This window comes from Bactrocera tryoni, unplaced genomic scaffold, assembly GCF_016617805.1.
Source record: "Bactrocera tryoni isolate S06 unplaced genomic scaffold, CSIRO_BtryS06_freeze2 scaffold_11, whole genome shotgun sequence".
NCBI lineage: Eukaryota > Metazoa > Arthropoda > Insecta > Diptera > Tephritidae > Bactrocera > Bactrocera tryoni.
Window position 1 is genome coordinate 13,861,503 of NW_024395824.1, and position 72,089 is coordinate 13,933,591.

The 72,089-nt window shown below is 36.3% G+C and overlaps 4 protein-coding genes across 6 annotated transcripts; 3 read left to right on the forward strand and 1 right to left on the reverse strand.

The window, feature by feature from the left end:
- The first annotated feature begins 4,746 nt into the window (after positions 1 to 4,746).
- On the forward strand, positions 4,747 to 35,323 carry LOC120779788. The gene is made up of 6 exons (XM_040112164.1): positions 4,747 to 6,128; positions 6,185 to 6,910; positions 6,982 to 7,224; positions 12,121 to 12,459; positions 13,091 to 13,291; positions 35,118 to 35,323. Exons 2-6 carry the CDS (start codon positions 6,187 to 6,189, stop codon positions 35,321 to 35,323), a joined length of 1,713 nt encoding a protein of 570 aa, XP_039968098.1. The 5' UTR covers positions 4,747 to 6,128; positions 6,185 to 6,186.
- Positions 35,324 to 52,634: 17,311 nt separating this feature from the next.
- LOC120779643 lies at positions 52,635 to 54,512 on the forward strand. Of its 3 annotated transcripts, none has more exons than XM_040111995.1 (3): positions 52,635 to 53,351; positions 53,408 to 53,576; positions 53,636 to 54,512. In XM_040111995.1, exons 2-3 carry the CDS (start codon positions 53,498 to 53,500, stop codon positions 54,148 to 54,150), a joined length of 594 nt encoding a protein of 197 aa, XP_039967929.1. In that variant the 5' UTR covers positions 52,635 to 53,351; positions 53,408 to 53,497; the 3' UTR covers positions 54,151 to 54,512. The 3 variants fall into 3 exon arrangements, with proteins under 3 accessions (XP_039967929.1, XP_039967928.1, XP_039967927.1); XM_040111994.1 differs by having other exon boundaries at positions 53,411 to 53,576; XM_040111993.1 differs by having other exon boundaries at positions 52,635 to 53,576.
- Positions 54,513 to 55,306: 794 nt separating this feature from the next.
- On the reverse strand, positions 55,307 to 57,554 carry LOC120779569 (protein ANTAGONIST OF LIKE HETEROCHROMATIN PROTEIN 1-like). The gene is made up of 2 exons (XM_040111910.1): positions 56,590 to 57,554; positions 55,307 to 56,536 (listed from the first exon to the last, which is right to left on the reverse strand). The coding sequence occupies exons 1-2, from the start codon at positions 56,600 to 56,602 to the stop codon at positions 55,590 to 55,592; spliced, it is 960 nt and encodes a 319-aa protein (XP_039967844.1). The 5' UTR covers positions 56,603 to 57,554; the 3' UTR covers positions 55,307 to 55,589.
- A 9,421-nt stretch (positions 57,555 to 66,975) lies between these two features.
- On the forward strand, positions 66,976 to 68,866 carry LOC120779636 (tigger transposable element-derived protein 2-like). The gene is given in 4 exon segments (XM_040111985.1): positions 66,976 to 67,890; positions 67,946 to 68,007; positions 68,009 to 68,414; positions 68,467 to 68,866. Coding segments are annotated over 4 exon segments (1,539 nt in total). The 5' UTR covers positions 66,976 to 67,098; the 3' UTR covers positions 68,746 to 68,866.
- Positions 68,867 to 72,089: the final 3,223 nt, after the last annotated feature.

The following is a 72,089-nucleotide window of genomic DNA, read 5'->3' on the forward strand; positions in this document are numbered from 1 at the left end:
CCCGTGCCGTTAGTTCTGCTTTCTCCAGGCTGGACAAAGAAGCAAAAGAAATGGGTCTGGCAGTGAACGAGGGCAAGACGAAATATCTATTGTCATCAAACAAACAGTCGTCGCACTCGCGACTTGGCACTCACGTCACTGTTGACAGTCATAACTTTGAAGTTGTAGATAATTTCGTCTATCTTGGAACCAGCGTAAACACCACCAACAACGTCAGCCTAGAAATCCAACGCAGGATAACTCTTGCCAACAAGTGCTACTTCGGACTGAGTAGGCAATTGAGAAGTAATGTCCTCTCTCGACAAACAAAAGCCAAACTCTATAAGTCGCTCATAATTCCAGTCCTGCTATATGGTGCAGAGGCTTGTACGATCATCAACTGAAGAGTCGACGTTTAGAGTTTTAGAGAGAAAAGTTCTGCGAAAGATTTATGGTCCTTTGCGCGTTGGCCACGGCGAATATCGCATTCGATGGAACGATGAGCTGTACGAGATATATGACGACATTGACATAGTTCAGCCAATTAAAAGACAGCGGCTACGCTGGCTAGGTCATGTTGTCCGAATGGACGGAAACAGTCTAGCTCTGAAAGTATTCGACGCTGTACCCGCCGGGGGAGCAGAGGAAGAGGAAGACCTCCACTCCGTTGGAAGGACCAGGTGGAGAAGGACCTGGCTACGCTTGGAATATCCAATTGGCGCCACGTAGCGAAAAGAAGAAACGACTGGCGCGCTGTTGTTAACTCGGCTATAATCGCGTAAGCGGTGTCTACGCCAATTAAGAAGAAGAAGAAGATAAAATCATCATTTGATTTTCTGAACGCGCACATGCGTATACATATCAGCAAATAATAAGATTAATATGATAGCCGATATACATACATATGTATGTATGTATTTATTATTAATAATAAAATTATTTTAAACAATATTAACATTTTATTTATTTAATAATAGAAAGATTAATTTTCTTATCGGTCACCACGTTCAAAAAGTGTAGCTTGAATTAATATCAAAAAAAAAGAAATACTGCATGAATAAAATAAATAAATAATTATAATTCCATAAGTTGATACAAAATGCTATGCAATAGCTTTACCGCGGCAGTCCCCGAGTGCCACACGTCTTTTTTGTTTTTATTAAAATGTATACATATGTATATGTATAATTTGGTATTTCAGTATAAAAAAATTGAATTTTTTCAAAATGATCATTTACTTATACAACTAAATATTGTTCTTACAAGAAATTAACACCAATTCGAAAAAGTTCTACAAAAACTACACAAACAAAACCAAAAAATTACGGTAATATGCCTTGTATATTCACTTTACGCAAAAAATATTATGTTATCAAGAGTTGTTTCTTATTAACTGCTTCATTCTAATGTTATTTAATATCTTTGTGCAGATATAACATTATTTTCGTTTGGAAATTAGCCGACAGTACATCAATTTGACAATGCATAAGCAAACTTCAGCTGATGTAAGAAAATTAGTCATAAATTTTAAGAAAAAAAGAAAATCTTTACGTGAAATTGCTTCGATAGTTGGAAGAAGCCATAATACAGTGAAAAAAAATATTGGAAAACATACAGTTTGGTCTCTATCGCCAGGAGCCGAGAAAAAAACCAGAGGCGACGCACATAGGAGCATTTTCCTTCAAAACTCGGGCAAAAATGAGAATTACAAACTCCAGAGATGCTACTCAAAATTGATTTTTTTTTAGTACCTACTTAAGTAACCGTACTACAATAAACTGATTAAATTATTGACCCTCAGCCCGCTATATTGCCACACAAGTAGTTGGAACCTAAACTTCGTTCAGAACGCACGTCCTTATTTACGATACTCTCTATTGTTCTCGAAATTGAAACTGTTTTTTTGTGATGCTTGAAGTGAATTCTGGAAAATATATTTTATGGTATGTATTTAATATTAATAATATAAAGAATAATTTAGTTATTGTATTATTTTGTTTTTTTTTTTTCGGGAAAACAATGAATCATCAAAAAAACTAAATTTTTTTATTTAATTTTTTAGAAATTAGGGTTTTTATTATAGTGTCGGAGGAGGTCGAGCTATAAACTATTTGTTTTACTAAACTACAAGGTTTCTACTTAACATATAAGCTTAAACATTTTCCTCATCTTTCCCCCGCTTTAAAAAAAGCGCGTTGAATTAAGTTGGTCACTTTATTTTTTTTTGTTTTAATTAAATACTAAATTCCTGCTAAATTATTCTAGACGGGTGGTATATAGATGGTATAAGGAGGCTCTATCGGAGCCGTTGTGAAAATTGGACAATGGGCATGGCACCGCCCACTATTTGGTGAAATCCCATATCTCGGACCCGACAGACCGATTTCAACTAAATTTAGTATTTAATATTCTTTTAATATTTTTATGTCACAGTGTGAAAATGAGCGACATCGGACTACAATCACAAATACTTCCCATGTAACACAATTTAAAATTCCTTTTGATTCTTTCTCTTTCTAGTACACAAAATAAGAAGTAATTGATAAAACGGAATGAAACTTTGCGGTAATAATTCCAACCAAAAATGTTCAAACTTATAGGTACAGAATATGTGGACCCCTGTACCTATTGTTCACCTTTGATCAAAAATATCGGTCATAATGTGAAATATGCAATAGAAATTTAGACAGAATCCTTTCCTGACAATGGTATTTCTGCATATCGAAAATAGGTTGAATCGGGCCAATATTTTCCTGAACCCCCATACACATAATATAAAGATTTTCGAACTTATAAGTGACTTTATGCTGGATATATCCGCCAATATTTGGGCCAACTCAATGAAAACTGCAGAACATGTTTTATTCATAACAGTGTATTTTTGCGCCTAAAATAATAAGAATGATGCGTAGAAGATTTTTCGCAAATGGGTCAAACCAGTTAATTTTCAAAATCGGAGTTTCGAAATTATCATGGACCACTTGGCGTGGTTTGACCCATATGCGATTATTCCGTTTTATTGCCTCCCTATAAATCGGCCCGCTGTAATGTACATACTTATAGTATATAAAATTTTATTCGTGGATAACCTGTTGTTGTTAAAAGGCGTATAGGTACAAGCCAATAAATATGTACATTAACAATAGCACACCAATGTTTCCACTACAAAATGGAATTAAATTCTTAAATTATTTGAATTAATAATTCAAATTATTTTTTACTTATTACTTATTTAATTTATGTATAATTATAATATAAATTAATATTAAGTAAAATGGTAAAGATTAAAATGAAATATAAAACAATCATATTCTCTGTATTCATTTTACAGGCTCTTTCTGTTAAAAATCAGAAAAATGGTAATTTTTCGGACAATGAGGATTTCAACCGTAGAACTTTTTCAATTTGGTTTCATGTTCGCTTGACACCCGCATTATCTTGGTAGTTCTCTAGTTTCAATATTTTGTAGTTGTAGCGGCAGAAAACAGAAGAATTGACAGTGCATGGTCGGATAAAAATCCAGGTCCTTTCCGGTTATGTAGCCCAACTGTATTGGAAAGGGTTTCAGCTTTCTTTTGGAACAGTTTAATTTTCAAGAAATTGGAAAAATTAGTACTTGATTTTGTAAACTCTACATTGTATTACGATTTTATTGAGTTGAGTTTCTCATTATTTTCCAATATGGTTTCAAGTTTAAATTGCCATCTTCAAGACCTTAAAAGCGGCATTTGGGAGAGTAGGAATCAACTACTATAGGTAATAATCCGTTTCGTATTCAAAAAGAGTTCTTCATAATTAATTTTTTAGTTCGGACAAAACGCTAGCTATTTGTCATAGATTTTGAAGAAACAATTAGCAGATGCGCGTTCGGATATAGGGAAACTTGAAATTTCCAATAAATTTCAAAACTATCTTCCATTAACTAGCTTCTCATTATGATTCCTTTAATGTAATGTTTTCTAAAATATATGATTTACGTTAATGAACTTCTTTCTCTGATATGTGTATATATTTGTGTAATGTTTGAAGTTTTGCACGATTGAAATTTAGCTATGAATTGGTTTTATTGATTTGAAAAATTGCATATACAATGAAATAGCTGATTGCTTAAATAACGATTTTTGTATTATAATTACTGGGCTAAAATTTAAAGCAATTCCACGATAAAAGATTTAAAATGTGTGAATATGTATGGAATAATAAGAGCTATATGTAATTTAGTTAGTGTTTTCTATCTCATTCTTCGGTAATCGACACACCCAGTGGTTGAAATTTTTAACATATAACATCTGAACTATATTTATATTAGCTGTTATGATTTACTTAACTATATTATAAAATATTGAAATATTGGAGTTTGTATCATTTGTGTATTCAGCAATAATGCTGAAATACTACAAAATTGATAAAATTAACCCTGAAACTATAGTAACCCCAACATCACATATTTGTAGCTTTGTATGTACTCACATAATGATATTAAATTAATCAAAAATTAGCACTTTTAGCGCTATTATATTTTTTAAATTCAAACCACAATTTTTCCACACAAATCCAACTTTTTAGTTAGATTTTTAATTATATCGAGAAAAGTTTTGTTTGGTGTCCATTACAGTAGATGAATTACTTATAAAAGTTCTTTGTTCTTTACCACGAAATTGCGAACTACAATAAGTAACTGCTCTTTTCTACATAGATACCACTCATGCGCAGAGATTTCGCTGAAAACATCCTATTTTTACTTCATCGATAAAGTCCCTGTCAAAAATGTGTATGGTATTGTGTTCTTTTATAAGGACTGTAAAATGAGTAGTGTACAATAAATTGTACACTATTTTCAAATTTGTTCCCTTTTTTCAAACTCGTACCTGCAGTAGACAGTTTATTAGGTTGCTTATAACATATAACAGACCAAACGAGGCACATAAAAACTATTTACACCAAAATCTAATTTAACGAGTGTGGATGATTTACATACACCAAAGTACTTAAACCTTCATTATTTTAATAATAATTACTAATGGATTATTATTTGAACAACAAACATCCGTAAATCTCTTTAGCTCGTTATTGTAAATATTTTGAAGTTTTATTCACCTCGATTAGTTTTAAGTGATAACTAGATGATAAAATTATAATAGTCTGGGCACAATGTTACACAATTTAACGGAAAAGCTTTGGTTTGCAATGCAAAAATAAGGAATTATCAGTAGGGAAGAGATGACTTCAAGTGCATCAGAATGTTACCTAATATCATAATTTGTAATGTTTAAACGAATGCAAAAAACAGAAATAACGTTAACTTCGGTTGCATAGATTTTTTAATACCCTTCACAAATACAAAAGATTCCATATAAGAACATGATTTCCATCAGACAGTTTATATGACATGTATTTTATATACAAGTACCACTCGCTTTGCCCCGTGGTGTTACCTGTCGTTTATTAATTATTGTTTTTTAACAGTAAAAATAATGAGTATTCTCATTTTCAAAAGCAAAATAGTTTAAATTTGAGCATTGGAAAGATCAATTTATAAAATTTGATGACCAACAGAACGGGGCAATTGATTATGCTTATGTCTCGGGTCGTAGAGACCTAACATTTTATTGCAGCACAATATTGCAGTAAACAACGTTGCGAAATTTATTGCTGTCTGCGTAAGAAAAAAGGTTTCTTGCTGTCGACACACTCCAGCAACCCACATACAGTTGTCCGTGGCAGAAGAGCAGGGTGCCCTGGTGAATGCCATCAACTTTTAAAGTTTGTCCTTGATTTTTATTTATAGCGATAGAGAAAGTCACTTCTAAACAGTGTTGGTACATGTAGGGAAAATTCCCTACACGTAGGGATTTAATTCGAAAAAAATGGACGTGGGGAAAAAAGGACAGATTTTTATATATAAGTAAAATGTAGGGATTTTCCGACAAAGCAAAATCGAAATTTCTATGTAATTTTTTTTCGGGCAAAATACAAATAAGTCTATTTGGCAACTTTTTATCAAGAATATGTTCGAATGGCAGCATTAAATCGGTTTCAACTTCACGTTGTCAAAGGCAACACTCTGAAAAAGTGTTTGTATGGCAACATGCTGGCGTCGCATATAATTCGTTTGCCGCTTTTTAATTTGATTGCTGACTTTTTGTGAGGTAAGTCTGAAGTAAATTTAAAGCTTTTGCTTTATTGACAAAAACCATTTTTACAGAAATGAGTTCTTCAACAGAATCGGACGAGAGTATTGCAAAGAGCCGCAAATATCGTAAACAAAAGTTTACAAATAAATGGCTAGGAGACGAAAGATTCAAGGGTTGGTTACAAGCTCTGGCCGGTGAGTCGTTTAAATGCAAATGCGCTGCCTGCAACAAAATTTTAAATTGCGGCAAGTCTGATTTATTGAAACACGCAGAAACAAAAGCACACCAGAAAAATGTAAAAGCCATAAGCAAAACGAGCAAATTGAATACGTTTTTTAAGAGAAACGTAAATGCAGAAGAGGATATAGATAAAAAAAAATTTGAAATAAGACTCAGCATGTTTTTCGCTGAACACAATGTCGCTTTGACAGTGGTAGATCACCTAATCCCACTTTTGAAAGAAATAGCGCCGGATTCTGAAATTATAAAAAATGTTGATCTTGGGAGGAAAAAGTGCACCAGCATAATAAAAAATGTAGTAGCAAAAGAAGAAAAGGACAACTTGGTAAATAAGTTAAAAGTAAACCCGTTTTCCGTAATGATCGACGAGAGCACAGATATCGGCCTCAATAAGCATATGTGCATCCTGGCCAGGTTTTACGACGAAGAAAAGGGACGAGTTGTGGTAAAGTTGTTGGATCTACTACCAATAGGAGCTGATTGCACTGGAGATGCTCTATACAAGACTTTTAAGGAATTAATTTTATCCCTAGGAATTCCATTTAATAACATAATTGGTAAATAAAATAAAATGGTCATATGTATATTCTAAATTTTAAAGTCGTTTTTTATTCCTTATATTTTTAAGGCATGTGCAGCGACGGCGCAAATGTTATGGTCGGGAAATGCAATTCATTCGCTTCCAGGTTGATTAATGACATTCCAAACGTGGTCGTTGTAAAATGTATTTGCCATTCGGCCGCAATTATTGCAAGTAAAGCTTGCTTAGCACTGCCAAGAGCACCCGAAGATCTTTTGCGGCAAATCGGTTCGTATGTCTCTGGAAGTTCCAAGAGATGTGCGCAATTGGAAGTTGTGCAGGAAATGCTAGGTGGGAGGAAGAAAAAAATCCTAAGGATGTGTGCAACTAGATGGCTGTCACATCATAGATGCGTCGAAAGTGTTTTAGAAAATTGGAAGTGCTTTTAGAATTTTTTAAGGAAGCTGCCGCGCAAGATAAGTTGAAATCTACAGAAATTATTTCGTTTGAACTCAATAACGAGTGTAATGGAGCTTATTTACTTTTTCTTAAGTATGTCCTCAACTATTTTAATACTCTAAATGCACTTTTTCAGTCCAAAGTGCCACTAATACATGTTCTTCAACGGGAATCAGAAAAATTATTTTTGAGTCTAGGTCAAAATTTCAATAAAAGGTCGGAACTTAATACTACTTGTGCTGTTAGATCACCGCATATTTCTCTACCAATCGAAGAAGTTTTTTTTGGGCATGAGTGCATCGATCTCTTAACAACTATTCCGAAGGCTGCTGCAAACAAAATAAGAATGGATTGCCTGCAGTTTTACATTATTGCTTTAGAAGAAATACAGCGAAGATTGCCCCTTGGAACAGGTATATTTACAGAAATGGAGTTTTTAAGTCCCGAAATTGCAATGGGGGTAAAAGGAAACAAAAATGATTTCACATTTCCTGCTGCAAAATATTTGCAGCAGATTTAATGTAGATGCTTACGCTCTTCTACAAGAGTGGAGAACTTTTGAGTTTAATTTTAAGAGCGATGAAAGAGATAATCTTTTAAAGATGGGCACTGAAGAGTTTTGGAGCAATATCACTAAAATGAAAAACTTTAATGACAATTTTCTTTTTCCTACTATATCAAAATTAGCCAAGTTCGTTTTAACACTACCACATGCCAATGCAGATTCCGAAAGAATTTTTTCTATAGTTACAGATGTTCGTACGAAAAAAAGAAATAAGTTAAGCCATGCAAATTTAACTTCGATTTGCATAATCCGCTCTTTTTTGCAAGACGAAAATCTAAATTGTTGCATTTTTCAGTGCAAGGAATCGCATCTAAAAAAAATGACAGCGTCTGAACTCTACGACCATCATTAATATTTTTTTTTTGCACTGTGGTTACATCATGCTTAAAGTATATGTTTACGTGTTTTTTGTTTGTTTAGTTTTTTTTAACCAAATAAATTAATGTCGCCTTAGTTAACCATCCATTTGATTGGATCATTATGCTAGTCTAATTTAAAACATGAAATGTATTTAAATGAAATGAATTTTTTTCTTTATTTATTTGTATATATGTATATATGTATGTGTTCACATACAAGGCAATAGTGCACATATTATATTTTTATGTATTATACATATTTAATATTATAATAAATGTTCCAAATGTCTATCCTTTTGTACTTTAAGGTCAAACTTTTTTGTTTTCTTTTAATATTGTAAGAAATGATTGGTAAAACTTGTAGGGAATTTTGTGGGGAAAAATTTTAAACAGCGTAGGGAAAAGTGGGGATTTTTTTCTTCTTTGGTGGGGATTTTCCAAAAAATTATGTACCATCACTGCTTCTAAAGGAAATTGTAGGCATTTGAACTGGAAGTGTAAGTTTGTGGGTTTTATAGGGATTATGTGTATAAAAACCGTCTCTTGTTTGGCCCCTCCATTTAAAATGGTGTCCTAGACGACTTACCGCCACAGCTCTGTGATACGTAACCTGATGCCGTTGTACAGTCTGACAGCGTCTAGTTCCGCGTCCGCATTAGTATAAGAGGCACACCAACTTTGAGTTAGCCCTGACAGGTCGAGGGAAAACAAGAACTCTACAGGGTATACAGTTGCGTCGTCAGTTGTCATCACCGTGTCTATTGAGATGTAAGTCCTCCCCTCCCCTGGAAATTTTTCTAATATTCTATTTCATTCCAACTAATTTTTGGACGCCATGATAACTCTTTCGCACAACCACTCTTCTTAAGCCAGGTTTTTCTGTAAACTTAGAAATATCTCATCAAAGATTATTTGGCGGTTAGTAATCGTCGGCAAGTGACCTTCGGTGACCTCGAAAAGCCTTTGTGCGAGGAGTCCAGATCCCTGTTCATTTAAGAGCTGGACCATCATGCTAGTTTTCAGCTGTAACCACTCTACCCTAGCCTATAACGCCGAAGCCTTGAGGTTTGCATTTATGATGCCAATCTCGTACCTCGTCCGACAACCGGCAACGTCTGCCGGAAATCACCTGCCAGCAAGACAACTTTTTTGGAGTCCATCAAGATTCAATTGCCCCGAATATCTTGCAAGCAACGATTCATTGCTTCAATTGCCCGCTTGTGGGACAATGTGTATTGATCTCACACAATCAAGCTGAACCATTGCAATAGAGCACCGCGACTACTACTTTGGTGATGCTGCAAATGGGCGTTTCTTAACTTGCAAGTTTTTCCCAGTTGGGATTGTCCAATAGGGGGTCGGTGCCTGTCCCAGCTACCGGGGGTTCGGCAGGTAACGGACAGCTGAACGGCCTGTAGTAGCAGGTCAGTTGCGAAATAAGTCAAAACGAATAGGCAATTCCCGACGATTAGCGGCAGGAGGGGAGGATGCGGTAGAAAAGCTAGTAGGTCCGTTGTAGATCCTGTGACTGTAGCAAATCGACACCGCCTCCTAGAAATGTGTGTAACCTTCATCATGTTTGCGGATGACTTTCTTTCTGTAGAAATTTTCGAGCATTACTCCTGTCGGCCAGCGTGTAAGCTCTTCATACTCACGCATTTCGGCCTCTCTATTTTTCTGTCTGCAAATACGTCTCGCTTCCCTTTTCATCTCTCGGTATCTATCCCATCCCGCATGTGTGGTGGTCGATTATAACTTTGCGAGATAAACAGTCCGTTTTCGACACGACATGGTACTACTCGTCGTACCAGCTGTTATTTTCCCTTTTCCGAAAACCAATATTTTTGGTTGCAACTGTAGTAAGGAGCTTGAAATGCCTTCTCTTAGTTGCTTTATATCGGGTTGTTGACGAGTGCTCTCAGAGAGCAAGAGTGCAAGTCGAGTAAAAAAGCGTTCATCTATCTGTTGTGATTGCAGCTTCTCGACATTGACCCTCTCTTGTGTTTGTTGACGTGGGTTTTTTGCTGCACAGATGCGGGCGCGTATCTTGCCTGCAACACGATTGTGGTCCGAGTCGATTTTAGAACCTCGGCCTTAGGTCTAAAATACTAAAGAAGTGTCTTCCGTCTATCAAAACATGATCGATCTGGTTGGTGACTGGTCCCTCATCATAGCATAACACTGCTATACCACTCACATCATACACACTACATCTTCATTACAGACCACTTCTTAAATTTCACATTACGCGCTCATAAATACCATCATATCACGAATACAACACAAATGAGGACACCAAAACCAAACTAGCAAAAGGGACCGACTGACAGAGCACAAACCACGGGTTTTTTTTCATTCGAGCGATTTTGCAAATTCATTTTTTCCGCCTACTAATACTCACAGGTAAGTAGAGTGAGAAGGTGCTCAAATTATATATCGCTCATTTGCTGCAAGACCGGCATAAATCAAAAAACGTGATTTTTGAGTTAATGATGCAGAATTGTTCGTTATATCATACTTCATGTTGAGTGAAAAATTCATATGAATACCTCTTATATGCTCCGCTTGAGAAGAGAATATGATTCCTGTTTTCCGTGTAAGGTTGGAGTCAGTTGAAAACTTTTAACGCGTTTTCTGGCAAATCGATTTTTTTGACTTATGCCGGTCTTGCAGCAAATGAGCGATATGGTCTTTCGAGCCGTAACGGACGGGACTATTGGCTTTGACCAAAACTAAATACTGCAAAAATTATTTAAATTGTTGTGAAAAAAACAAAATTAAATAAAATATAAATGCGGTGAAGTGTAGTGGGAAAAACGAAAAACCAAAAAAAAAAAATAAATAAAATATACATATACATTGTATATACACACACATACGTATACACCCATATGGAAAAATAAAAACTGAAGCAAAAAAAAAACAAAAAACTGAATGTTGAAGTGACAAAATTGCGGTATATTGTCGGTGTAGTGATCCGTGACCCAAAACAACAAAAATAGAACACAAAAGGTGACAGTGGACAAAGGTGCAGTAGTTTTATAGATGACTGCAAAAATTATTAAAATTGTTGTGAAAAAAAAATGAAAAACAAAATTAAATAAAATATAAATGCGGAGAAGTGTAGTGGGAAAAACGAAAAACCAAAAAAAAAATAAATAAATGAATAATATATATATATATGTACATTGTATATACACAAACATGTGTATACACCCATATGAAAAAATTAAAAACTGAAGCAAAAACAAACAAAAAACCGAAAGGTGAAGTGACAAAATTCCGATATATTGTCGGTGCAGTGGCCCGTGACCCGAAACAACAAAAAAATAATACAAAAAGGTGACAGTGGACAAAGGTGCAGTAGTTTTATGCATTGCCGATAAAATTAAAACATTTATCATATAGTATATTAATGTATAGTGTAGTGGTGTATATAGAGCAGTGACCACAAACAAAAAAAAGAATAAAAAAACACACAAAAACTCTAACTAGAAGAATGGAGTGAAGTGCAGTGACATAAATGTCATCACCATATTTGTAACAATTGACATCTCTACAATTTACTACATTATACTTGTATTCATTCTTATTTGTTCTACTTTACATGTTCATTTTACGTTGTATTCATTTTTGTCATATTCTTTCATTTTGAATAAGTTCGTTAAATGTAAGCGGTCAGTCGCATTTTGAGTTCAATAAAGTACGGTCATCTAACTATGTCTTGAAGGACAGACTTCAGAAGTGAGATGGATCTAAATAACTCAACAGTAGTGCAATTGAAAGAAACGTTGCAAAAGTTGAAACTAAAGACTAGCGGTACAAAAGCTGAATTAATAAGCCGACTCCAAGATATAAATTCAGATTTGGTAAAGCAGGTTATGGAGTCAAGTGCATCATGTGGCGCAGATTTAGCGCAGGGAAGTGGTAAAGATCAGCATGAAAATGGTGAGCCATCGTTGAACAACGATCGGGTAAGGACGCAGTTGGAGGTGCAGATTAGCGCGTTATGTGGCGCAGTGGAAGTGCTAACTGCACAACTGCATACTCTTCGTTTAACAGTTCCGGACATTCGAGAAACAGTGCCCCCAGTTACGCAAGCGCCGATACCAACGTCGTTGACAATGTCAGCATCATTTGCGTCGCATGTAGAACGCAATTTATCTTGCACGCATGTATGCAATCATCGTCATATCTGCATACGTATGAGGAGTTAATATCAGTATCAACGACACTTATACACAAGTATATGAGAAACGCTGTTAAAGCCAGTTCTGCCCTAATCAAATAAACAAAAGTATTAAACACAAGACTTTGAACTCATACCACACCATACTCGAATGCGAGACATGCATAGGCCGCATGATAAGCACTTGTTTACAACAAATAATAAAATTAGACTTTAGACCTAAGCCACAAAACAGGAATATGTTATCAGCTTAACGAATAATATATAACCCATAGCATAATACGAAAACATGTTCATTAAGTATGTGAATTTCTAAGAATAATGATCATATTCTGCAAAGGAAAATATATATTTTTTAACCATTCATAAGTATATGAATTAACTGGGGGCTCAACCGCTCTTTGCTGGGATCGCTCAACAGGACATCGCTATCCTTAAAAATCTTCGAAGCGCATAAAGAAGGACATCTTAATCCTTAAGCTGAAGTCTTTAGTAAAGAAAGCCAAAATCTTTAAATCTTCCCTAACGAAGACAGACACTCAGAAAATGAGTCAAGGAGCAAAACGGACAATGCTAAACGAGGACATAAATCCTCCAGCTACAATCCATACCACTCTTAAAAACTACATAATGTCGTACATTCAGACTCAGTTCTCGAAATTGGACGAAGAAAGGAGAGAGACAAGGAGTTAATATTACGGTTGTTCCAAGCTACAAATCCTAATACTGGCAAAACTCCCACTCCAACAATATACCAAGAAGCCATGATGCAATACCAGAATGTAACAGATGTACAAATCGAAGACATAAAGGAATTACCTATTTTCCAAGGAAACAAAGAAGAATGTACGATATGGAAGTCACATGTAATGAAAGTCATGGAATCACTCCAAGTATTCCAGAACACACCTAAATTCTACAATATCATTACAACCTTCAGAAGAAAAATCACGGGGCATGCAGATATGTTACTTGAATGCTACAACACACCTCTCAACTTCTACAGTATCATGAAAGCTTTGGACGCACTATATCACGACCCAAACGCACTGTATGAAATACATGAACACATGAAGAACTTGGCACAACCACCAACAGAAGACTTGGACACTTATTTCCAATACACATTGACACTGCACAGAAAGCTGATTAAAAATAGAGTGGACCTTCTAAAAACAGAAATAAATAAGAAATATATTGAACAAGAATCTGTAACACAATTTATTAAAGGATTAAAAAATAAGAATTTGGCAACCGCCTTAGCATCTAATCAGTATCGAAGCTTAATGCAAACCTATACAAGTGCTAAACAAATCGAAATACGATTACAACAAACTAGTAAAAATAAAAATCTAAGACGACCTATCGAAATCCAAAAACAAAATTTAAATAAATTTTGGCAAAAACCAACTAATCAACATAGAATAATACCACAAAGGCAAAATAATAATTTAAACCAATGGTCGAGAAACCAATATAATCAACCTAATCATCATAATAACAACTTCAGGCAAAATCAATTTCAACCAAGGCAACAAACGAGGAACAATTACAATTATGCACAACCTCAATGAGTATTTAATACATACCAACCTCCACAAGAACGCATGGATGTTGACGAATCTCAAAGAAACAGTGGCTACAAACGAACTCACTTTAACAGAAACATCATTCTGCAAAAGATCAACACACACTAACAACCTGAACCTCAGCCAGAACAAACCTTCAGACACATGGAAGAAGCTGACGATACATCGAGTACTTTTTTAGGCTAAAGGATGGACTACCTTGCCTTACACTCAAGGATGGTCCAACACAACAAGAAGTGAATATCATGACCGACTCAGGTGCTACAAACAACTACATATTGTTATGTATCCAGATATTCCCCTCACCCTACACACCACATTCCGTACGCTTCCCAACACTTAATCTCTATTTCTCTTTGTCTCCCATCTCCTATTGCAATAATTATCATCTCGTCCACTCCACCCGCTATTCGCTTTAACTAGGCTATGTGCATTTCAATGTAACTAGAATAAGTTCAGTTCGATTTTTGAATTGCCGAAATAAAGAACTAGCTAAGACACTTAACTGGCGCAGTCGGAAGCGAACCACGCGTAGTTTTTCTGGAAAAGAAATTTAAGAGCGTGTGCAAAGAAAAACCTAAAAGAAAATTTCGGGATCTAAAAGAAAAATAAAACTATTGTTAACAAAAGGTGCGAGAGTAAATTTCGGCGCGCATAACTCAAACGTGCATTACGTTCGAATTTAATGTATGTAAGTGTAATATTGAAGCTATTTATTGGACAAAACAGTTAGACCAGTGAAGAAAAAAAAAGTAGGAAAACGTTCAATTGTGGGTACAGTTGCGTAAAGTTTACAGCGAAAAGAACAAGAAGAAAAAAATTCTAACAGTTAGACCAATGAAGTGAAAAAAAAGTAGAAAAACGTACAATTGTGGGTACAGTTGCGCGTAAAGTCGAAAGCGAAAAGAACAGAGAAAAAAAGTACATGCAAAACCAATAATAACTGCAATTTAAAGTAAGACAAAAAAAAACAAAAGCTTAACAGTTAAACCAGTGGAGTAAAAAGTGGAAAAACGTACAATTGTGGGTACAGTTGCATAAAACCAACATACTTAAAAGAGGAAAAAAAAAATCACATACACGAGCAACAACAGCGGCAACAGTGACAGCTATAAAAACAGCAACAGCTTCAGCAACTACAGGCAGCAAACACTTGCAAACGTCGAATTGGAAGCTTAACAGAACCAATTGCAGCATCAACAACAAGAACATAATTTTCTTCAATTTAAATCATTATTCAATTCTACAAAATGAAATGTATGTATGTATAATAGGAGTTAATATTACGAATCGTATCGATAGCTTAAGAATTCATTTTTTTCCTTCCTTCTTGAGAAGTATAATACTGATAAATACGAGTTTGTAACGCAGAAGCGAATTAGAAGTATAGTTTTGTTTAAGTTCAAAATTATTGTTATAATAATTATAATTAAACTGCGTAATAAGTTATAATCATGGATCAGTTGGACATAAGTAGCAGATTTAAGCTCATTTCGAGTAATCTAAATGCGATTCCGCATTATGATGGTAATAGAGACGCACTACTTAATTTTATCGAAAGAATTGACTTATTGGTGCCTATTTTGGAGCCTCTCCCATCCGAATATAAAGTGTTGTTAATGGGCAACATTAAAGACAAAATTACGGGTAGTGCAAGAAGGTCCCTGTTAATGAATGGAAACTTAGATACTTGGCCATCAATTAAACAGGTTTTGATCGATTATCATGGCGAGAAGAATTCAGTTGAGGAATTAATCGACAAGATTAGAGCATGCCGATGTGACTCTTCAATTGAGAACTTCTATAATAAATTAGCAACACTTTTATGCCGGTTGAACAATGCGCTTTATTTCAGTGAAAACAGATTCCCTGAAGTTAACAGCGAAAGCAATGCCAGAACTGCCCTAAATTCTTTTAAATACGGGTTACCGGAACCTGTCAAAAGCATAATCGTAAGTCGAGACCCAACAAGTCTAAAGAACGCTTTCGAAATCATAAAATCAAACGGCTATTTAAATTATAAAACCTCGAATTCCAATAATTTCAATAGTAGACTACAACAAAATTACAATAGAAATGCAGGAAATTTCGAACAGACATTAAATTACAGAAATACGGGAAGATACAACAATAATAACGAAATATTCCAAAATCAACATGGACAACAACACAGTTATAACACTCGACAGCCAAATTTTTCTACACAATCGAGACAAACGCACAACATTAGCCACCAGTCACACAGAACACAAAATCACAACCAACAAGCAAACCATAGTACACAATACAACCATTTAACTGGACGTAACCAACATCTTCATAACAACCAATATCACAATCCTTCTCATAACGAACCTGCACTTGAGCCAATGGATATAGGAATGAATGAAAGCAATCAGAATTTTCAATTTGGCGCTCTAGGAAATTACCCTATATAGTCATAAATACGAAGGTGAAAAAACTAAAATTTATTATTGATACTGGCGCCGAATTTAGTATAATAAACCCAAAGCTTTGCAATCCGAAATGGAGAACAATGTCGCCCACCTTTAATATAAAACTTCTAAATGGAAATGTCTCAACAAACATACGGTATAGCGTACCACTTTTTAAAGAATTTCGGAAAGAAAATCAGTTTGTCGATTTTATTGAACTACCATTTCACGATTACTTCGACGGTATATTGGGAAACAATATATTGCTTAGCCTAAACTGCATAGTCAATTATAAAACTCGGAAGCTTGTTACAGAAAATGCGACACTACCGATTTATTTTTGTGAAGATGAGGAGTACGAAGTAGAAAAATATTTAAAAAATGAAAATTTGCAAGTATTTAGTTGCCAAAACAAAGTACGCGACAGTGCACTTAATAGCACATTTGCAAAACATTTAAATTCAAGGGACGAATCGACATTAAAAAAGTTGCTGAACAATTACCGAGACATATTTTACGAGGAAGGAAGCAATCTACCGTTTACTAGTGTTATACAACATAGGATTAGAACCAAGACAGATTCGCCAATTTATACCAAACTTTATAGGTACCCGGTTGTGCATCGTGCCGAAGTAGACAGACAAATAAACGAGATGTTAGTGCAGAAAATAATTGTTCCGAGCAACAGTCCTTATAATTCGCCTCTATGAAAAAAGAAAAAAGAAAATCGACAACGGTGGCGAACAAAAGTGGCGAATTGTAATAGACTACAGGAAGCTAAACGAACAGACGATGGACGACAAGTTTCCAATTCCGAATATGCAAGACATTTTCGACAAATTGGGAAAGTGTAGCTATTTTAGCACAATCGACCTTGCTAAAGGCTTCCACCAGATCGAAGTACATCCAGACGACAGATCCAAGAAGGCATTTTCGACAGCAAGTGGCCACTACGAGTTTAATCGTATGCCCTTTGGGTTAAAAACAGCTCCCGCGACTTTCCAAAGACTAATAAATCATGTTTTACGAGATTATGTCAATAAAATTTGCGTCGTTTACTTGGACGATATTCTAATTTTTTCTACTAGCTTTACAGAACATATTGACTATATAACGAAAATTTTTAAGAAACTAAGAGAATCAAATTTGAGAATTCAAGGCGAAAAATGTCACTTTGCAGCATTTACAACGAAATTTTTAGGCCATGTTGTTTCAGTTGACGGCATCAGACCGGATACATCAAAAATTATAGCAATCGCAGCGATGCCACCAACATCCAACGCGAAAGAAATTAAACAATTTTTGGGTATCACAGGGTATTATCGGAAATTTATACGTGATTATGCAAAGGTTGCCTATCCAATGGTTCGATATTTAAAAAAGGATTGCGTTGTTGACACTAAAGACAGTGAATTTTTAAACTCTTTCGAAACATTGAAGAAGTTAGTTACAAGTGAACCAGTTTTACAACCCCCGGATTTTAATAAAAAATTTACATTAACAACCGATGCATCTCAGTTTGCCATCGGGTCTGTGCTTAGCCAAAGTGGCCATCCAATTTCCTTTGCATCACGTACTTTATCAGACCATGAGATACGCTATTCGACTATAGAAAAAGAAATGCTTGCTGTTGTGTGGTCTGTAAAACATTTTCGAACCTATCTATACGGTCGCAAGTTTACAATTCAAACCGATCACAAACCTTTGACGTGGTTAAACAATCTCTAAGAGCCTAACATGAAGTTACAAAGATGGAAAATTCTTCTTAACGAGTACGATTTTGACATAAGCTATAAAGCTATATAAAAGGTAAAGACAACACGGTAGCGGATAGCTTAAGCAGATACGTAAAGAATGAGGATTGCAAAACAGCAATAGTGTTTAATAACGAAACTATTCAAAACAACAATAGTGAAGAACAATTAGAAACATGGTCCACGGACGGAACGGTTCACAGTGCGCAGGAAGATAATTTAAAATACATTTTTTTACGGAGAAATCCATTAATTATTTCAAAAATCAAATCTATCTTCGATATGGCGAAAACGAAAAGTTTTTTATAAAAATTGTACACAATAAGTGTCAATCACATATTGTTGCAACAGAAAAGTCAAATTTAAATGAAATAATGCGAAAGGTATTGTTAGAGAAGGGGTTAATGTGCATTTTTTGTGAGAACGACGAACTTTTCCTTAAATTTCAAAACATTTATACTCAGAATTTTCAAATTCAAAATCTAACATTGTATAGATCAAAGACAAAACTAATGGAAATTACGGACAAAAATGAAATACTAACTATAATAGAAAACGAACACCTTCGTAACAATCACAGAGGCATACAAGAAATATTTCTTGAATTGAAGAATAAAGTTTTTTACCCTAAATTATTTAAAATAATAACCAAAGTCATTAATAATTGTTCAATTTGTAAAATAGCAAAACACGACAGAAATCCAGTTAAACATCCTTATCAAATAACAGAAACTCCAAAGTATTTCAACGACCTAGTCCACATAGATATTTGGTTTCCATACAGAAATGTAATGTATCTCACAACAATAGATAAATTTTCAAAATACGCAACGTTCCATAAACTTAACGATAGGAATTGGATTGCGATCTTGGCAGCTTTGAAGCAACGTATACAATTTTTAGGCAAAATGCGGAAACTAGTATTTGATAACGAACGCTGTATATTGCACAGCGCAGTAAGATTGTTTTTGGAAGAGGAAAACATTGCGACACATGTAACCACCCCAGGGCACAAAACAGGTAACTCTGACATCGAACGTTTACACGGTACTCTAAATGAACATTTGAGAATAATAGAAGCAGATAAAAGCAATAAGACAGTAGAGTTAAGTGACAAACTTTTCAAAATATTTAACTCGTACAATAACACAATACATTCAACAACAAAAATGAGGCCAATTGATTTTATAATTAAAAATTTTGACAAAGAATCGATTCAGAACTTATCTAGAAAATACGAAAAAGAAAAAATTGAAAGAAGCGATCAGCTTAACAAAAAGGGGCACCATGAGTCAACTCAGTTGGATAACGTAGTAGTTAATAGACAAGTTGCAAAGAATACACCTAAATACAAAAAATTGGATAAATATGAGCGTCATGGTAATTATGTAATAGACACATCAAATAAAAGAAGAACGAAATATTATAAAACACAATTGAAACGCAAATATAAATTCCAAAATGAATGAAGAGAAAATTTATGACAAATGAAAAAAAAAATGTTTAAAACTAAATGTATGAATTATAAATCAATTAAAGAAATTTATGTAATATGAATAATTTGCGGAGACGCAAATTTCCTAAGGGTGGAGGTGTTATGTATTTATGACAAATGAAAAAAAAAATGTTTAAAACTAAATGAATGAATTATAAAACAATTAAAGAAATTTATGTAATACTAGCTGACCCGGAGAACTTCGCCCCGCCCAATTTTTATTTGAAATTGTTAAAACGCTTTTTGAACTCTGTTCAAGGCCATTTATTTGAATGGAATGTTAATATATTCAGGGAATAACGTCTCTGATCAATTTAAAAATTTTTGGCGAAGTTCGTTCTTTGTTTTGTTGTGTAGCGTGTAAACAAATAAAGAAGATGGTTCTCCAACACGCTAACATGCCACATACATACCTATGTATGTACATATGAAACTGTAAAATTTTGAACTTAAACGATAAATCGGTTTGAATCATTCGAATTCTCAGAATGAGCATTTCCTCACTTTTAGATTTGCTGTGTTGTAGTAAACTATTCACTACAGTGGAATTATTATTTATGAATAAAGACGGAAACCTTAGTATACATCTGGTATAAAAATCCACGGGATTGAGATTTGAACTTGAGGTCAGAATTTTTAAAATTATTGATGAAAATTTTCGTAGAGTTGATAATAAGCACAAATTTTCATAAAATAGTTCATTTTTGATTTTATATTCAAGTTTTTAACAAATAAGTTAATTACAAAATTGTTAGTTGATAACATGTAACATTTAATTTTATAATCTCAGGATAGATAATTCTTAATTTTTAATAGTAGTATTTATTTTTTTGAATTATAAACATTTTAATTTAACTTAGCACTAATTGGTGCACAATATTTTTGGTTAACCTGTCTCGAGCTAACACAAATAGATTTGATGGTTTTCCCACACGTGAGCATGCAACATATAATTGCCCATGGGAAAAACATGAATTATCCAAATCTAACCCACAAATGGACATTGTTTGGCCTTGAGACTTATTAATGGACATGGCAAAGGCTAAACGAATAGGAAACTGTAGTCTTCTGAATGGTATCGTAGATTCTGACGGTATCATTGGAATACGGGGCAACAGGACCACTTCTCCTTTAAACTTTCCAGTCAAAATGGTTGCTTCAAGAATATTCCCTGTTAACTTTTTGATGACCAAACGTGTACCGTTGCATAACTGACGGGGATTCAAATTACGCAGAAGAATAATTTGTAGCGCCATCTACTGTAACATACCGCACTTACTCAATACCGCTGTTAGCGCCACCAACTGGTGGATAGCTCTTTGCTAATAATAAACAAATAATTTGCAATAAATAAATAATGCGACTATAAGGAGAGTAATAAACTATCCTATCTTTCAAGTTGGACCAAACTGCACACAGTGTTAAAAATTTCATTAAAATCGGTTCAGTAGTTTAGAAGTCCATCGAAAACAAATAACGTGACACGTGATTTTTATATATTAAGATGAATAATTTGCGGAGACGCAAATTTCCTAAGAGTGGGAGGTGTTATGTATTTATGACAAATGAAAAAAAAAAAAGCTTTAAAACTAAATTGAATTATAAATCAATTAAAAAGAAATTTAGTAATATGAATAATTTGCAGAGACGCAAATTTCCTAAGGGTGGAGGTGTTATGTATCCAGATATTCCCCTCAATTTACACACATTCCGTACGCTTCCCAACACTTAATCTCTATTTCTCCTTGTCTCCCATCTCCTATTGCAATAATTATCATCTCGTCCACTCCACCCGCTATTCGCTTTAACTAGGCTATGTGCATTTCAATGTAACTAGAATAAGTTCAGTTCGATTTTTTAATTGCCGAAATAAAGAACTAGCTAAGACACTTAACTATATAATAATTGTGGCATAACTTTTATATACCAATTAAAATAATAAATTTAAAATGAGAAATGATATTTTGATTTATGCTTGTATCGGGTGATTTTAAAAAGTTCAGTTCTTCCATTTTGGCAACAGTTTTACATCTTTTGAAGATAATTTCATGGACCCGTTTAAATTTGTTGACCGCAGCTGCGTCTTACCGTCATCGGGTGGTGACATTCGGAAGAGTCAATTTTGGAGCAACAGCTTTTTCGAGCATTTCGGCCGGAATAGCCCGAATTTCTTCGGAAATGTTGTCTTCCAAAGCTGGAATAGTTGCTGGCTTATTTCTGTAGACTTTAGACTTGACGTAGCCCCACAAAAAATAGTCTAAAGGCGTTAAATCGCATGATCTTGGTGGCCAACACGGGTCCATTTCTTGAGATGAATTGTTCTCCGAAGTTTTCCCTCAAAATGGCCATAGAATCGCGAGCTGTGTGGCATGTAGCGCCATCTTGTTGAAACCACATGTCAACCAAGTTCAGTTCTTCCATTTTTGGCAACAAAAAGTTTGTTAGCATCTTGGTTGACATGTGGTTTCAACAAGATGGCGCTACATGCCACACAGCTCGCGATTCTATGGCCATTTTGAGGGAAAACTTCGGAGAACAATTCATCTCAGAAATGGACCCGTAAGTTCACACTTCACTCTTACTTAAGCCCCTTCGCCACGACAAGGCGACCAACTTCAAAGGAGAAAACGACAACTATATAATATTTTTTAATCGTAGTTGTTGGGTTTTTAATTTAAATGCCCACAAATTATTACTTTGTCCGCTCTGGCTATAATGAAAAATGTTTTGAGGCACTCTCACGCTGGAATAAGTTGGATATCCCTTTATCCCCAATGATAGTTAAAAACTACCATTGCAGTTTGATTACGTCTCCATCTTTGATAAAATATATCAATGTGATTGATGTAGAGAGTTATAAACAAAATTTTTATGTTGGCATAACCCCTGCAAGAAGGAGGTAACAGATTGCACAAACACATTGAAACATTTCCAGCTGTTCAGCAACACTGTTAGATTTTCTGCAATTTTCAATTGAATGGGAGAAAGTGTAAGTAAAAGAGAGAAAAACAGTTGACATTCTAAACGTATTGTAATATTAACTTACTAAAATATGAAAGATAAATGCACATTTTTTTCAAGTAAAGGACAAAATAAGCGACAAGAAGCAATTGAATTTGGATCAGGAATAAAGGGTTGTTAAACTTATTCCAGTGTGAGAGCGCTTCAAAATTAGCGTTTTTTATAACATTTTCCATTATGGCCAGATTGAACAAAATTACAATTTTTGAGCATTTAAATTAAAACACCCAACATTTAGTATGAATAAAAATTACTATATAGCGGTTATTTATTATATGGAGAAACTATTTAAATCTTTTTAAAGAATATTATAACAACTGACTTTTGTCCTTTCAATGCCCAATAATTGGATTTAAGGTTGTTAGCTCTCAATCATTAAAAGTTTTTAATAATTTTCAATTGAAAATAATACTATGATGTTTCAAATTATAAAACATTTCATCAAATACCTTTAAATTTCTCAAATTTATTTAATTTTCATTGTTTTACATTTTTTATAAGTGGTCTTGAACGATGCAACTAATCCCTCCGTTTACATAGTTTTTTGGTAAGATTTCAATCTGGCCATGGCTCGTTTCCAATTGCTAAACGTCAAAACCTCCTGAACTCGATCAACTGTCAAAGTTTAGGTGGTTTTGACGTTTAGCGATTGCTCTCTCACTTCCAGTGAGAGAGGAGTTAAACATCTCTTTATCTCTGATTTGGATTTTGAAGAGGTAAGTTCTTTCTTCTATCTATATCAATATATGTACTTTCTTAGGCACGATTACGATTCTTTCGGCTCCACGATTTGATGGCACGGATGGATAGAGGAGGTCCTCAAGATTAAAAAATGTATACACATATACTGTCCTCAGACTCATAGTTTTCGAGATATTTCACTTTAAAGTTCCACAATTTTATATGCAATTCACTCTTATTTTGTTTTGTTTACCAGTGTAAAAAAAACTATTTAACAATTTTCTGTTTAACATATATAGAGAAAATGGTACAAATGGTTTTTGTATCTTATGTTATTTGAAAAATAAAGATAAAAAATAACCCTGGTCGGTCCCACACCGGGGTGTTCATAGTTCTCTTGTGTTGAATTACTTTCTGCACTGGCGGCCTTCGGCCGCGCTTCGAAAAAAATAACCCTCATCGATCGAACACCTACATTAATTAAAAGGAGAGAAATACTGAAAAACTTTGCATTCTATAATAAGTTTTTTTCTATTTATTATGGTATATAATCCATATAAATATATGAAACATTATTTCATTTTGAATCATTTATATCTCTAAATATGAAACAGATTTTTGATTATATTTTCAGGATACAAAGTATGGCAACACTGCTATTTGTCATATATGTAAACACACAAATCTCTTGAAACTTTGGATGTGCAAAATAGTTTTTAAAGTATATTTATTTTCTTAAAAAATATACAATTAGTGTAAATTTTTGATATATACGAATGTGTACAGTGTAATTAAATATATATCAATTAAAAAATGTGTGAAAAGTGGGTTAAACATAGTGAAATAAGGAACATTGTTTTTACGAATTTTTGAACTTTAAAGTGAAATATCTCGAAAAATATGAGTCTGAGGACGGTATATGTGTTTTTTAATCCTGAGGACCTCCTCTATCCATCCGTACCATCAAATCCGAAAGAATCGTAATATTGCCCTTTCTTATATATAAAAATAAGTTGGGTTTTTGTCTGTTCACTGTAACCGACTTAAGGTTGGTACGCATCTCTCAAGTAATTGCTCAAGAAAAAAATACATTATTTCTCAAGTAATTTTGGCAGCTGGTTACACATTGTGAATGATCTACATTAGAAGAGCAAGAGAGAATAAACAAAGAAAACAAACTTTGTGCGTAATATGTATGTGTGTATGTGTATGGTAACGTAAATATTTTCATTGGGATTTAGGAAATGTTGTTGATGATTGGTAGGTTTTATACAACATTTCAAAATGGAATATGCTTCATAATAATGATTTCAACTAATTTAGGATGAATTTGACGATTACTTCGAATTTCCTTCAAGAAACAATTGTTGATTTGATGTTTCTTCGCAAAACCAGGTTTGCCATATTCACGTTTTACTGAAAAAAAAGTATCAAAAATTAGTACTAGATTTCTTTAGAGCTGCGTACTAGCACAAGTAAATTTATCGCAGGAAAGTTTCCTGACCGTTTCTTAAGCGTTTTTTTATATGAAGTTTTTACGTTTCTTGAGAGCTGCGTACTAAGCTTTACGAGCGTAAATTTCCAAAACTGACTGCCATAATTTTTTTTGTTTCCAATTGATTTATTTGTATATTAATTGAATCGTTCAATTTCTGTCGTTTGCTTTCTTTATTACGGCTATTATTCAAAATTTTTCAGTGTAATCCTTATCTGTGTTTCATAAAAAGTGATCAATTAAAGATTGAAATTTGTTACGATGAAGCGAAGAGGTCGCCCTAATATCGGTCCGCGTTCTTTTTGCCATCAACTCGGAATGCGATGACATACCTGTACAGTGCAGAATTATGGACGGGCGGATTTGTTTGTTATACTATGTTCGGACCGACAACGAAAACAGGTTTTCGTGGGAAAAACTGGTTTTCGCACGAAAACTTGTGTTTTCGTCCATGTAAAATCTGCGAAACGAAAACACAGTTTTCGCTGAAAACTACTTAAAAACTTACATTCCACTCATTACAATGGGTGCCTGCTCTAGTTTAATCGATGTTTTTGGAAGACATATTTTGCCGGCCCTAAATTGTCACTTGATATTTGTTTACATTCCATATACAAATACAGCTGCCACTTGATATTCTCATATTAGGGGGATTCTCTTGCTCTTGCAAAACCTAGCCCTGTGCAAAAATTGCAGAATTTTCCTCTTGGTGCAACGGCACAACAACAAACACATGCAGAAAATTATTTGCAATGGCTGTAAAATATGTCAGACCAAAACCCATGTTTATTTTCGTGCCGTCATATATCACTAGATTCTGCAATGGGTACTCTCTTGACCTTGCATATTTCGGTATAGGATTTTTGCATTTTGTGTCATCGTGCAATCTTGCAAGAGCAAGAGAACGCCGCTATTGATAGTTGTCAGTGAAAACTCATCGAAAACATTGTCGGTCCGAACGACTTAGATTCCAAAACATACAAATGTGTTTTCAATGTCGGTCCGAACATAGTATTACATTCACTTGCAATGCAAAATGGTCATAGATTACGGAATTATTGAATCGCGATCAATCAACACGATCGTCACGATTTCACAGCGCGGCTTTTCAAACAACAGCTACGATGTTTTATGAACTCTATCTTGAAGCAACATATGTATACACTATATGGTCTGTTGAGTGTAAAAAATAAATTTGCCTCACGCACACATTTTTCTTTGGATGGTGGATGGTGGTTACACCAGATCAAATTGATGAAATCATTTCTGCGGAAATTCTTGATCCAAGGACCTTGCGGACACCACAATCCCACTTCGGTTTGTATGTCTGACAATAAATGCACAAAACGTTATCCACGTGCTTTTCTTACGGAAACACAACCTGCAAATGATGGATATCCATGTATCGGCGTCGCTCACCAGACGACAATGGCAGAACAATCAGCATTCAATTTAGAGGAGTGAATATCGAAGTTGACCACACATGGATCCTACCATATTCGCCATTGTTGTCTTATTCACAATCAAAATATTAAGTATAGCAGTTTGGTGAAATCGATCAAATAGGTTTGCAAGTACGTCACCAAGGCCGTAGCCATGAGGGGGGCCATAGGGCAGCTGCCCCTCCCCCCCCTACCGTTCGTCCCATTGGTGATTTTTTGTTTGTAAAGTGGCAATGAATGCAATGAACTTAAATAATTTATCGATCGAATGTTTACCATCAATAGCTTTTTTAATAGTTTGTCATCACTATCATATTTGAGAGACAGCTATCATTCAGGCAATTAAAAGAAAAAAGTGTCAAAAGTGATTAGTGTTGGTTAAAAAAAAGTGTCGCTTAAGAAGTATAACTGATAATAATACATATAATAAAAACGGACATTAAAACCTTTTTTAACAATACTACAAGTACGTAATAGTTGACTTAAGTTATTGCATTACACTTTTTAATGATACATATGTTCTTATTGCGGCGAGATTGAAGAGAGCCACTCGGCAGATATGACGGCGGATGATTGCCATGCCAACGATATTGGCAAATGGGTGGCTTTAGTCGGTACGATGAGTGAGGGGCAGAAAAAAGAACTGTTGGTTAGTTGTTGGAAGCCCGACCAAAATTATAATTTTTCGGCTGATGCAACACACTTGAAGAAAAAATTCAATTGGTCATGGTTAGATTTATACAAACCATGTTTGGTGTACTCGCGCAGGCTAAAGGGCTCTTTTTGTCTTTATTGCGTGCTGTTTAAGCCTCTCAACAAACCTGGCGTTGCAAGTGCAACGGGGTCATGCAAAAAAAAATTGAACAAAATAAAAAAAAATATTAAATCCATTATGAATACAATTTTGTTTTGTGGAACGCATGATCTTCCTCTTAGGAACTTAGATCCTGCTAAATGTGTTGGGCTTGGGCTTGATGGATGTGCTACTATGGCCGGCAATACTAGTGGGATGCAAAAAATATTAAGAGGTACATTCCAAAAAAGTTGTTATATTCATTGCCTCAATGTGGTGGTTAATGACCTGAATTCAGTCTCTGAAATACGTAACACCATTTCCACCATAAAGGATGTAATAAATTTTTTCAAAGAGTCACCCCTTCGCAGAAGATACGCTCCGAATGTACATTCTTTTTGTGAAACACGCTGGTCGGAGAAGTACAAAAGCATCGCTGATTTTAAAAATTTCTATTGTGATATAAAAGATGGATTGGAAAAACTAAGCAAAGAAGGAAAGTGATTAAATGTAGAGATCACATCAATAACATTTTAAATTTATTTGAGGAACATCGAGGGACATCTGCCATCGAATTTGAAAAGATTTTTAGAGACTGTGAAAAGTTAGCTGAGAATGCATCGCTCAATATACATAAGTGTGCCCAGAGTCGTCGAGAAGCAAACAAAAAGATCAAATCCACCATTCACGACAACAGCAGAGTATTACCGCCGGGCAATTTTCATTCCATATTTGGACTCTTTAATAACATCTATTAGAGAATGATTTCCTAAAGAAAACACTCCAACTTTTGATCTCGCAGCCTTAAGTCCACTGCATATGAAAACTATCTCTCTAAGCGAATTCAATGAAAAAGTTTTGCGTGCAAGCTCTTTTTACAATATAAAAGATATTGAAAATGAGCTTGAACTTTATTACAAATATTGGAAAGATAAGGAAGGAGATGAGTTAGATTCAATATGTACTTACAATAGCTCAGATTTTTATCCGAGGATAAGGGAGGGACTTGAAATTCTGTTCGCAATTCCCTGCACAAGTGCCACTGTTGAACGGTCGTTCAGCACGCTCAGAAAAGTAATGACATGGCTGAGAACAACAATGGGAGAGAATCGGTTGAATGGTAATAAAAGCAAACATTTTTTATAAATAATTAAGTACGTAAATTTTATTTTTTCAGGATTATGCATGCTTAGCACCCATCGGGCTTTAGTCAAAGAGAATCAAACGGAAATGGAAACGAAAATTGTGGAGGAGTTTTCAGCGAATCCAAGAAAACTTTTATTAGCATGAAAGGTATAAAAATAATATAAAAAAGTTACTGGAATTAAATATTTTTTTTCAGCCCCACCCTACATGCGGACCTGGCTACGCCCTTGTACGTCACCAAAGAAAGCAACATGGCGGTTAGTGGCCTTGAACGAGAAGAGATTAGCAAGTATCAAGTATTGATACGTATACTGCAATGAAGCGTTTTGTAAGATATTTTCTGTTGCAATTTTCTAACGTTTTCCGACTGTTGTGCATCTCGCAGTTCATTTGGAGAAGGCCAAAGAGTGTATTTAAGCCCAGAGAATACAGTACAGCCAGCGGAAACACCGACAAAAAATATTTTGACATTGACGAATTGTTTCTCAACTTGCGTCAGTGATCCGTTTGCGAGAACATTGCGCTATTCGGAAATGCCGTGATATTATAAATGGAATGCATCGTCGAAGAAATGGTTACGCAGAAAGCAAAGCCGAGTAGCAGATGGATATCCAGGCTCTCAACTAATGCATTAGGACCAATTTACGCAATACACCCGGATAACGACGATTGCTTCTACCTTGGTTGCTATTGATTAATATACGCGGTTCAACTTCATTAGAATCATTGCGAACTGTGTGTGAATCTTGTTGAGAAGCCTGCCAGCAAATACAATTGCTGGAACATGATAATCACTGGAATCAAAGAATGGACGATGCGATAGCTACTTCGCATGCCACTGAAGTTCGCACACTTTTCGCGATGACATTGCAACATATCAGCCTTCAAATCGGCGTCAATTATGGGATACGAACAAAAATGACATTGCCGAAGACATTTTACATCGTATTCGCTAAGAAATGGAAATGTGCACATTCCGATTGTCTTGACAATGAAGACGAAGCCGTGAATTATCCTGTGGAATTTCTAAATTCTTTGGAAAAGCTTGGTATACGCCGCATCATTTGTGTCTCAAAGTTGAATCTGTAATTAATCTTCATGACCCGAAACTGTGTTAAGGAACCCGACTGATTGTGACGAAGCCATCGAATACAAGGCAGGATGCTGGATTCTGCGGAGTCAGCTAGTTATTCATATAATAAACTATTCAATACAGTGAAAATTTAATTTACGACAAAAGGCGAAAACGTTTTTGTCGGTATAAGAATCCAAGGGCTTGTACTTGAGGTTTAATTTTGAAAACAGGCTTTGTCCGGAAAGTAATAGGACTGAAAGCAGATTGTCTACCTCGCAACGTTACGATCGACCACAACACATGCGGATGGGATAGATACTGAGAGTTGAAGAGAGACGCTTTTGCAGACAGAAAAAGAAAGAGGCCGAAATATGTGATTATGAAGAGCATGACAAGCTGGCCGGCAGGGGTTATGCTCGAAAACTCTGCGGAAAAATGCGGCGACTAACAGAAGGTTTCAAAAACGAAGCATACTCTTCTAGAACCAGCAAAGGCGATCTAGCGACTGATGCCCCCAACATACTAAAATTATCGATTACAATTGGAATTTAAGTGTGCTCTCCTTCCTTCCTTCATCAACACCAACCACAACGTCAGCCTCGAAATGCAGAGCAGAATATCTTTTGCCAACAGGTGCTACTTCAGACTAAGTAGGCAGTTGAGAAGTAAAGTCCTCTCTCGACGAACTAAAACAAAACTATAAAAGTCACTCATAATTCCCGTCCTGCTATATGGTGCAGAAGCTTGGGCGATGATAACAACTAATGAGACGACGTTGCGAGTTTCCGAGAGAAAAGTTCTGCGGAAAGCTTATGGTGCTTTGCGCGCTGGCATCGATGAAACGATGAGCTGTATGAGATATACAACGACATTGATATAGTTCAGCGAATTAAAAGACAGCGGCTACGCTGGCTAGGTCATGTCATCCGAACGGACGAAACACTCCAGCTCTGAAAGTATTCGACGCAGTACCCGCCGGTGGAAGCAGAGTAAGATGAAGACCTCCACTCCGTTGGAAAACCAGGAGAGAAGGACCTGGCTTCGCTTGGAATCTCCAAGTAAAGAAGAAGAATCACAGGTGACGAGTCATGGATTTTTGAGTATGATCCCGTGACAAAAAGGTAATCTTGAGACGACAGAGGGAATCCAAGCAACATGCACCTCGGCTCTTAAGGCTATTGCGGAGAATGCCTTCCATGATGCTTTCATTGCTTGGAAATCGCCCTAGCAGCACTGCATCGACGCAGAAAGAAAGTTTTTAAAGAATTGTAACGATTGGTTCAATAAGTTTTTTAAATCGACTCAGTCCTATTACTTTACGGACAACCCTGTGACAAATTTAAGGCAGACTTTCTGTTCAGTTAATAGAGATTTCCGCTTTATAGAGCTTCCACTTAATAGATCTTTCACTGTGTTTTTTATTTATGACTGGACACAATGTGTTAAATTTTACTAAAATCGGTTCAGTAGTTTAAGAGTCCATCGCGGACAAAATATATAAAAATAATAATATAATTAGAGTATTCACAACGTGTCATAAAGCATCGTAAAATCATAAAATGATACATTTTTACACTAGTTTAAAAAATTTGTTGTCTGATTGCGTATTAAAACAAGTTTACGCAAATAGAACTCTGAACGCTATGTTTTCGGATCGTTGTAATTTATAACTTTATGAGACTATGTGAAACCCCTAAATATAAAAAGTAATTGCTATCCAAACTCTTTAAGCTTTGTTCGGCCTATTTAGTAGATGCAGAGATAAAGAGATGTCCAACTCCTCTCTCACTTCCAGTGAGCTTTCTTTGAAAGCTAATCGAGTTCAGCAGGTTTTGACGTTAACCAATTGGAAACGAGCGGTGTGTTGTTTTTTTTTTTTCTTTTTGCTATTTTCTGGCATAATATTTGAATTAATTGAATAATTCAAACAAAACAATGTTATGCAAATCATTTTGGCACTTGTTGCGTCAAGTGCCTTTATAAATCTAAAATCAAATATTTTAAGAAAAATATTAATAAAGTGAATTAGATAATAATTGAATAAATTTTAAAATTTTTTTTATTATGTAAAATATTTACCATTTTTATATTACCAAGAACATCATCTATTCCAAATGTATTACAATACTTAATTACTATGAATTTTCGAAATTAATTTTAACTACATACATATACTTTCCCCCTTTTTATATACATTAGGGTGTTTTTATTTTTTTGAATTATTAATTTTGTTCGGTCCCGTCACGAAATTTCCTTGGAAATACCCCAAAAAAAAATTCCCTGAAAATTTTAGCCCTACATATTAACATTAAGAACTGGACCGAGGCATGCAAAAATTTTCCATAGAAAATACACTACAATCTTTGTTTTTTATCTTTAAATTCCTACAGATCAGAGGTATTATATGGCATCGCTTTGACTTAAGACGCTGTAGCTCATGTCAGTTATACAAAAATTGCGAATTTCGTGGGAAAGAATCAGTTTGAAATTGTACGCATATACATACTTCAATGTATATTGCAAAGAATCGAAAAGATTTCTGTATATCTAAAATTATAATAAACTTTTTTATCAACACTCCGATTATTCCGTTATATCTTTATGTTAGATATCGCGTTTGGTTTGTTATGAATGCATTTGCGTCCTTGACCAATAATCTAGCAAAGTATCCGCAGTGCCTTGACGATGAAAATTCCAACTACCTGGTTAAGAAGCAAAATCAGTATAACCCATATACTAAGCATGTTTGGAAATGAAAATTTTTACTTATTTCTTTCTATTTTTGAATTACTAAAATTTTCAAATGATTCTTACATAAATTTTGAACAAATGCTTATGTTTTGAAGTATAATTTTTGTATTTATGAGCTGTATTGAAATTTAGTACAAAGAGATAAAATGTATCCTCTGTCCTTACCCTGCTTCTAAACTACCTCCCCACCAATTTTAAGCCAAATCGGTTCAGCCGTTCTTGAGTTATAAACGACTTTCTTTTATATACCAACTTGTACCATACTTGTAAATGCCAGAAAATAGCAAAAAAGAAAGAAAAAACAACAAACACATGCGGGAGCTGTAGCACATGGAAATTTTCATTTGCTCTGCTGTGCTACTGCTTCCAATTTTTTGCTACCGCTAAGCCAGAGCATAGCGCAGAATTTAATTTTTTGCTCCCGCTCCAGCTATAGTTTTTTACCTAACAAAACTCGAAGCAGAGTAGAGCACATACTTTACATTGTTATACTTAGGCTACGCTGTGGCTCCCGACAAAGTGAGAGCGGTAGCAAGAGTAAAATGAAATGCTACGAGAGTAGCGTAGTTTTTCAAACGCTGCTTGGAAAGTTTTCCGGGAGTTTTGAAATTTGGCAATTTTATAGATTTTGATATGTTCTTGCCAAATATCAACTTTCCCACCTCGTATGTTTGCCGCTCGCGCTGCCATATTGAGAAAATGGCACCCAAAAGCAGTTTTTTGATAATAACTCCTTTCCGGCTCATTTTACAGGAAAAACATATATATACAAATTAAAATAGAGGAAATTTCCTACAATTTATGTCGAAACCTTTTCTTTCCTAAAATCAATAGTTTCGGCGTAAACCATTATACATCCACACCAATGTGTAATATTTACAAAATTGAGAATGTGCTATACAAAAGTTGTATTAATTCCGTCAATTAAAAAAAGCACGTCTGGATCGTACAACCGTCTATTACGAAAAAGGCCGCTTCTTTATTGAATATCTCCTTAAATATACATTCGGTTAACGGATTGTAGCATAACGCCACATGATATATACATATGTGCATACATATATATGTATGTCTGTAATTCACATATTTTGATTTACATTTACATTCACTAAGCTAGAGTGAAACTACTAGTTTACGAATGCGAGGCTAAAAGGATCATTCAGCATTCAGCAATCAGCTGACTGGTATTGGTTACTAATTATGCGCAGGACTGCATTCTAAAAAACTTAAATCTGGAACACTGCTCATATTGTGATTTGTAAATTATAAAAATTATATGAAGGTTAAATATTGTTCCGTAGAATGAAAACCTAACTAACTACTAGTCTACCATGTCTACCTAGTCTGTTATGTCTCCGCAGGTATAAAGGAATGCAATATATAAATAATATTTGTGACGAGGTTGAGAAATTTTGCGATGTAGCTTTTTCCAGTTCCGAGCAGCATGTCGCAATAAGAACATTTCGAATAATCATTGGCAGTGATTTCCATACTGTAAAACTGTTTAAACGTAATGATAGAGTAAAATCACTTGGTATTATGAGTACAGGCATTCGGATAGAAAACTAGTTTGTCCCGATTAATCCTTTGTTAATTTTCCAAAGAATGTGCATCGCTAAAGATTCTGAAGATGAACTTGAAAATTTTCTTATGTACGAACTTGGTCCAATTCCGTTATCCCTTTTCAATGATGAGGGCATGCGCAAATGTATCAAATCCACGATGTATCAGGCATTTGAACACCATTCTGGCGATATCAATTTTGAAAATACGATATACATCATCGATGGAGGATACTTATTACACCGAGTCGTTTGACAACAGGGCGAATCATTTTCATCTATTTGCAATAAATACATTGCTTACGTCCGATCGCACTACACCTCCAATGCCATTATAGTATTTGACGGATATCCAGAAGATGTAGCATCCCGTAGTACCAAGTATGTAGAACGATCCTGACGATCACGAAAAATTGCTTCAGTAGACATACTTTTCGACGAATCAATGGCGCCAACCGTATCCCAAAGTAAATTCCTGGGTAACGATGCAAACAAGAACCGCCTCATTGAAATGTTGAAGATAAAATTTGAAGCTGAACACTTCGTGGTTAAACAAGCCACCGAAGATGCGGTTACGTTAATAATTAATACCGCAATAAACTTCTCATCAGCATTTGATTTCGTTGTAGTTGACGGTGAAGATATAGATCTTCTCGTTCTTTTGACAACGCTATCAACGCATCCAAATATATACATCCTCTAACCAGGAAAAGGAAAAATTTCACGACAAATATACTCCATAAACAGTATAAAAGATAAAACAGGATCAAATCATATTGCATTTTTACATGCCTTTAGTGGTAGTGATACCACATCGGCATTATTTTATCAAGGAAAAATTAAATTTATTAAAGTACTCCAAAAAACCCAGATTTAAACGAGGTTATCGAAGTATTTAAAAATCCAAATGCAGATCCAGAAAACACTGCCAAAACTGGAGAACGTTTCCTTGTCGCATTATACAGCTACAGCGATGTGAAAAGTCGGAAAAGTACATCTCTAAATAAATATAGATATGCATGCTTCACAGCATCAGCATATATAGTCCAGTCATTATAGTAAGTTCACCGGAATTCGTATCTAGTATTTACAGACAAATAAATGGGTATATCGAATTCCGAGATTCTTACCTAATTTAAGCTTAAAGACTAATAAGAGAAAATTAAATATTGCGTCGCTACCACCAACATAATCAGCAGCACGACAACATTCGTTTCGAAATTATCATCAAATTCATCAATGGTATGGAAACGAAAAAAATCCTGTTACTACATTCGATCCCCCTGCTCCGGAAAGCTTACTGAAACTTATTTCTTGCAAATGCAAGAAAGGTTGTCAAAAAGCTTGCGGATGCAGAAAAGCAGAACTAAAGTGCTCCGTTGTGTGCACAAACTGTGGTGGTTCTTGCGATAATTCGCCATTTCCGTCACAAGACGACATTGAAGAAGAAGAAACGGTCACTATTTTCGAGCAAATAAACGATGAAATCGAGAACGAAGAGGACCACGATGAAACTGTAGATCCTATAGTCGATGATGCCGAAGAAACTTCCGTCTTCGATAGTTCAATCGGTATTGAAGACGATGAAAACCCAACACCTGGTCCGTCAAGAAGAATGAAGCGACGGAAATTGACCTAAATATTTAAATAGTGAGTCAGATGTCGATTAGACCTACTGAAGATACCACGATACAAAAATCCGCCGATTTCTCTACCTCATGGTGGTGTGGAAATGAGTATTTCTGCCGAAACGTGTATTGAATTATAATTTACGGTGCTCGTATGCCGAAACTATTGATTTTAGGAAAGAAAAGGTTAGGACATAAATTGTAGGAAATTTCCTCTACTTTAATTTATACATATATACATGCTTTTCCTGTAAAATGAGTCGGAAACGAGTTATTATTGGGCGCCATTTTTTCAATATGGCGGCGCGAGCGGCAAACATACGAGGTGGCAAAGTTCAAATTTGGCAAGAGCATACCAAAATCTATAAAATTGCCAAATTTCAAAACTCCCGGAAAACTTTCCAGGTAACCTCTATTTTTTCGACCAAATGACTGTACTACTTTGCGTTTATATTTTTAAATTGTTCAAATGAATACTAGGCACATGTGTGCGTGTACTTTTCCTAGTTTTTTAGAGAGTCGTTGGTGTTTCATATCGTTTGCAAGCCTTATTTCAATTATTCTTTTATTCTTTTGCAATAGATGAAATTTGTTTTTAATTAGATTTATTCTTTTTTATATGAAGGAAAAGTGCCAGTAGCAATTATAGGTCGTCGAACGCGTAAATCAAATGATGTGCCATTACGATCTCATACTACATATGAACGCACTCAAGCAATGCATCGCAGCGTGAGCGTAATGCACGAATTAAATCTGTTGATCCTTTACCTGTACTGAATCTTGAAGTTTTTTGATACCGCGTATCCCTATGATTCCAACTGATATGCCATTTCAATTCAAACAATTACATTTAAGTTTTAAAATAGCTAGAAATTTAAAAAAAAATATGTTTTTGTTCGAATAAATGAATTTGATATTAAAATACATTTTTTTATTATTTCACTCTATACGTAGCCAAGCATCTACCGGGCCGCTAGTTAATTTATATTTTATAATTTATTGTGCGTTACAAATATAATTGTTGGGAAAACTTTATTATACGGTCCCAGGATTTCGGGAATAAAATGAGTATGGTCGGATAGAGATTCTCCAGATCTAGAATATTTATAGTTATAGCCGCAAAAATTTATAGTTTTCGAGATATTTGCGTTTAAAGTTGAAAATGATCACTATTTGAAGTACATATTTTGTCGATTTAAAATTAATTTTACTTTTTTACTTATATTTTGCACTTTTATATCCACTAACACTTTTGCAATAACATTATGTATATATACTTCACCGCTATATTAGTTTTTGTTGCTGGATACACTTGTAGTGGCCTTACTTAATTACATGTAAATGTAATTACAATTGTTGATAAATTTCGGATTAGCCAAAGCGAAATGAGTATATGGGACAGTTCATTGTTTGGCGCGATTAGATCCATATCGCTTGAAAATTGATTGACCAGAAACGTGTTTGTTTGTTTATTTATATTAAAGATGGTAAGTATTCGCATAAATAAATTTAATGCCTGCCTTAAAACAAACAAATGCCAGGTGGTACCTCGCTAATTCGTTGTAAATTGTCTCTTCCAGTCACTACTCGACATGTTCAACAAATAGTGAATGCAGATATCACCATTCGATATGAAAAGAGAAGTGCTAAACCTAGACTTTTGCAAATACACAAATTGGCGCGAATTCAGTTTGCAGAAAAGTATTTTTTGTCAGACACATTGTAGCAATCCGTCATATTTAGCGACGAAAAAACGTTTAATTTAGATGGTCCCGACGGTTTTCAATATTACTATTCGCTAGAAATTTTCAAGGAGGATCGCTTATGATGAAACGTCGACTTGTCAACACGGTAACGCCTGAATTTATAGAGCTTCGTCTACTCGAGGATTTTTAGAAAGCAAAAACATTAATGTATTGAAATGGCCGGCAGTAAGTACGGACCTAAGTCCCATCGAGAATCTAGGTGGCATTCTGTCCAAGAAAGTAAATGCTAATGGGACTCAATTCAAACAATATTGGAATTGAAAAGAGCAATTTAAAAGTACTGGGCAAATTTAGATTTGTCTTTATTGCAAAATTTAATTAGGTCGATACCATTTCATACATCTTCAGTAATACATAACAAGTGAGGTCATATTGATTACTAAAATCATATTTAAATTAAAAAAAAAAAACATATATACTATTAAAGTGATACAGAAATACTTATCACATATAATTATTTCGCAAAGAATGGATTTTGTTTTTTTTTTTAATATGTATTTACTAGAGGACCGACAGACGTTGCCTTGCTTGATATTTTGAACTATTAGGACATTAAACAAAGTATGTAATCACAAATAATTAAATAATTCCCTTATTCTTTAATGTGAAATAACTTCAATTTTAGAATCAATTGGTTATAATCAATGGTGTTTCTTTAATTTTATCTTAATGCGAGTTGATGAACAATATTTTTAGAAGCGAAATGATAGGTGAGCCAATATTTGATCGCAAGTTAAGTGGTGGCATTCGTAGGTTAATCCAGCGAGTTCAAAAAATTCAACAGAATATTTCACTGCTTCGTCTGGATCGGTAGCAATGCCGTTCGATTTGAACAATTCTTAATTGTCAGACAATGACCATTATATTTAAAATATTGATATTTTTTGCAGCTAAATTATATAATATGAAGCATTAATGTCTTTTCGAATAGCCAAATTAATTTAGTATATTAAGATAATAATTGCGAAACCAGTTTTTGCCTCCCGCACAGCTGGATACTCGATCAAAGATAAGACGTAAATTGAGCAAATAACTCCTGTGCGAAAAGGCTATTAGGGCGATTTAATCAAGACATGTGAACATTATATAGAAAATATTTAAAAATATTACTTAAATTCCACATTAAATTTTCACTAATTACAACCTACAAGGTGTGTTCCAAAGTAAACAGGACTTTTGAAAAAAACAAACGAACTAATGGTTTTTTCGGCAAAATCAATTTATTTTATTCAAGATAGTCTCCTTCTGCTTCAATACAACTTTTTGCACGTTCCAAAAGCATGTCGAAGAAGTGTTTTAGCTCGTTGGCCGGTATGGCCGGTATGGCCGGTATGCCGGTGTAAGCCTTTTGAATGGCCTCTACGTCTACATAACGCCTTCCTTTCATGGGTAAATGCATTTTTCCGAAAAGGAAGAAGTCGCACGGTGCCATATCAGGTGAATACGGAGAGTGGTTAATGGTTAAAATGTGATTTTTTCTTCACATAAACCTTTTTAATGATGTCCTTCGAATGTTGGAAACCGTGCACACACCTTTCATAAGCCCAAATGTTCGGTCAAAATGCGATAAATCGATTTTTTGGAGATGTTCAATTCCATTTCCATGAATTTCAATAATGATTTCGGCTGTTTCTGATGAATTCAGGTACAGTTTTGATGGAATTTGCGGTGATCACCGATTTTGATTGGAACACATGTTGATCGTCATTTATGTCCTCACTACCACTGTGAAAACGTTAAAACCACTCGTGCACTCTGCAGCGTGTTGTTTCAACAATTGATAAGTTTCGGTAAAAGTTTTACCGATTTCAAAACAAAATTTAATATTGGCTCTTTGTTCGCAGCAAATTTTCGCACCGATAACACAAACATCCTGACACTTAAAACGCAATAACGCAAATTCTCAATGCCACCAGGGGGCGCTAGATTCAAAAAGTCTCTTGGTATATTACATTGCTCATACTTTTCAGAATTTACTCGATCTTATCAGCGTGTTGCAGCTTAGCTAAATGTTAAATAACATTCTGTCTAAATTTAACATTCTCTGTTATAAGTGATGATTTTTTTAATCTTACGCTCGTAGGTCGGTTAAAAATTAGCGTTTTCCGATTTTTTTTTTTTTTACAAATTGGATACCCTTCAAAGTAGTTCAGGCCATTTTTCATTTCATGCAACAGTATCAGCTATAGCGAACAGACAAAAACCCAACTTATTTTTACATATAAGATGTTAATAGTTTGAAATAAGTCGTCACCGAGTACTGACGTATTTTTTTTCTGCTCCGCGTTCTTTTATTTTATCTTTATTAATGCCGTGTGTTTGCGGGCATAGAGTTGACCGTGCTCAGCCCAAGATTAGTTGCCATGTATGCAATCAAATCTTTCACTTGTCGTGTGTGAATTTATCACAGGCTGATGTAGATTTCTTGCTGAAATCTAAAAATGGTTTTTACTGTAAAGTGTGCGCGGTAGTTCGGAGAAATTCAATTCGTTCGACGCCTGCGTCGCCATCAGTGCGCAATGCTCAGTGCACTCATAATATAAGTTCGCAACAACAAAATGCTGAACAATCGAACAGTAAAGTAACTGAACCTTTGTTGGAGCATAACAAACATAATAAAGAAATATAGTGCTTAATTCTCTTTTATTGGAAGTAAGTTAACTGAGAAGTGAATAAGCGAATGCGCTCGCGTTACGGGGCATCTCGACAGGATAAAATCTATGTCTTGCGAACTGTATTGCCGTGCCTATTGCCTGTGGAGACTCCACATTGCTTATATCTTACAATATATTGCAAACTAAATCGTATGTCATATATCGTAAGCTATAAGCTGTCACTTCAGCAGTTTGACAGCGCAGTTTTCATTTCTATGAAAACTTCGAAGATGCAACATATCCCATTTGCACATATGCCGACGGCATTTTCATTTCGGTAATATGAAAATTAGAAGAGCGAGTATTAAGACAGTTGTGTTATATTATAAAAATAAAGTACATTTTCAAAATAATATTTTTTCAAAAAATTAATATTTAGTTCAATATTGTTAATTTACAGAAAAATTATGCAAATTGGGTTGGGAATAAGCGAGATCTTAAATTTAATAAATTTACACTAGCAAAAATCAAAATATCATTGCTCATTTTAAATTTATTATTTTAATTGGTATATAAAATGTATGCCACAATTATGACATAGTAGTCCAAAAATATGAATTCTTATTTTTCCCAGAAATACATTTGTAAAAAAAGGATCTTTTTCTTATTATCTTATTTTTCCCAGAAATACATTTGTAAAAAAGGATCTTCATCCTTGTTTTATTTTCCACATAAAAGATTTAAACAGTTCAAGGGTTCAAAACATGCGCTACATCAGCTACCTACCCAAATGCTACCTTCGCAAATGATAAAATAAATTTTTGAAGAGCTCAAAGCATGCGCTACATCAGCTCGAACCTACCTACCCTACGCCTTTGCGCAAATGTTTATCTTATGATAACAAATGCCCACATACAGATTTGGCAATGGCAATAGCAATAGATTTGACAGTTCGCAAGACATAGATTTTATCCTGTCGAGATGCCCCGTTAATACAGCAATTATGTGATGATTGTAATTCGTTAATCGCTAAGCTTAACGAACTCAAATCAGAGATCTGCACTGTGCATAAAAAATTGTCCGATAATGGCAAGTTCTCTGCACCAGCTTCGAATGTTATCTCTGCTGCCAACCCCTCTCTCACTGCTGCGACTGCTGTTGGTACAAATGACTCTAAAATCGCTGCTCCGTCTAACGCTGATGTTCCTGCAAATAATGTGTGTGGGAATTATCTCGCTCCCGCTGCACCGAAGGCACTCTCTGCAGCTTCAACTACTGCCAACTCTATCTTTACTTCTACGACTATTGCGGGTACAAATGCTCCGTCGCCGAACGTTGTTGTTTCCGCTCCCACCGATAGTGTGAGTATGGATTATCTCGCTCCAGCTACTTCGAAAGTACTCTCGGCTGCTCTGTCTGCTGCTTGCTCCACTCGCTCTATTGCTGCTGATAATAATAATGCCAATACATATGCTGACGCTGTTGGTAGGAACATCAACACTCACTCGAAAGCCAATAACAATCCAACAGTTGCTGCTAAACCTGTTCGCCCCCCTGTCGCTGTCAATGCTGCTCAATCTGTCGCCGTTGATGATTCTGTTAACCTGAACTCTTCTACCTCAATTACTGCTTACAGAAATTTGAAGTTAAAAGTGAGTACCAGGGACAAAAAATCCTCAGCCACTTCAACTGTTGTTGGTGTTAATGCCAATGTTGATCTTGATGTCGTCATACTCAAGAAATGGATTCACTTATCTGCCTTTAAGAGCTCAGTCACTGACGAAGATGTTATATCTTTTGTTGTTTAACATGCTAATGTTGATAGAGAGCATCTTCTATGTTATAAACTAATTAAGAAAGATACCGATATTAATAATCTTAAGAGGATAAACTTTAAGCTAGGTGTGTCCCCATCTTTTTTTAATGCCGTTTTCTCCTCTTCAGTGTGGCCTTCTGGCATTAAGTTGCGTCCCTTTAAGTTTTTTGCAAAAGGAGGGGAAAACAGCGCTGCAGATTAGTTAATGCGCCTGTTAATCGCGATTCTTCTCATGCGTTTTCTGCACTTTCCTCAACTGGCTCCTGTCTTTAGGTCTACTACCAAAATTTATCGGGTATTAGGTGTAAATCAAATATTATTCGCAATTTTTCTTCACGTTTGGATATCGATATTATCGTTATTGTTGAGACTTGGCTGAATTCTAGTTATTTTGATAGCGAATACTTTGACTCAAATCTCTATTATGTCTTCCGCAAGGGCAGAGATCACGAAGAAACTGGCTGTCTAAGAGGGGGTGGAGTTCTCTTAGCAGTTCATCCCAAATATCGTCCTCGCTTAATTATGCTTGAGAATGAAGATTCTATTCTGGACCAACTATGTATCTGTGTCAATGATGCTCTGTTCATTGCAGTCTAATACTACATCCCTCCTAATAGTCCGCTAGAGTTGTATAAGTTGCACGCAAATAATATTTCCTCGCTGGTATTAAATAAGGTGAAAGAGAATAATATTTGTCTTTTGGGTGACTTTAATTTAAGCAATATCGTCTGGTCTGGTTGCTCCTATAGTCCTGCTCTTATTCCTTCAAATTTTTCGTCTTCTCAGGAGTTATTTCTCATTAATAGCTTGCTTGGTCTCAATCTGATTCAAATCAACTCATATTGAAATAGTCTCGATCGATTTCTTGACTTAGTCTTTCTCAGTGATAATTAAAAATTTAGGTTTCTTGATGGATTCTCTTCAATTACTCCAGCCACCATCCATCATTATCCGCTAGCGTTTGAGGTGGATACTTATCTTATCGCTCCTGATAAACCTATTGATGGGCTTGGTTTTAATTTTGCATTTTGTAACTTTAAACGACTCAACAATCAGCTCTTTGAAATTAAATGGGATGATTTACTATCGGGACTTAATACAGCTAATAGTTTCTCCATTTTTAGGAAATCAATTCAGGATCTTTGTCATTATAATATCCCGCTCAAACACATACAACCATATAAGTTGCCTTGGTACACTAAGGACCTTAAACGTCTAAAAAATCTTAGAAATAAATGTTATAGAAAATTCTCTTCAACTAAATCTCATGTTTCCTTTGTTCAATATCAGCACTACACAAAACTGTTTAATGATTTGGATAAGTTCCTCTATAAAAGGTTTATTAATAACACGGAGTCTACAATTAAGTCGAACCCTAAGTTCTTTTGGAACTTTGTAAAATCTAAAAGAGCGTGTTCGGCCATTCCCTCTGCTTTACGCTACTAGTTCCAGATTTTCAGCTGATAACTTACCATCCATAAATTTTGGCTCACTGTGTCTTTCACAGGACGATATTGCCAAGGCTATTTGTGATATTATATATCAGTGGTTCCCAAACTTATTTTGTCTACCGCCCACTTTGAGAATAAATATTTTTTTAGCGCCCCCATTTTTTTACCTATTTAAAAACCACTATAACTTCAAATTAATTATTGTGACCTATATATGTATATTAACGGAGAATTCTAAACGAAACTTTTACTATAACCAGCAACTTGAAACCTAAGCGCAGTAGGTAACTTTCAAAGGGCTTAGGTCTCAAGTTAACTCTTACGGGCTTCACCTGCCAATAAGAATGATTATTGAAACACAACTTTATAGTATTAAAACAGAGAATATATTATTAAAAATAAAACTAAAATAATCGATCCATATATAAAAACTAATGTGAAGGATGAATCTGATGCTGTTTAATAAGTTTGTTAATATCAGGTTCCAATTTACTCAAGAACAGTCGCAAGTCGCCACGTTCGGTAACAAGCAAACGATTTCTATTTTTAGTAAGCAGTGTTGTCACAGCACTAAATCCACGTTCACACAAATATGACGATGGGAATGCTATCAAGAATCGTTAAACGATTGACCACAATCCAGGGTACAATTGCGAGATCGGTTTTTGTAGCCAAAATTCTTGGTAACCATTTTTGAACTTGATTTTTATTTCCTCGTTTGTTGTCAATTCTATAAGTTCTTCTTCCAGCTGAGGTGACATTGCTGTGTTGACATTTGAAAACGGATCCAACACCCAGTCTGGTATTTCCAAGTTCAAAATGTCCTGGTAACGTTCGGTGAAGTCAATGTGGAGGTTTTCCAAATGTTGGCAGTAGGCAAACAATTCGTCGTTACTGCATGATACTGATAAATTCGGAAAATTGTGAAACTCACGCCTGCCCAGATTCTTTTTGTGTAGAAGCAGTTTGGCTGCGAAAGCAGCAACGACGTTTTTTGTTTTAATTAAATTTAGCTTATCGCCTGCAGTTGGAGATTCATGTCGTTTAACAATTTATACAGGTCTGTCATGTAAGCTATATCATTCATTGAGGATATGAGCTTGTCTTGAAATTCTGTATATTTAGTTTCCAAGAATGGAGGATGGAGTTATGTGTAGAAGTTCACGCAAGTGAGGAAAGTTCTCTGATAGCCATTCACTTGGGAGTGGCCAGAAACGATTCTTTTACACATGGCTCAAGCAGCTCACTACTTCCGGTCTTTGACCAAGTATCCTCTGGGTAGCCTAAGAACATCCGTTCGAAGGTGAGCTAATGTGAAAAGGCGAGACATTCCCTACATAGGGTTGTGCGCTGGGTTTGGGACCCGCCATGTAAAAAATCTTACCAATGAAAAAGAAAACACAGCCTCGGATGAGAGACCCCCCTTTTGACGACGACCATGGCAAACGGAATAAGGACTACGATTTGAGGGCATGCACCTGGAATGTCCGGACCCTTAATTGGGAAGGTGCCGCTGCCCAGCTGGTTGATGTCCTCGCAAAAATAAAGGCTGACATCACCGCCGTCCAAGAAATGCGATGGACGGGACAAGGACAGAGACGAGTAGGTCCTTGTGACATTTACTACAGTGGCCATATAAAGGAGCGCATGTTTGGTGTTGGATTCGTGGTGGGAGAGAGACTCCGTCGCCGAGTACTATCATTCACTCCGGTGAATGAACGTCTAGCCACGCATCAAAGCGAGGTTCTTCAACATATCGCTGATTTGCGCCTACGCCCCGAGGGATGAGAAGGACGATGTGACAAAAGATGCCTTCTATGAGCGCTTGGAGCGCGCTTATGAGAGAAGCCCCCGCCACGATGTCAAAATCGTGCTTGGCGACTTTAACGCCAGGGTGGGCAAAGAAGGTATATTTGGCACTACGGTCGGTAAATTCAGCCTCCACGACGAAACATCCCCAAATGGGTTGAGGCTGATTGACTTCGCCGGGGCCCGAAATATGGTTATCTGTTGTACTAGATTCCAGCATAAGAAAATACATTAACCTACCTGGCTGACTCCGGATCGAAAAGCCACCAACCAGATCGATCATGTTGTGATAGACGGAAGACACGTCTCCAGTGTTTTAGATGTGCGTGCGCTCCGAGGTCCTAACATCGACTCGGACCACTATCTTGTTGCAGCTAAGATTCGCACTCGCCTCTGTGCAGCAAAAAACGCACGCCAACAAACACAAGGAAGGTTCGACGTCGAGAAGCTGCAATCACAACAGACAGACGAACGATTTTCTACTCGGCTTGCACTCCTGCTCTCTGAGAGCACTAGTCAACAACTCGGTATAAGGGAACTGTGGGACGGCATTTCAAATTCCTTACGTACAGCTGCAACCGAAACCATTGGTTTTCGGAAAGAGCAAAAGAACAGCTGGTACGACGAAGAGTGCCGTGTCGCAGCGGAGAGAAAACAGGCTGCCTACCTCGCAACGTTACGATCGACCACTACACGTGCGGGATGGGATAGATACCGAGAGTTGAAGAGGGAAGCGAGACGCATTTGCAGACAGAAGAAGAAAGAGGCCGAAATGCGTGAGTACGAAGAGCTTGATAAGCTGGCCGACAGGGGTAATGCTCGAAAATTCTACGAAAAAATGCGGCGGATTACAGAAGGTTTCAAGACCGGAGCATACTCTTGTAGAACACAATCAAGTGATCTAGTCACTGATGCCCAGAGCATAGTTAAATTATGGAGGGAACACTTCTCCAGCCTGCTGAATGGCAGTGAACGCACAACATCAGGAGAAGGAGAACCCGATTCCCCAATCGATGACGATGGAGCAGACTTTCCATTACCCGACCATGAAGAAGTTCGAATAGCAATTGCCCGCCTCAAGAACAACAAAGCGGCAGGGGCCGACGGACTACCGGCCGAGCTATTCAAACACGGCGGCGAAGAGCTAATAGGGAGCATGCATCAGCTTCTTTGTAAAATATGGTAGGACGAAAGCATGACCAACGATTGGAATTTAAGTGTGCCCAACTACCGTGGGATCAGCCTCCTCAACATCGCATATAAGGTTCTATCGAGCGTATTGTGTGAAAGATTAAAGCCCACCGTCAACAAACTGATTGGACCTTATCAGTGTGGCTTCAGACCTGGAAAATCAACAACCGACCAGATATTCACCATGCGCCAAATCTTGGAAAAGACCCGTGAAATTAGAATCGACACACACCACCTCTTCGTCGATTTCAAAGCTGCTTTCGACAGCACAAAAAGGAGCTGCCTTTATGCCGCGATGTCTGAATTTGGTATCCCCGCAAAACTAATACGGCTGTGTAAACTGACGTTGAACAACACGAAAAGCTCCGTCAGGATCGGGAAGGACCTCTCCGAGCCGTTCGATACCAAACGAGGTTTCAAACAAGGCGACTCCCTATCGTGCGACTTCTTCAACCTGCTCCTGGAGAAAATAGTTCGAGCTGCAGAACTAAACAGAGAAGGTACCATCTTCTATAAGAGTGTACAGCTGCTGGCGTATGCCGACGATATTGATATCATCGGCCTCAACACCCGCGTCGTTAGTTCTGCTTTCTAGGCTGGACAAGGAAGCACAGAAAATGGTCTGGTAGTGAACGAGGGCAAAACGAAATATCTCCTGTCATCAAACAAACAGTCGTCGCACTCGCGACTTGGTTCTCACGTCACTGTTGGCAGTCATAACTTTGAAGTCGTAGATAATTTCGTCTATTTAGGAACCAGCATTAACACCACTAATAATGTCAGCCTGGAAATCCAACGCAGGATTGCTCTTGCCAACAGGTGCTACTTCGGACTGAGTAGGCAATTGAAAAGTAAAGTCCTCTCTCGACGAACATAAGCTAAACTCTATAAGTCGCTCATAATTCCCGTCCTGCTATATAGTGCAGAGGCTTGGGCGATGACAGCAACCGATGAGTCGACGTTACGAGTTTTCGAGAGAAAAATTCTGCGAAAGATTTATGGTCCTTTGCGCATTGGCCACGGCGAATATCGCATCCGATGGAACGATGAGCTGTACGAGATATATGACGACATTGACATAGTTCAGCGAATTAAAAGACAGCGGCTACGCTGGCTAGGTCATGTTGTCCGGATGGATGAAAACACTCCAGGGGGAAGCAGAGGAAGAGGAAGACCTCCACTCCGTTGGAAGGACCAAGTGGAGAAGGACCTGGCTTCGCTTGGAATATCCAATTGGCGCCACGCAGCGAAAAGAAGAAACGACTGGCGCGCTGTTGTTAACTCGGCTATAATCGCGTAAGCGGTGTCTACGCCAATTAAGAAGAAGAAGAAGAAGAACTCTATAACAGAGTCAAACAGGTTGTAGAATCGAGTCAGACAATTGCCTCTTGATAGCCAACGAACTTCAGAATGAAACAACAAACGATTGAAATCCTCGTCATTAGTAACACAAAGCTGATGAAATAATCTATCATTCAAAGATCTGTTGCTGATTTTATTAACTGCTTTGATGACATATTGCAGTGATTGAAATAGTTTTTCACTTAAGTTTCTAGCAACTAAATGTTGTCTATGAATAACGCAATGTACACCAATGACATCTGGAATTTTATTTTTTAAGTGCGCTATTAAGCCTTTATGGCACCCTATCATAGCCGGAGCGCCATCCGTAGCAATTGAAATAATATTTTTCAAAGGAATCTCTTTCTCATCGCAAAATTTTTCCAATATATTGAATATGGTTTCGCCTTTTGTATCGGTCTCTAAATTTCTAGCAAATGATAGTTCTTCACATACTTTCTCATCTTTAATAAACCTCACGTAAAACAACAACAATGCTTCATTAGTTGGTAAAGTGGAGAATTGGCTTGTCCTCAGGTGATCGCACAATGATTCTTCAATGTTTTCAGCCATTTCATCAATTCGTCTTTGCACAGAATTATTACTCAAAGGAATTTTTCGGATAATATCTGCGGCCGCTTTATGAAGCACGGTAGTTATTACTTCGTTTGTTGCTGGCAATATTAACTTTTATCCGATGTTATGTGGTTTACCTTTTTGAGCAATTAACAAAGAGATATTGTACGAAGCTCGAAGTCCGTCGTCATCTTGCTTAGCAGCCGCCGAAAATAGTTTTGCTACACTTGGCTGGGTAATATGCTTCTTCTCTAGGTCTTGAAAATATGCTACATTCTTGTCTCTCTTATCTGGATGCATTTTATTCAAATGATCTTGCAGTCTTGAAGGCTTCATTGCTTCATTCGAAAATGTTTTTAGACATAGAAGACACAAAGGCGAGGATGGGTTTGTGGGATTTTCAATGAATCCAAATTTAATGTATTCCGCACAGTATTGCCGTCTCTTTTTTTTTACTTCCGACATTGTTTTGCTTTGAGAAATACGTTTAACTTCGCGAGTAGTGTAAAGGAGGCGTAAGTAATGCTCATCTATTGCGCGCAAAACCACAAATGTATATAAAATAAATATTACATTGTTTATATAGGAATGCTTAAGAACAATTATTATATAGTAGTCCAAAAATATGAATTCTTATTTTTCCTAGAAATACATTTGTAAAAAAGGATCTTTCCCCTTTTCGTATGATCTTATTTTTTCCCAGAAATACATTTGTAAAAAAGGATCTTTCTCCTTTTCTTATTATCTTATTTTTCCCAGAAATACATTTGTAAAAAAAAGGATCTTTATCCTTTTTTTATTCTCCACATAAAAGATTTAAGGAGTTCAAAAGCTCAAAACGTGCGTTACATCAGCTACCTACCCGATGTCATTTCGCAAGTGATAAAATAAATTATTCAAGAGCTCAAAGCATTCGCTACATCAGCTCGAACCTAAATGCCCACATACAGATTTGGCAATGGCAATAGCAATACGTTTGACAGTTAGTATTCTATAAATTCTATCCTGTCGAAATGCCCCGGTAGGAAACGGAGCGACCGATTGACATAATTTTCATTTTTTCTATATTCAATAAAATAGGACAAATATATGAAGTACGCTGAGAGAAATATAGAACCGAGTTTGAGCAATATTTTAATTCATATTAGTTGATGTTCACAAGTTGTTGTTGAGAGTCGAGAGCTCATGCAGTCGTTGTCTAAGAGGCGTCCTAGCTAAATAAAATTACAAATAACCCCCCAGGCCTCTACACAACGCCCCCATTTTCTTTCAGGGTCTCTTACCGCTCCCTTGATACCTGCAGCGCCCACAAGGAGGCGTTATCGCCCACTTTGGGAAACACTGTTATACATATATGATGATATATTATTATATGATCCGCCCGTAGTTATAAAAAATTGTACTGCCTTAGTATATCCTTATCTTATCTTCAATAAGTCTCTCGCCACCGGGGATTTTATTTCTGATTGGAAATTGGCATGCATTACCCCTATTCTCAAAGGTGGTAGAAAGGATGTAGTCTCCAATTACAGGCCTATTTCTAAACTTTCTACTATTTCGAAAATTTTTGAGTGTTCTGTTAATTATTTTTATTTTATTATTATTTTTTGCTGTAAAGTCAATCACCCCCCCCATCTATGAACGAGTCGGCATTTTCGCATTGACGCATTATTGCTGATTGAAAGCACATCAGCGTCATTCCAACAAATGAATGACGATTCACAAATTAACGCATTGCTAGCGAGTTCAGTTGCATTTGCTGAAAAGTGTCAGATCAACCCTGAAAATGACTTTTCGAAACACCACAGAACACGCCGTGCTCCGAAGAAATATGACGATAATCCAGCAACTGCTTGTAATTTTGATTTCCAGACATTTTATAGAAAAGAATTAAAATTGTCCTCGAAAATTTCACAAATTGTATTCAAGATAATTTGCAAGAAACTATGTCAACCTTCAAACCCATTCAAGAGATGTTCAGGATTCCAGCTAACAGAAGTAATATTACAATAGAATCTATACAATTTGTTGTGCAATTGGAACCTAAGTTCTTCAGTGAAGATCTAGATTGTATTTTTGCTGAAACACAAATTCTTTTTGATTCATGTAAAGAGTGTAAACCTTTCGATGACATTTCTATAGTAGTGTAAAAATTGAGAAAGGTCATTCCTTCTGCGTACAAAATTGTTCATTACATAATGACTGCTCCTGTCACGTCAGCTTCATGTGAACGTTCTTTTAGTAAATTAAAATTTGTTTTCAACGATTTGCGTACAACAATCGGGGATGAACGTTTGAATTCTTTGATGCTGCTTTCTTCTTCAAAGGATAAAGTAGACGAAATCGATCTGCGCGATGTTGTTGGAAAATGGTCAATGTTGAAACATCGCAGAGTGAAAATATAACTTAGAAATTTATATTTTTTGCAATTCAATTTCTTAAGAAAATCTTGTTTTTTCCCGCGTAACACGTCGCTGAACAATATATGTATTTTATATTAAGAGAAACATATTAAATGATGATTATACTAATATGTACAATACTTATTTGAGAATAAAATATTGAATTATGCTATTATGTTGTCAAACTTCTTCGTAATACCTCATCAGAAATGAAGATATCCTTATTTTATATATATTTATAAACATATACATTAAATCGGCAAATTCTAAAAATGAGTCGGCATTTCAAAGGGACTCACCCCCCAATGATCTGGATCCTCGCGACGCCCCTGGCTGTCAGTGTCAATGGAGTGTCATCTGATTCATTTATTACGTCTTCGGGAGTGCCACAAGGAAGCGTCTTGGGTCCACTTCTCTTTTTGCTGTTTATCACTGACATTTCCTGTTGCTTCTCTTTCGCCAACTTTCTGTTATATGCATATGACTTAAAAATTTTTGCATTAATCAAAAACACACAAGATGTACTGAAACTCCAATGTGATATTGATACTTTTCATAATTGGTGTCTGAAATCGAAGCTTTTTCTGAATCTAGATAAATGCTCATACATAGATCTCTTATGGTAGGGGACGCAACATCTTATCTTCAAGTTACAGTATTTCTAATTGCGTCCTAAAATGCGTTACTGAAATCAAAGATCTTGGGGTAAGCTTTGACAACAGATTTTCATTCAGTAATCACATAAACTATATCACTTCAAAATCTTTTTCTGTACTTGGCTTTGTCCGTCGAAATTCTACAAATTTTTCCGACCTCTACACGTTAAAATTACTGTACACATGTTTTGTGCGGTCCATTTTGGAGTATGCAGTGTTTATTTGGAGATCATATTGCATATCGTCAATTAACAGGATCGAGCGTGTTCAAAAGATCTTTCTTAAATATTCTCTCCGCTCCTTAGAGAGTGTTGACCCAACACCATCGTATACATCGCGTTTATTGCTTTTACATCTTAAATCACTGGAAAATCGAAGGTCCGTTCTCTCCCTTTCATTGGTCTACAATGTAATTAACGGTGATATTGACTGTCTCTACTTATTAGCGAAACTTAACTTCAATACTCCCCAGCGTTGTGTCAGATGCATTTCCCCATTTTATTACAAAAAGGAAAGTACTAATTTTGCTGAATATGCTCCCCTCAAGAGGGCTATGCGGGAGTTAACTCGATTTCCGAGAAAGTTCTTCTTTATTTTTCTCACTCTAGGGTATCCTTCATTAATACCCTCAATTCTGTTTTTTATTTTAAGTTATCTACTCATGTTATTGTAATTTAATTATTTTAGAATTCTAATATGCATCCTAGTTTTTCATTAGTCTGTAAGAATCAATGTTCATAGACTTTACTAAATAAATAAATAAAACAACATTCTTAGAACTTTAGCGTGAATTCTAAAATAGCCAGTATATCTTGAAACAACATTTTGTATTTCTTAAAATTAGCGAGAAGCGGTTGTTCCATATAATCATTTCGCGCATTTTATACAGAAAAACAGGATTTTACAGTTGTCTATCGCGGGTAACTGTGGTGTGTCAACTTCTTTTTGCATGGGCGATCATCTGCCCTGGTCGGTCCAACACCGGAATGTGTTAAGTTTTTATTCGCGTAAAACGCCTTTTTGCGTTGGCGGCCTTCGGTAACTATCTTACGATGATTTTATTTCCGAAATCCTGGGAAGGCATTCTAAAGCCGACCCGAAATGTTTATTTGTACGTCCGAGATATCTGTTCGTATGCAGAATGTGTAAAATTGAGTTTTCCATGGTGCATAAGAGTGAACATATGTAGTTCTAATATACATGCTGTGGCTCAAAAGCAAAATCGGACACATCACTATCCTACAAGAAAAACCTCCAACTTGAGTGAAAACGAAAAGGTTTTGTAATAAAAAGTAAGCATCATATTTTATACAGTATTTTTCGGTTATAAGAGCCGAGCGAAATGCCCAAAATTGGAACACTTTATCCGGTGAACTCTTATATGAAAACCACTGATAATAGCACTTTTAGGGCTGATATGAAAATCCCGCTTTATGTACCTTTTGAGGCTTATATAAAAGTGCACATATGAAACAACTACTTTTTTAAGCTACGAACATGTAAATATTTATTAGATACTTTTTAAAAATAATTTAGTATATGTATTCATCACTACATAGTGAACAGAAAAAAACAAAAGTAAAATTCATATAAAAAACAAAACATAAAAATGTAAGGAACAAATGAGATGTCGCCCATGCTTGAAAAAATTTTACACAGAACGAAGTCTTACAAAATTATTTTTTTTTTTTAAAAACGAAGTCTTAAAAAATTACATAAAAAAAAATTGTTAGTTTAGATTGGAAAGACATCACATTATGGAGAATATCTCCTTCCATGCTTTCTAATTCAGCAATGTATTTATTTTTTGGCAGGAAGTGAGCTCTAAGTCTATGAATGCAATACAGACCTTCTGCAAGTGACGGTGTTTTTAGCATTTCTCAGTCTCCTCTTCATTTTCAGATCCGTCGTTATCAATTTGCAGTGGATCTCCTTCTGCATCAACAATGGAACTGACAATTTCCTCATCAGTCCAATTGCCATAGCATGCAATGTCGTCATCACATACAATTAGGGAGTTCACAAGTCGTACTATTTGTCGTATTTGGTCTATTGCGCTATTGTAATACAACAGTTGTAAAAGTTTTGTTTTTGTTTCGCAAGTAAAATTTTAATATCACAATACAACTCTGAAAGGTATGTTTGCCTTGCTATTTGTGGATGCTATTCGATCAGCTGTTTCTATTTACATTCTGATTTTGTTAATTTGTCTGCAGGCTATTAGTTAAAATAATTAGAAACAAAAATGGCATCACCCCGAGATAATGACGTAAGTATTCTTGAATTAGAAGAAATATATGTAAACATGTATTACTAAAGAACCTTTTTTTAATTTTAGGTCAAAGCCAAGCGCATCCGTTGCAACCCAACCCGTAGATGGGCGGCAGCAGAAGAGAAGTCTCTAATTGAGTTTCTGTTGGAAAATCGGCAACTTGAGGTTTGTTTTTATTTCTTGAAATATTAAATTTAATAATTTGGAAACATATTTAACAGAAGCCGTCCGCTCAAGCTTACTATAAGCAATTCTGCATGGCAAAAAATCTATCCATGTAGTGGAAGCATGTGCGTTCTAAAGCGCGGAACATGAGAGTGAGCTACAACAAAGCGAAGACATGGGAAGGCTCGAGGGGAGCAGGTAGCATGAGTGGCGAAACTATTAAAAGTGGGTATTTTATATGTTTCAGTTGCCAATTTATTTGAATAACCTATATTTTATTTAAGGTACTCTACTAAAAATGTGCACTTTTTTTTACGAGCTCGAAGACATTTTTGGGAGCAGAGTTAGTGAATGTGCCGCAATCGAAGATACGATGACCGCTGAGTATTTGGATTTTGAAGGTGCTGTAGAAACTCAGATAGCAGTACCGATTGAAGAACCGGAGAGCTCCCAAGGCCCAGATTGTGTGTTACATTTAAATGGTAACGAAAGTTCTGCCGAAATTAGTTGTACGCCAAGTACGAACCGTAAGGGCATATACAGCAGAACGGGGGTTCCGGAAATAATGAAACTCCAAGCTGAAGTCATTAGTTCCAAGAAAGAAAAACTAGAAGCAGAATTGGCAGCAAGAGACAGGGAGTTAGTTATAAGGGAAAGAGAATTGGTGTTAAAAGAAAAGAATTTTGATTTGAAAGAAAGGAATTTTAAAAGCGAAGAAAAGCTGAAAGTTCTTGAGCTCGAAATGAAAGAGCGATTAGCTATGGAAGAGCTTAAGCTTAAATATAAACAATTATTTTAACGTAACTTAAATGATTTAAGGTAATATAGTGGCGAGCACAAATGAGTATATGTATAGTGATTTTTCTTACAATATTCGCAATGCTTTTCATGATAAATTTTTTCATAAATTTTTTAAACGAATTAGTTCAAAAAGCATATAAATCAAAATTTCAAACATTTTACAACATTTATAAAAATCCAACAAACTCCCATATGAACTTTTAAGAAATTTTTGAGTAAGTTACAAATCCGTCAGCAAAAAATGATCTAAAATCAACGGAAATTTTAAGGCACTTGAAACTTGGCATAATAATCTAAAATAAAATTTGTAACTTACTCGAAAATTTCTTAAAAGTTCATATGGGAGTTTGTTGGATTTTTATAAATGTTGTAAAATGTTTGAAATTTTGATTTATATGCTTTTTGAACTAATTCGTTTAAAAAATTTATGAAAAAATTTGTCATGAAAAGCATTGCGAATATTGTAAGAAAAATCACTATACATATACTCATTTGTGCTCGCCACTGTAATAGAGTTTAATTTAATTTAATATATTGAATTTGATTTTTTTTTAAATTAAAAAATGAATTTCGTTAACTTATATTTTTATTTATACATTCAATTAATTAATGTTACGCCTGAAGTGCCAAAAAATAGTTTTAAGAAACAGCCGAAAGCTCTGTAATAACGCTGCGATAGTCCGGAGTTTAAATATGTAAACATTTTAATTACATAAGGTGTTCGTCATATCTAAAACAACAAAATTTAATGTAATAATTTTTTATAAAAGTATAGCTCAATCTATAATATAAACCATACAAATAAAAGATTCAAGCTTTTTACGAAATTCACAAATATTTAATTGTGTAATTTATATTATAGAATGAGCTATACTTTTACAAAAAAATATTGAAAATAAATTAGTAAACGTAAGTTCCAAACAGTATTACATTGAATTTTGGTGTTTTAGATATGACGAACACTTACATATATACGATTTTATAAAATATATAAATGCTGTAATTTATAAAATAAATATTTGTTTACTTTTCTATAAAAGCTAAAAAACAAAAGAAAACAAACAATCCGACAAAAGTACGTATGTGTATATCTATATATATATATATATCTAACCAAACAATTTAAATGAAATAAAATTTGTCTGATTTAGTGAAATTAATCGTTTATTTTTTGTAACATTTGAAAGCATAGCGTCATACCGAATTATGTACAGGTAAAGTAGAGGGTAATACTAGTAGGTAAAGTTAATTTTTTCAATTCAATGAATATTTATATACATAAGTAAAAGCGTTAAACAATAGGATGGTTTTGAATAAAGTTCAGTAGACTATGTCTAAGGTTTGTTGATGGTAATAAATTTACACTGGGTTCCACGCTGCTTTCATGATATTCGTTGTTGAAATTTATAAAAATGTTGTGCAAAATACAACAGACCATTATCCACTCATTACACTCTCTCTTGTTTGGATAGTGTGCAATCTGAACTTGAGTTCTTTTAGACTTGAAAATTTTTCTTTCAAGGCCCCCAAACAATTTTCAATACGTACGCGGTATTTGGAAAAGTATTTATTGAAATTTTCTCTTTCTTCTCTGCTATATTCTGTACTATTTTGCCGAAACGGGGTTACTAAAAATGGCCTTAATGGATATGCACTATCTCCAGCTATCCATTGCGAGGTTGACAAAAATCTATTGGGATGTTTTGACAGCAAACATCCCGAGAACATTTTCGCATCATGAACACTTCCCGGGTAACCAAGTGTAAGTTGTCTTATGCGTAGCCGATGATCACAAATAACTTGAATTTTTACAGAATATTGGCGCTTACGGGAAAAAAATATTTCGTGATTCCTCACAGGTGCTTCGGCCAACTTAATTTCAGACCCATCAATGTATCCAACACACCCAGGCATTTCCTTTTCTGTTGCTGCAATAAGCTTTAATCGCTCCCTTTCATCGGGCCAGTATAAAAACCTTTGTTTCAAGTTAATAATAGCATTAAAAACTCGCCTGGTTACGATCTGAATGGTACCGCCATCTCCTATACCAAACAAGGATGCCACTTTACGAACCGAAAGTCCTTCACCTGATGATCCTAATCGAAAAAGGACGATCTTAAGTTGTGTATCGATCGAAAGTTGTGCTGCGTTATAATCATTTCGAAACACATTATCATCTTTTATTAAGTTTAGAAGGTAAGCAAATTCTGTTTGGTTTAAGCGCATCATTTGGCAAAATCTGTTTTCGTCAAAATGCTTTAATACATTCCGCTCCCAATGGTTCGACTTAGGAACTCCTAAGTGAGCACTTCGGCGATTGTTCAATAATATAAGCATATTCACTCTAAATTGTTCATCCACTTCTTCCTGCTCATCGTCATCACCTAAAAGAATTAGATTTGCAAAAAATTTTTGGAGGAAATAATGGAAAAGTTACTTAATTCCAACATGAGTATGTCTTGTAAGTATTTTTCGCAAATTGCAGCTTTAATTTGCTCTTTTCACTTCTTCTAGGCATTTTAATTTTTATGATTTTTTTTTGTTTTGCTTGAATCAGCTGATTAATTGCAGAAATAGCGCATGCAATAGTGCATTAAATAGTACAGGGCGCTCACAAGATTCGTTTTACAACTATCATAATTTAATAGGCAATAGACCAAATACCACAAATAGTACGACTTGTGAACTCCCTAAATATATGTTTCAAATGAGCTTTGTGTATTTGCATCTGCCAGGCTCTCAACGATTTTTTCTACTTCAGCAATTGTATCTTCAAATTTCTAATCAGTGGGTGCAGTTATAAATTTTGCCTTTCTTTTGTTACCAGCCATACTGTAAAAAAATAAACCCTAATAAATTTTGCAAACATAAAATTAATCAACAAACATATGTTTTTACAGATTGCCATACCGCAAAAAAAAATCAAATAAATGTTGTCAGATTTTTCATTCTTATATCCGGGGATTTTTGTATAAATTTCTTTAAATGGCTGGCACATTTTCAATATTATAAGCGGGAACACATTAACGAGGGATTTTTCTGTACATTGCCTATGTGGAATTTTTTGTGACCTGATTTTATTTCCTCATAAGCGGGGAAATCTTTTAACCAGGGGGCTTATATCCGAAAAGTACTGTACTTAAATATATTAGCTAGAATCCCTCGTAAACTTGGTAACCCTCGCCAAACTTCATGGGAACTAAGCCAAAAAACATACACACATACGACGTGAATGTGAAATGCAAACTGGGACACCGTAATTTTTTGGAACTGAAATAAGTTCTGCGTTTTTATTTCAACAATTACTCATTGTATATTCATCGTGTGTTATTTTGAAAGCAAACAAATTTCGAACAGGGGCAAAAAATTGTGAAACTTCATTCCGAAGGTCCGTATCCAGCTCTTAAGTAATTGCTCAAAAAATATATTATTTCTTCAAGTAAATTTGACAGCTGGTTACGCAGGAAATTTTCTTGACCATTTCTTAATCGTTTTTTTATATGAAGTTTTTACATTTCTTGAGAGCTGCATCCTAAGCTGGAAGGGCTATCAATTCGCGAAGTTTCCAAAAAAACTGGGAAAACTACGAACCACAGTGCAGAATATTTTAAGGCGATATATCAAGGACGTAGCTACCTAGGGCTAGGCGGGGCCTTTAAGCTCAGGGAATCTCGAACTCTTACCAGAAATCTCGATCGAACTGAACTTTTAGAAACTTCTCCCGTTTTCAAAATAAGTATAAAAGGTTCCAACCCCACTTTAATAATGACAACTCAGTTCCGAGAAATTCAAAAGTTATACCTAGGGAATTTCCCTAAATTCTTTCTGTAGGTTGGCAGTGTTGTCATTTTGACGGATAGTGATATGTGAGTTTTATTGTCAATTCGAGTTAAGATTTCTTTCGAGAACGGTTTAAAAATTACTGCTGTTTCAGGAGTACGTAAGCTAATGTCAATAAACTTTTTTTCACTGGTCAATATAGTGGTTAAATTTTATTTAATTTTATCACTCATATTGATGTCCGTTAAGTCAATAAATAGTGTCAAATCTATAGATTTCGGATACAGCTCATTGTATAACGCCAAATATAGGTAAAAAAATTCAAGTCACCTGCAGTAGGTACATTAATTCAGGTCCGCGGGCATGAGTTCGTTCGTGGTCTCATTTCATGAGCACAATCTAATATTGTATTGTTTAAATAAATTAGAAAACTAAAATTATGGATAAAAAGAAGAAACCCAGCGGTGCATTTAAACGCAAACATCGCCAAGAAAGAGAAGATCGTAAACAAAAATAGCCCGAAATTTACAAGTTTTTTAGCCTTCTTAATCACTTATTTACAAATATCATCACCTTGAATAAGAAAACTACCTTTTTTCCGTTTCTGACGAAGGTATCACCGTATGTTCTTATTAGAGCAAAAGGAAAAAACGGATTTTTTTTTTTTAAATAAAAAACACATTTTAATAGAATCGTAAAAGATCACTGTCGCAAAAGATGTACAAAAGAGGTCGAGCGCGCCGATGTTGTTTCCTTGAGCGTGATGTCGAAAAAGAGGCCGGCCCGCTACCCATTATTCCTTTTCTAGCTTTTTGGTGTGGGGTGTCGGTCAGCTGCTAGATCTGCTGTAGCGGTGACATTGTGGATGTAAATGTTGTGGAACGTGTGTGGTGAAATGATGAATGTGGTGTGTAGGTGTTGCGCCTCTATGTAGGGTTGTATGCTGGGGTAGTACGCTGAGGCTCATTTGGCCATCCCGGCCCCCCTAGGCGAATAGTTAGCCTAGGAGACACTGTAGCTGCTGCAAGGTGGCGACCACGTTGCTGAGGCCTGTCGTGCGGCGAGGTTGTGGCCTGGATGATTGGCGCCGCATCGAAGTGTCGTTATGTGGACGCCAGGCCCGAGGTGCTGCGAGGACATTTCTTTGACGGGTCCGTGCTACACGGCTTGGCTGCGCCTGTCGGGCTAAATCGCGGCTACGGGGAACAGATGAACGGGCGACAGCGCGTCTGGGATTACGGTGTAGTAGTGTATGATGTGGCCGCTTATAGTGCTGGCACATGGTGTCAGACACGCACTGGGAGTCATCCCCTTAAAAATAGGGCAGTGCTGCAAGCGGTGTGGGCGGCAACAAAGCGGGCATCAGGTTCGGGGCGGCTGCGAAGCCGCGGTCGTTGTTTAACGGGCGGCAGTTCGTGCAACGGTTGGCGCGGTGGTTACAGTGGTTGTACGGGGCGCTGCTACAGGGACAGCCCCAGTGCGTGGCACAGTGATAGCCGAACGTATAGTTGGTGTTGGTGTAACTGGCCTTCCTGCATCCATAATACCCTGTGTGGAAGAAGAGGAAGTGTTTATAGATTATCATTCATAGTTTGTTCCACAATATGTGGCACGAATGGGCCGTCATTTTAGACGAGCTTTTAAATAATTAAGTTATATTGTTTGATTATCGTTTATTTCGGCGGTTGTTTTAACGAGTTTTGACACAGTTTCGTTATTATCGGTAGTTGGTAAAAAACATAGTTTTACAAGTGGTCTAGTTAACGTTCCGGTTTGCGTACGGAGATCGACTACTCGGATATGACCGTCGGAGCCATAGTAAAGCTTTTCTATGCGGCCAAGCCGCCATTCGGTCGGAGGGAGACAATCATCGTTAATTAGGACACAATCTCCAAGCTTAGGCACATTTTCTGACGTTTTCCATCGATACCTCTCGTGGAGGTCTTTTAAATAGTCTTCTTTCCATCGGCGACTGAAATTGTGATGGAGAACTTTAATTCGTTACCATCGATTTAATAAGGACAGCGACTCCACGCCTGGCTCAGGTGTGGCCAGAATGGGTGCTCCTTTGAGAAAGTGCCCTGGGGTTAGGGCTGTAAGATCTGAGGGGTCTTGCGAGAGCATTGTTAGTGGCCGTGAATTGAGTACGGCTTCAATGCGGATTAGCAATGTTGTGAATTCTTCGTAATTAAATTTGTAGTTTCCAGCTACTTTTTTAAAATGGGATTTAAAACTTTTTACTGCGGATTCCCATAAACCACCCATATGAGGCGCGCTTGGGGGAATAAATTGCCAATTAATGCCTTGGTGAGCGTACTTTTGTACGATCTCAGGGGAAACTTGCTTAATGAAATCAACAAACTGTTTTTCTGTGGCTCTTTGAGCCCCTATAAACGTTTTTCCGTTGTCGCTCATAAGTTTTGACGGAAAACCGCGTCGTCCGACGAAGCGTGCGAATGCCGCGAGGAAAGCCTCTTTTGTCAGATTAGTACATAGCTCGAGGTGCACTGCTTTTGTCGTAAAACAGACAAAGACAGCCACGTAGCCTTTCATTAGTGTGGGGGACCTTAGCATGGACGCCTTTATCTGAAAAGGCCCAGCAAAATCGACGCCTGTGGTAGAGAAAGGCGGAGCAAAGTTGCAGTGTTCCGGTGGAAGTGTTGCCATAATCTGCGTCCTCATTTTCTGCTTATGCATCGTGCAGATCTTACACATGAAAATGCACTTTTTTTTTAAGTCGGGGAATATAGAACTCTTGGCGGATTATATGCTGCATCAAGCGATGTTCCGCGTGTAGCATTAATATGTGTATATAGCGGATAAGCAATGTGGCAAGTTGTGATTGTTCTGGCAAAATTATGGGATGGCGTTCGTTATATGTCAGGCTTGAGTTGGCAAGCCAACCATTCGCACGAAGCACAGCTTTTGTATCCAGAAATGGATTTAGTACTAAAAGTGAGCTCCTTTTATTAATTGGCTTCGATTCTCTTAGTAGTGACGTCTCGCTGCTGAAATGGCGCGATTGGGTGTAAGTGATGAGAGCGACCTTTGCCTTTTGTAGGTCTAGGTGCAACAATGTATCACCTTGGGAGTACACTGAGGGCTCTCCCTTGACTTTAATCTTGAGTCGCTCTATGAATTTGAACATGTAAGCGATTACCCTGAGTGCTCGGGAATATGATGAAAATGGCTCAAGGATGTCGGCATCGTCTATCGCTGTATGAAAGGAATCGATCTTCCGACCTTCAGGGGCAATTATATTGCGGATAGGTGATTGTGGCCAAGAATCGGGAGATTCTGTTAACCATCGGGGACCATTCCACCAAAGAGTGGTGGAGGTAAGGTGCAGGGGTTTGCACTCTCTTGTACCTAGATCGGCAGGATTGTCAGCACTGGCTACGTGTCGCCAGGTGGCTGATCCCACTAGGTCAAGGATTTGCGACGTTCGATTGGAAATATACATCTTCCATGCATGGGGTGCTTTTTCTAACCAGGCTAATACAATTTCGGAATCAGACCAGAGATACAATTTATACTTTTCCATATTTAGATGTGTTTGCACCATGGATACTAGTTTAGCAAGTAGTAACGCACCACATAGTTCCAGTCGTGGTAGACTTATTGTTTTTAGAGGAGCTACCTTTGCCTTGGCTACTAGTAGGTGACTGGTGGTTGCTGTGTCTGATTGTGTGCGCACATAAATGGTGGCACAATATGCCTTTTTAGAGGCGTCACAGAAGCCATGAAGTTCGACTTTGTGCTCTGGGGCAAAATTTACCCATCGTGGGATTTGGATCTGTGAGATATCACTAAGATTTCCTGCGAACTGGGACCACTTTTCTAAACGAAGTGGTTTCACTTGTTCGTCCCAGTCTGTTCCGTCTAGCCATAATTCTTGAATCAGGATTTTCGCTTGTATCATAATTGGAGAAAGCCATCCTGCGGGGTCGAAAAGTTTTGCCACCGAGGATAAAATTTGCCTCTTTGTTATGACGGATACTGCTGATATTGACTGTTGTGCTTTCCTTTTCAAATTTAAGGAAGTTAGTGTCTAATATATTTTCTTTTGGTACACCCTTTAAAATATTAGGGTGGTTAGCCGTTATCTTTTATAACGGAAAGCCTGCTGCTTTTAGAGCTTGTGTCACTTGTGCTAGTGACTCGTATGCTTGTGAAAGACTGTGGCTTCCAGACAGAACATCGTCCACATACGTTTGTGTTTTTAACACTTGTGTTGCCAGAGGAAATTCTGACTTTGTGTCTTCTGCCAGTTCGTGAAGCGTACGAATGGCTAAGTACGGGGCACAGTTTACGCCAAAGGTAACTGTTTTTAGCTTAAAGTCGCTTAGTGGATGGACGCTTAGTGGACTATTGGGGGATTTTCTCTGAAAATCTTGATCATCTTTATGTACCAGTATTTGTCGATACATTTTCTCGACATCCCCATTGAATACGTATTTGTACATACGCCAATTTAATATGAGGAGCATTAAATCTGGTTGGAGCGTGGGTCCCGTAAATAGAATATTATTTAGGGAATTCCCCGAGCTAGTGGATCTTGAAGCATTAAAAACAACTCTAACCTTTGTGGTTTTTTTGTCAGGCTTTACTACTGCATGATGTGGCAAGTAGAATGAGTGATATTTGCCTTTTATGATTTTTTCGCATGGGCTTACTTCCTCCATGTGGTCTAAATGGAGGTATTCTTCTAAGATACCATCATAATCTTTTTTAAGCTCACCTTTTCTAAGTAGGTTTTTTTCCATGCTTAAAAACTGCTGTATTGCAGAGGTGCGAGAGTGACCTAAGGCGAGTGTATCTGGAAATTGTTGCTTAAGTGGTAGTCGTACGATGTACCGACCGTTTTCTGATCGAGTAGTTGTGGCTCTGTAAAAATCCTCACAATACTGATCTTCCGGGGTTGTGACTGATATGGGTGGGAGTTATTCTAATTCCCAAAATTTTTTCAATTGTGAATTGAGGTACTCGTTTGAGATTTCCTCAACTTGAGTTGTCAATGTTGTAACTGTTCAGTTGGAATCGAAAGTTGATGTGCGATGAGTACATACATATATGGCGAACGTTGATGGTCGAAATGCTTAGAACGAATATTGCCTGCTTCCCGCTCTCCATCCTTTTTGATCTGATGTGGTGAAATCCAATGTGTCCCCAGGTGTGGTGTAGTGTTGGTGTGGTGTGTTGGTGTCTAGCTAGGGTGCGCCAGTTTTTCCCGGGTAGAGTGGGTGTAAGCTTAACTCATTTAAACATCCTGGGCCCCCTAGGCGAATATTTTGCCTAGTATTACGTATTTCGGCGTACTGCTGGTAGAGTAGCCGAGGGCACAGAACACATGCTATAAATGTTGGAAACGGTTTTGGTTTTAAACATACTTAGTATTTGGTATGTACATATGTACATATGATTCTACGTGCGTACAATAAGAAACTATGATTTAATAAGAGGGATCTTGCGAGAGAATGACCGTGAATGGAGAACGGATTTGATTCGTAGAGAATTAATTTGAAGCTTTATGCAGCTGATTCCCTTAACCTACCCATATGAGGCGCGCTTGAATAGATGCGATAAGAGGGACCATTGACTTTTGAAAGTTTAGGTGCGTCACTGTATCGCATTCGGAGTTTGATGATAATAGGTGTCGAATTTTCGACTTTTTGGAAATTTTTGTATATATGTGCGTATGCACTAATTTGACAAGTATTAGTGCGCCACCGCTCTAGGATTTGTCCAGATTTTTTTTTTTGTTTTTCCATTATTGGCGAAAGCCATCCTGCGGGGCCGAAAAGTAGTGTGTCCTTTTAATATAGGGACTGTCAGAGGTAACTCTGACTTTGTTTTTTATACCAATTTGTGGAGTATTGGAAAATTCTGGCTCTAGTGGTAGTTGTACGACGTACCGGCAATTATTTGATCCAGTAGTTGCGGCTTTAGAGAAGTGCTCACAATACTGATCTTTTATAGTTTTGTTTGCTAATGGAAGTTTCTTTAATTTTTGCGATTTACTTAATTGTGAATTAAGGTTTTTGTTCTCAATCTGAGCTGGTCTGGTGGTAACTGGTTCTATAACTAGTGCAGCGTTTGAACTTTTTGTGCCATTGAGCAACATGGTGTCTCTTGGCAATTTTTCAAATTTTGTTTTTCGGGATTTGTTTTTGCAAGTATACCCTTGGTTCTTTGTGTATAAGCGCTTCTTTGGGGTGAGATGGGATATCTGCTGTAATGAAGCATTGAATTGTGTCTTTTGTGACAATATAAGCAATTATATTTGCTTTTGCAATTTTTAAGATTGTGTGTATAGGACAAGCAGTTTGTACAGAGTCTTCTTGATCTGACAAAGTTGTTCCTTTCGTTAATATTTAATTTCTTAAACTTCTCGCAAGTTTTAAGCTTATGCCCTCTTGTGCATAATTCGCATGACGTATGTTTTCTTTGTTCGGATGTGAACGATTGTGTTTTGTAAAAGTTTTTGTTTAAATTGTTTTTGCTTCTAGCTTGAGGTCTAAGCTTCTATTTTGGTCGTGTTTAATGGTCTTAGTTTTGATTATTTTTTCTTCTAACCTTTCCGCAATTTCATATTGGATGGTGAGAAAAACTTTCATTTGTTGCGGAAAGTTTTCTGGTAATGCGGCGGTGCAAATATTTACCAGAATTGGGTCCCAGCTCTCTGTGGGAATATTTAGTGTCGATAGAATCGACAAGCAATGTGAAACAGTGGATTCTAGTTTGATGAATTCTACACTTGTTCCTTTCTTAACTTTTGGCAAGTTCATTAGTGTCATTACTTGTTTATCGACCAGTATTCTTTCATTTTCATATCTCGCTTTTAGAGCTTCCCAAGCCAAATTGAAATTGTCGTCATTTAATGCGAACTGTTTGACTATTTTGCCTGCTTGACCTTTATTTTTGTATCTGAGGTGATACAATTTTTGCGCATGTGGTAATTGAGGATGGTTTATGTACACGGCCGTGAACATGTCCCGGAAGGACGGCCATTCTTCATAACCTCCATAGAATGTTTCTGTGTCACATGCGGGCACCTCAAGGTGGATGCCTGAACTTGCCTATTGACTGTATATTTGTGGTAGCTCTACTCTACTGAGGAGAGTAGGTGCAATTGCTTTAATGAGCTTTAGTTGATCGGAGATCATAGCTTTTGTTTCTTCGTACTGGTCTAAGCTTCTTCTTCTTAATTGGCGTAGAAACCGCTTAAGCGATTATAGCCGAGTTAACAACAGCGCGCCAGTCGTTTCTTCTTCTCGCTACGTGGCGCCAATTGGATATTCCAAGCGAAGCCAGGTCCTTCTCCACTTGGTCCTTCCAACGGAGTGGAGGTCTTCCTCTTCCTCTGCTTCCCCGGCAGGTACTGCGTCGAATATTTTTAGAGCTGGAGTGTTTTCATCCATCCGGTCAACATGACCTAGCCAGCGTAGCCGCTGTCTTTTAATTCGCTGAACTATGTCGATGTCGTCGTATATCTCGTACAGCTCATCGTTCCATCGAATGCGGTATTCGCCGTGGCTAACGCGCAAAGGACCATAAATCTTTCGCAGAACTTTTTCTCTCGAAAACTCGCAACGTCGACTCATCCGTTGTTGACATCGTCCAAGACTCTGCAACCATACAGCAGGACGGGAATTATGAGTGACTTATAGAGTTTGGTTTTTGTTTGTCGAGAGAGGACTTTGCTTCTCAATTGCCTACTCAGTCCGAAGTAGCACCTGTTGGCAAGAGTTATCCTGCGTTGGATTTCTAGGCTGACATTGTTGGTGGTGTTTACGCTGGTTCCAAGATAGACGAAATTATCTACAACTTCAAAGTTATGACTGTCAACAGTGACGTGAGTGCCAAGTCGCGAATGCGACGACTGTTTGTTTCATGACAGGAGATACTTCGTCTTGCCCTCGTTCACTGCCTGACCCATTTTCTGTGCTTCCTTGTCCAGCCTGGAGAAAGCAGAACTAACGGCGCGGGTGTTGAGACCGATGATATCAATAAGCAGATCTAAGCAGTTTTCGTAAATATCGTAAGCCGATGATTTAAAATTTTGTGGTAGATCTGAACTATCAGAATCTACTATGGCGTCATGACCCACTTGGAGGCGAGTCCAAAAATTGTTGAGGTTTATAATTTTGATTTCTAGTAACGATTCCGAGTTTTCGTGAATCGGTGAAGAGGCAAATCTAGTGCAGTACCTTGTTAAACTGTCACTTTCTGAAATAAATCTAGCAACCTGTTTTGAGTGTGTAGCTGCAGGTGTACTTCGATTTTTGTTATTGTCCATTATTTTTGTTGTATGTAGAAATATTTTTTTAAAATGAAATAAAGGTTTCCCAGTGTGACTGAATACTTTTTTAAGTATATAAACGTTTTTTTTTGTTTTTCGTAAAAGACGGGTTATTTGTTTTATTACCGTTTATACCGTTGCTTAATTACTTGCTATTTAAATTTATTTTAATTTTATTTTATATGATTTGTTTTAAACCGCAATTTTATTTTTAAGTATTTTCTATATACGTATATAGGCACACCCTAATAATTGGCTTGTATTTACAGTGCACTCGCGGTAACGTGAACACCGCCTAACGTGAACACCGGCTAACGTGAACACGCTTTTTTTTACATTGACTACTCTGTAACGTGAACATACTTACTTAGAAAGCTCAGTAACGTGAACAAAATTTTTGTTCACTACAATTTTTACTAACATACGGACAACACTGAATACATAAAATTTTATTTTTTAAGTTCGGGGAATCCCCTTCTTCTTCTTAATTGGCGCAGACACCGCTTACGCGATTATAGCCGAGTTAACAACAGCGCGCCAGTCCTTTCTTCTTTTCGCTACGTGGCGCTAATTGGATATTCCAAGCGTAGCCAGGTCCTTCTCCACTTGGTCCTTCCAACGGAGTGGAGGTCTTCCTCTTCCTCTGCTTCCCCCGGCGGGTACAGCGTCGAATACTTTCAGAGCTGGAGTGTTTTCGTCCATTCGGACAACATTACCTAGCCAGCGTAGCCGCTGTCTCTTAATTCGCTGAACTATGTCAGGGGAATCCCCTAATATTGAAAAATTTGCGCAAATGTTTACCATATGACAACGACTTACTTCAGTTGAAGGTTTTTTCTTTCGCGGAGTGATCAATCAATCGGAATGAGTTCTAAAAAATTGAAGTGCTTGCAATTAAAAGAAAAAACAGACATTTTAGACAGTCTGAAAAAAGAAACAAGTGTGACTAACTTAGCAAAAAAATATAATGTCGCTAAGTCAACAATATGCAGTATTAAAAAGAAAATGGAAGCCATTTTAGAATGCGTGAATAATACATACCAAGGACCGGGAAAAAGAAAAACTTTAAAATCGTCAGAGCTTCCAGCAATGGAAAAAAGTCTATACCTTTGGTTCATCCGGATGCGCGAAAGGAATTGTCCTGTAAGTGGATTAATGCTAAGAGAAAAGGCTAAGGAATTGCATTCCCTACTTAAAGAAAGCGCGACCGGATTCAATGCTAGTGACGGATTTAAGAAAAGATACGGAGTTAGATTGCTTAAAGTATCTGGAGAAAAACTCTCATCGCAGCCTCAATTGGTTGATCCATTTAAACTGAAACTAAAACAAAAAATTCAGGAAATGGAGTTATGTAATGACCAATTGTACAATGCTGACGAATCTGGTCTATTCTGGAAGCTTTTGCCAGATAAGACCTATGTATCATCGTATGAAAAAACTGCTCCAGGAACAAAGACGGAGAAGCAGCGTATAACATTTCTCTGTTGCGCAAATGCATCGGTTGCACATAAACTTAAACTTTTAGTAATTGGTAAGGCAAAAAATCCACGCAGCTTTAAACACTTTAGTTGCCCTACGGATTATAAGAACTCGAAATCAGCCTGGCTGACGTCTGCCATTTTTAAACATTGGTTCCATCAATCTTTTGTGCCACAGGTAAACAATTTTTTCGCTTAATTAATAATTATTATAAATTCTTGCTTTTGGCCAGGTAAGATTGTTTCTAAAGCGGAAGAACTTACCAATAAAGGCACTGTTACTTATTGACAACGCTCCCAAGTGAAGCAGAATTAAAAACTGAAGATGGAAATATAATTGCCATGTTCATGCCGCCAAATATCACCCCTCTTATCCAACCTATGGATCAAAATGCGATTAAAATAACGAAGTTATATTACAGAAACAGTTTGTTGGCTTCAATAGCAGCAAAAAACTTAGATTTGCTTGAATCAATGAAAAATGTAACGTTGAAAGATGCTGTTACTCTTTTATCTGTCGCGTGGGATCGGGTCAGCACAGAAACTCTTGCCAATTGTTGGAAAAACATTTTAAGTTTAATGGGAAACGAGGAGGACCCTGAATATAACATTCCATTAAGTAACCTGAAAGACAAATGGAGTGCAGAAATAAACTCTTTAATGCGAATGTCAGTTGATCTCCTTCAGGACTTGCGTCCTCAGGTAGAAGTTTTACGACACACTTTGATATCATTATTACTTTTTTCTATTTTAGGTCGAGTTTACATTGCCAATGGTTCGAGAGTGGAACGATGACCCTTGTGTTGATGATACCACCGAAATCCATGAAATTGAAGAAAGTGACGATGATGATTGTATTGCCGAAGACCCCATAAAGAAAATTGCCGCAAGTGAGGCAGTTGAAATCTTTAACAAGGCATTGCAATGGGCTGGAGATGCAATGGTTGATCAAAGCGACATGAGTGTACTTAGACGCTTAAGGGAGAAAACAGTATTTCAACTATTAGAAAGGAAAAAGCAGCAGAAAAGATAACGGATTTTTTTAATGAATAAATCGAATGTGAAATTTTATTCGCAATTTAATATGTATGTTCATACCCATGAACATACTAATGGCAATAATAAAATACTTTTACATTTAAATGTGTAAAAATCCTGAATTTAGCAATTTGAAGTTATTTTGCGTCTTCAAATTCTACAATCGCTAACGTGAACATTTTCACTAACGTAAACTCCCTTGGTTTTAAATAGTACACGTTACCACGAGTGCACTGTACTTGGTTTTGTGCAATTGAGAGCTCGTCAAAGAGATCAATATGCACTGTACATAAATATGCACGAATTGTTTGTTATGCTATGTTCGTAAGTAATTGAGAGCTCGTTAGAGAGATCAATTAGCTTTTTGTCCACAATCCTGCTTGTTTTTGTTTGCCAAAGAACAAGAGGTACTGCTGGATAATTACAAATGTTGACTGTGAACTTTTGGTTTTTTTGAGATTTTGTGTCTTACGTCACAGTCAGATTTCGCCGTATGTTTTTATGTAAAATTATGTTTGATTACTTTATTTTGCTCTCTTTTCTTGCTATATTTTTGATTTGCCTTCGCTTTTTTGTTTTGACTTACTCCTGCTTATTGCATTATTGAGCATGAGGGGTATTGGCGGGAAATAAATAGATAATTGAATTTGTTTTGATTTTTGTGTTCGTTAAATATATGTACATACATATGTGTTTGAATACACAAAGCTGAGTATAGAAGGCAGTGAATCTTTATTTACTAATAATATTTCTGACAAAATCGCAAAATAAAGTCGTAACTTATAACAGTTCGGTATATTAAATTTTTTAAACCGTTTTGTTTCTTCTTTTTTACTTATTATTACAGTTTTTGTTCTAAAAAACTGCAATCTTTATCATACATAAATGCATCATGAAATAAGTGGAAAGTAAACGATACGACTTACTTTATTCTCCATCAAGGGTTTTTGGAGGGGATAATATACATTTGTGCGTGTGTGTTTGCGGGTATTCAATTCCTTTATTCCTCTTCTTCTACGTGCGTGTTGTTGTTTGTATGTATAGTTGTTTTAATTGTTCGCGCCCGTTTGATCCGTTTTTGTGTATGTTTTGTTATATAGGAGCTTTTACCTTTCGCGTGCGATTTATATTTTGTAATTATATTTCGCGCTCATTTGTATGTTTATAGTTTATGTATACATATTTTTAGTTTGGAGGTTTCACGTCCGTTTGTTTCGTTTTGTTTGTTTTATTGTTTTATATATATGTATATATGTATATATATATTTTTTTTTTTGGTTCGCCACTGCACTTCACTGCACTGGTTTTGTTTTCTCACTTCTGTTCTTTGGGTCACAGCACTTGTTTTTTTTTTGTCTCCACACTATTTATATTTATTTAATTTTGTATTACACATAGTGCCTTTCTGTGAGGCTCGAAGGACCATAGTTAAATGTTGACCAATTTATCGGGGAATAAAAACCACTGTATTTAAATGTTTCGACTTGCACTCACACTCGCGTGAGCAATTAAAAGGAAAAAAACAGTATATTTAGGAAGAGTACAATATATTTGTAATTGTCCTTTATTTTGTGCGATATTACATAAAATTGTGGTTTTATTAAGTTAATATCCAATTTGTTGGATCGCTGTAAGTCGACGCGGGCGGAAGGCTGTCGATCGGAGTCAAGGAAAGTGTTGACGCGGCGCAGTTTGGAATCGAAAGTTGATATGCGATGAGTACATACATACATATATGGCGAACCTTGATGGTCGAAATGCTTAGAACGAATAATGTCTGCTTCCCGCTCTCCATCCTTTTTGATCTGATGTGGTGAAATCCAATGTGTCCCCAGGTGTGGTGTATTGGTGGTGTGGTGTGTTGGTGTCTAGCTAGGGTGCGCCAGTTTTTCCCGGATAGAGTGGGTGTAAGCTTAACTCATTTAAACATACATCTTCATTCAAAGTAGTACCTGCAGTGTTGGTTGAGAAGTCTACTGTAGAAGATTCGACAATTATTGCAGTTGGAGATAGCTCCGCCGGCGATCATGATGTGTATTTACAAAAATGCGCCATCAATTTTGGCGAGGCGAGCAAAGTTTTAGCAGAGACCAAAGCAAAGTTGAAAATTTATAGAAATTATTTCGAATTATTCAAGTGCAAATCCAGTGAAAATGCAAGAAAATATGGTATTGATACCTATTTTCAAGAAAAAAGGCAAATAAAAGTTACTAACCATTTTGATGAATTAGCTGCTGATCACCGATTTGCAAACCGAGAAGAAATATTTAAAGGCCCAACCTTTATATAATAAGCTCTTGAATCTTCTCTATTTCGTTTTACTAGCCGAACCTACAACAAGTATTAATTTTTTTTTTTATTTTATTATTTTTTTTTTTTTTTATTTTATAAAAGCTTACATAATAATACAATTATTATACAAACTTAAGAAAATACGCAGCACTAGCATCATGGGCTATCGGCCGACTGGTTATGTTATATGCGTCGAAGAAGGTCGCTGTCTTTCAAAAAGTTGTAGATTTTCGAAATGTTGTTGCTTGAGGGATCCATCAATAAAATTATTGGATCAGTATTATTGAAGTTTGACAGTCTATGAGTTTGAAGTGCTGGACAATGTTGCAGAAGATGCAATAGATTTAAATCTGAATCACAAAATGGGCATTGGTTGATCTGAGTGCCATTTAGTATGTGAGCGTGTGTGATAATGGAGTGGCCAATGCGAAGTCTGATATATGGAATGATATAATTAGATGAAAGCGATGACGGCAAGGATGGTTTGATACGATTTGAATTTATTCTAGAGTAGTGGTGTCTGTAATTCATCCAATCAAGCGCCAATTTAGTGGATCTTTGTTGAATAATAAGCCGTTTTATATCACTCTTAACAAACAAGGCAGATGTAGTTGTTGGAGTGATGCACACCTCCTTAGCCACCGAGTCCGCAAAAGTATTTCCAATGATTCCAGAGTGACCGGGTATCCACATTATTTTTAGTCTATGTGCTAACGAAAACAACAGCGATCTAATGCCAATAATGACGTCATTGTAGTTACTGCGGTTTTTTAAAGCTTGAAAACACGATAGACTATCTGTACAGATGATGAATTTACCAAGGTTTTGTTGGGCATACTGAACAGCTTTGAGAATACCCGTAGCTTCAGCGGTAAAAATTGAACAAAATGGAAATAATGAACCATACGATATTCTTTGTTGGTTATCATCAACTACAGCAAAAGATGTATGCGACGATTTGGAGCCATCAGTATATATAAACTGCCAACCAAAAGATTTGAAGTGCGCAGATAATTCCAAAAATCGAGATTTATACACAGTGCTTGG

What these genes read in the sequence shown, in the direction of transcription:
- LOC120779788 (XM_040112164.1), top strand. Translation starts at nt 6,187, where the DNA reads ATGAGTTCTTCAACAGAATCGGACGAGAGTATTGCAAAGAGCCGCAAA. An exon ending in TCCATTTAATAACATAATTG is followed by an intron (nt 6,911 to 6,981) that starts GTAAATAAAATA and finishes TATATTTTTAAG; the next exon opens with GCATGTGCAGCGACGGCGCA. An exon ending in TCATCGTCATATCTGCATAC is followed by an intron (nt 12,460 to 13,090) that starts GTATGAGGAGTT and finishes TCGTACATTCAG; the next exon opens with ACTCAGTTCTCGAAATTGGA.
- LOC120779643 (XM_040111993.1), top strand. Translation starts at nt 53,498, where the DNA reads ATGAGAGTGAGCTACAACAAAGCGAAGACATGGGAAGGCTCGAGGGGA. An exon ending in GAGTGGCGAAACTATTAAAA is followed by an intron (nt 53,577 to 53,635) that starts GTGGGTATTTTA and finishes ATTTTATTTAAG; the next exon opens with GTACTCTACTAAAAATGTGC.